The sequence below is a fragment of the Ranitomeya imitator genome, chromosome 1 (assembly GCF_032444005.1).
Source record: "Ranitomeya imitator isolate aRanImi1 chromosome 1, aRanImi1.pri, whole genome shotgun sequence".
NCBI classification, from domain to species: domain Eukaryota; kingdom Metazoa; phylum Chordata; class Amphibia; order Anura; family Dendrobatidae; genus Ranitomeya; species Ranitomeya imitator.
Genome location: NC_091282.1, coordinates 1,094,369,137 through 1,094,441,225, shown reverse-complemented (window position 1 = coordinate 1,094,441,225; position 72,089 = coordinate 1,094,369,137).

The window sequence follows — 72,089 nt, the reverse complement described above, 5'->3', positions numbered from 1 at the left end:
GGGTGAAGGTTAGGGTTGGGATTAGGGGTGTATTGGTATTAGGGTTTGGTTTGAGATTAGGGTTGAGATTAGGATTAGGGGTGTGTTGGGTTTAGAGTTTTGATTGAGGCTATGGTTAGGGTTGGCATTAGGGTTAAGTGTGTTTTGGGGTTAGGGTTGTGATTAGGATGATGAATCGGGTTGGGATTAGGGTTAGGGGAGTGTTGGGGTTAGGATTGGAGTTAGAAGTGGGGGGTCTCAACTGCTTAGGTACATAAAGGGGTCTCCAAACGAGACAGCCAATTTTGCGATCAAAAAGTTAAATGGTGCTCTCTCCCTTCTGAGCTCTGCCGTGCGCCCAAACAGTGGTTTACCCCCACATATGGGGAATCAGCGTACTAAGTAATAGTTGGACAACAACTTTTGGGGTCAGTTTCTCCTGATACCATTGCAAAAATTAAAAAAATTGTGGGCTAACATATAATTTTTGTGGAAAAAAAATATTTTTTTAATTTTCACGGCTCTGCGTCAAACTTCTGTGAATCACTTGGGCGTTCAAAATGCTCACAACACATCTAGATAAGTTCTTTGGGGGGTCTAGTTTCAAAAATGGGGTCACTTGTAGGGGGTTTCTACTGTTTAGGTACATCAGGGGCTCTGCAAATGCAACATAACACCCGCAGACCATTCTATCAAAGTCTGCATTCCAAAACAGCACTCCTTCCCTTCTGAGTTCTGCCATGCGCCCAAACAGTGGTCCCCCCACATATGGGGTATCAGCATACTCAGATTAAATTGCCCAATAAAATTTGGCATCCAATTTCTCCTGTTACCCTTGAGAAAATAAAAAATTGCGAGCTAAAAAATTATTTTTGAGGAGAAAAAAAGGATTGTTTATTTTCACGGCTCTACGTTATAAATTTCTGTGAAGCACTTGGTGGTTAAACGTGCTCACCACACATCTAGATAAGTTCCATAATGGGTCTAGTTTCCAATATGGGTCCACTTGTGGGAGGTTTCCACTGTTTAGGCACACTAGGGGCTCTCCAAATGCGACATGGCATCCGATCTCAGTTCCAGCCAATTCTGCATTGAAAAGTCAAACGGAACTCCTCTTCCAAGCTCTGCCATGAGCCCAAACTGTGGTTTACCCCCACAAATGGGGTATCGACATACTCAGGACAAATTCCTCAACAACTTTTGTGGTCGAATTTCTCCTGTTACCCTTGTGAAAATAAAAATTTGGGGGAGAAAATATAATTTTGTAGAAAAATGTGATTTTTTATTTTCACGGCTCTACGTTATAAACTTCTGTGAAGCACCTGGGGGTTTAAAGTGCTCACCACACATCTAGATAAGTTCCTTAAGGGGTCTATTTTCCAAAATGGTGTCACTTTTGGGGGATTTCCACTGTGTAGGCACATCAGGGGCTCTTCAGACGCGACATGGCGTTTGATCTCAATTCCAGCCAATTCTGCATTGAAAAAGTCAAACGGCGCTCGTTCTCTTCCAAGCTCTGCCGTGCACCTAAACAGTGGTTTACCCCCACATATGGGGTATCGGCGTATTCAGGAGAAATTTAGCAACAAACTGTGTGCTTCATTTTCTCTTTTTATCTTGTAAAAATAAAAAAATTGGTTATGAAATAAAATGTTTGCAAAAAAAGGAAAATGTTCATTTTTTCCCTCCACATTTTTTCAGTTCCTGTGAAGCATGTAAAGGGTTAATAAACTTCTTGAAGGAGGTTTTGAGCACCTTGAGGGGTGTAGTTTTTAGAATGGTATCAAGTTTGGGTATTTTTGTCATGTACACCCCTCAAAGTGACTTTAAATGTGAGATGGTCCCTAAAAAAATGGTTTTGTAAATTTTGTTGTAATAATGAGAAATCGCTTGTCAAATTTTAACCCTTATAACTTCCTAACCAAAAAAATTTTTGTTTCCAAAATTGTGCTGATGTAAAGTAGACATGTGGGAAATGTGATTTATTAACTATTTTGTGTGACATATCTCTCTCATTTAAGGGCATAAACATTCAAAATTTAAACATTGCAAAATTTTAAAAAATTTTCGTAATTTTTCCATTTTTCATAAATAATCGCAAGTAATTTCAAAGAAATGTTACCACTACCATGAAGTGCAATATGTAAAAAAAAAAAATATTCTCAGAATCAGCTGGATCCATTAAAGCATTCCAGAGTTATAACCTCATAAAGGGACAGTGGTCAGAATTGTAAAAATTGGCCTGGTCATTAAGTACCAAATTGGCTCTGTCACAAAGGGGTTAAAGCATTCTATGGCTACGTTCACATTTGCGTTGTGCGATGTTGCGTCGGAGATGCAACGCACAAAGCAAACAAAAACGCAACAAAACGCACGCTAAAATGCAGCGTTTTGCGACGCATGCGACCTTTTTTGCCGAATTTTGGACGCAAAAAAAATGCAACTTGCTGCGTCCTCTGCGCCCTACGCTTGTGGCAAAAAAACCACATGCGTCGCAAAACGCAGCACAACGCATGTCCATGCACCCCCCATGTTAAATATAGTGGCGCATGACGCATGCGTCGCTGCAGTTGCGCCCGACGCAACGCAAATGTGAACGTAGCCTTACTGTTCCCGAACTGAGTTTTTTTAGTATTATTCAAAGCTGTTTGGCCTGCATTTTTTTACTAAAAAAACAAAGCCAATGAAGAAGACATTTCTTGATTAAAAGTGATTCCAATGTTAAATTATACATGCACATTATCACAATAACATAACTTTTTTACATTTTTACTCAGACTAAAACCAAAAACAACAATGTTTCAGTTGTTCAGAAAGATTTTTATAAAAAAGGCAAAAACTGAATTGTTAAGCAGTACCATTCTTCACCCTACTTAAACGAGATTTTTTCATTAAAGTGTAAATAAATGAGAGAAACCTGTTAATATACTAGAGCAGGAAGACAGGAGACAAGCAGGAACATTGCCTGCCTAGTTAGATTTCTAATTTTGGTCTCCAGCTAACTTTTAACCTTCGTCCGGCTGAGTAGGTACAATTGTAACTATTCCGTTTTGAAAGGGCTGAAATTTCGTGACATCTCTGCAGTTTTGGTCCAGAATATATTGGCCAAATTTCAATATAATATATATGAAGGTACAATTGTACCTCTGCAGCCTGTTAACGTAAAATTATGCAGCCTGATGAAGGTTAAGCTATATTTTCTATGAAATGGAATTTTAGAGCGCACTTCTGGAAACACCTATAATATATATAATATCTAATTATCTCAATTTTAGAACTCTAAAAGTATTTAGTGACCTTCAAAGGGATGTATTAACCCCTTAACAACCAGAGGTTTTTTGGTTTTGCATTTTCATTTTTTGCTCCCCATCTAACCAGAGCCATAACTTTTTTATTTTTTGATTAAAATAGCCATATGAAGGCTTACTTTTTTGCGGGACAAGTTGTACTTTTGAACGACACCATTGGTTTTACCATGTTGTGTAATAGAAAATGGGGAAAAAAATCCAAATGTGTTGAAATTGCAAAAAAAGGGCAATCCCACACTTGTTTTTATTTGACTTTTTTACTAGGTTCTCTAAATGCTAAAATTGACCTGCCATTAAGTGATGAAAAAAAATTACAAACACTGTTGTATAAAATACAATAAAATTCCGCCATTTTCCAATACCCGTAGCTTCTGCATTTTTTGTGATCTCGAGTTAGTTGAGGGCTTATTTTTTGCAGGCTGAGCTAGCATTTTTAACCCCTTCATGACCGGGGGATTTTTCGTTTTTCCGTGTTCGTTTTTCGCTCCCCTCCTTCCCAGAGCCATAACTTTTTTATTTTTCCGTCAATTTGGCCATGTGAGGGCTTATTTTTTGCGGGACGAGTTGTACTTTTGAACGACATCATTGGTTTTAGCATGTCGTGTACTAGAAAATGGGAACAAAATTCCAAGTGCGGTGAAATTGCAAAAAAAGTGCAATCCCACATTGGTTTTTTGTTTGGCTTTTTTTGCTAGGTTCACTAAATGCTAAAAATGACCTGCCACTATGATTCTCCAGGTCAGTACGAGTTCATAGACACCTAACATGACTAGGTTATTTTTTATCTAAGTGGTGAAAAAAAATTCCAAACTTTGCTAAAAAAAAAAAAAAAAAAAAAAAATTGCGCCATTTTCCGATACTCGTAGCGTCTCCATTTTTCATGATCTGGGGTCGGTTGTGGGCTTATTTTTTGCGTGCCGAGATGACGTTTTTAATGATAGCATTTTGGTGCAGATACGTTCTTTTGATCGCCCGTTATTGCATTTTAATGCAATGTCGCAGCGACCAAAAAAACGTAATTCTGGCGTTTCGAATTTTTTTCCCGCTACGCTGTTTAGCGATCAGGTTAATACTTTTTTTTAATTGATAGATCGGGCGATTCTGAGCGCGGCGATACCAAACATGCATAGATTTGATATTTTTTTTATTGATTTATTTTGATTGGGGCGAAAGGGGGGTGATTTAAACTTTTATGTTTTTTTTATTTTTTTCACATTTTTTAAACTTTTTTTCTTAACTTTTGCCATGCTTCAATAGCCTCCATGGGAGGCTAGAAGCTGGCACAGCACGATCGGCTCTGCTACATAGCAGCGATCTGCTGATCGCTGCTATGTAGCAGAAATGGAGGTGTGCTGTGAGCGCCGACCACAGGGTGGCGCTCACAGCCACCGCTCATCAGTAACCATAGAGGTCTCTGGGACCTCTATGGCTACAATATACAAGCATCGCCGACCCCCGATCATGTGACGGGGGTCGGCGATGACGTCATTTCCGGCCGCCTGGCTGGAAGTGGTAGTTAAATGCCGCTGTCTGCGTTTGACAGCGGCATTTAACTAGTTAATAGGTGCGGGCAGATCGCGATTCTGCCCGCACCTATTGCGGGCACATGTTAGCTGTTCAAAACAGCTGACATGTCCCGGCTTTGATGCGGGCTCACCGCGGAGCCCTGCATCAAAGCAGGGGAGCCGGCATCGGACGGTATAGTACGTCCGATGCCGGTAAGGGGTTAAAGATACCATGTTAGTGCAGATATGATGTTTTGATTGCCCGTTATTGCATTTTAATGCAATGTCGCGGCAACAAAAAAAATGTAATTCTGGCATTTTGACTTTTTTCTCGCTACACTGTCCTTTTTTTATGATAGTTTGCGGCGATACCAAATATGGGTATGTTTTTTTTTTTTATTGTTTTATTTTGAATGGGGTGAAAGGGGGGTGATTTTAACTTTTATATTTTTTTTAAAACTGAGGACTAAGAACACTACACGTGTTCGAAATGCGTCCAGTTGACCAAAGCATTTCTTCCTCCGGTATGTACCAGCTTGTCAAGCAGCTTATTTTTAAAAGTTGTTCAAAAAAGACTTTTTATTTTAATTCCAGAGCTGGATACCTTTGTTTTCAAGCATAAGTGCTTGGTGTCAAGCAGAGACGTTTTCCGTGCTCGGATCAATCTCATGGGCTGTGACGATAACATCACAAGGGTGAGCTGAATTTCCATTTTTTCCATGCAGTGTACACTAACCTTGTGGATTTAGTGAGTGTTGTAGCATTGGATTGTAGAGAAACTGCCTTTACAAATGTTTCTTTAAGGTGAACATACAAATACTAGTGATAAAACCAAATTGCACTAACACTTCTACTAATCGACTAGTGCAGAAAGCTGCATATAACAAAGCACTGTTTGCCTTAATGCATATGGTACAATAAACATGCAAAAATAAGTTAACATGTAGTAATGCGCACAGAAGTTGTGTAAGTTGGCAGTGCCATATACAGTAGGTCTAAATGAGAAGCCAAGTACGTCTACCTACTGGTATTTAGATCTGAAATAGAATGTCATTAGATTCCCTCGATGACTGGTGGTCCCAGGAACTGAATGGCAGCTGTTCAGAGTGAATCAATACTGCTCAACAGTAATACTACACGGGAAATCAGTTCTTAGTGTTCGTAATACTCTGGCCAGCCATGCTTGCTGAAAAATTGAGGGTTTTTTGCATTCAGTGCTTCAAAAAGTGTGGTCTGCTGGAGCACATGTAATTAGTTAAAAATGTCTGTTTGGTAATACTACGTGTGATGAGTACTCAAAATCAGTTCAATGATGCTTGTAGTGTTCACAGCACTGCAGGCCAGCAACATTTGCTAAAACTCTGAGAAATTTTTTTTCGTTCAATGTTTCAACACGCGTGGACAGCCCGAGTGCAACGAACACTACGAAGATCATAGCACTTATTTTGAACTGAGAACTCATTGCATGCAGTAATACTATTGGACAGCATTGATTCTATCTGATTAGTTGCCATTCAGTTCCTGTGACCACCATCACCGAGTGCATCTTTCTGGTGCCATTCTATTCCAGATCTACATACCAGTAAGTAGTCATACTTTGCTTTTCATTTAGACCTATATGGAACTATTTTGTGTCACTTTCTATTTATTAGCACACAGCTTTTATGCACATTAGCACATTTTAACATCTTTCTGTAACATACAAATACAATCTTGAGCAAGGATAGTAATTTTTTTTCATGCATGGTTTGGATATATAGTAATCATTTAACAGACTTTCAAGACCTTAAAACATTCTTCAATACATATTTTATATTTACTCTTTTTAGGTATTAAAAGTTGCTTATTTATCTTGTCATATTTTTATTGTATTTTATTTCTGACCTTTCATTCACCCCCTACATCCGATCACTGGCTCGCTCTTCTTACCTGCATCTCAAAAACATTTCTAGAATTCGCCCTTTTCTTACTTTCGACTCTACAAAAACTCTGACTGTTTCACTTATTCATTCTCGTCTGGACTATTGTAACTCTTTACTAATCGGTCTCCCTCTTGCAAAACTCTCCCCGCTCCAATCTGTCCTGAATGCTGCAGCCAGGATCATATTCCTCACCAACCGTTACACCGATGCCTCTACCCTGTGCCAGTCATTACACTGGCTACCCATCCACTCCAGAATCCAGTACAAAACTACTACCCTCATCCACAAAGCACTCCATGGCTCAGCACCACCCTACATCTCCTCCCTAGTATCAGTCTACCACCCTACCCGTGCCCTCCGCTCCGCTAATGAGGTTAGCATCCTCAATAATCAGAACCTCCCACTCCCGTCTCCAAGACTTTACACGTGCTGCGCCGATTCTTTGGAATGCACTACCTATGTTAATACGATTAATCCCCAATCCCCACAGTTTTAAGCGTGCCCTAAAAACTCATTTGTTCAGACTGGCCTACCGCCTCAATGCATTAACCTAACGATCCCTGTGTGGCCTATTTATAATAAAAAAAAAAAAAAAAGGTTCCTCGCATCATGTTCTCATACACTTTATGCAGTATTAGCCCTCTGTGTCTGTACTGCTACATACTTAGGCAGGTAACTGGTTCATGCAGCTTTACATGAACACCTGAGCCTTACACTATAGCTGGTCCGAATAACTATAGCAATTGTTACCATCCACCTCTCGTGTCTCCCCTTTTCCCCATAGTCTGTAAGCTTGCGAGCAGCAGGGCCCTCACTCCTCTTGGTATCTATTTTGAACTGTATTTCTGTTATGCTGTAATGTCTATTGTCTGTACAAGTCCCCTCTATAATTTGTAAAGCGCTGCGGAATATGTTGGCGCTATATAAATAAAAATTATTATTATTATTATTATTATTGTGACCTGTTGAGCTCAATGCAGGACAAATTGTTATGTCGATTACAATGTACGAAGTGTGTACAAACACACACATATTGCAGCTTGTCAAAATTTAAAACAAAATAATTTCTCCTGAAAAGATTATGCTAAAATCTGTCACAGTGGTTTTTAATACTCAGGAATACAATTTATTAGCATCAAATTATTTAGTTCTGTAAATAATATTTAACCTTTTTTTTTCCCTCTGCTTAGAAATTGGATTTCACTTTGAGTCTCTTTCTAACAAAAATTTTTTTGGGGAAATTTCCAAGACCGAGAAACAAACCAAGATTTATTATTTGAAACAAGGAAATATATGATAAAAAAAGCATATAGAGTTTCAAGAATATTGTCCCAGATGTTTTATCCTTTATTAACATACAGAGGAAAAACTATTTGATGTTTGAGCACCAATGCACAAATATGTACAGCTGTGCAGATTTTACATTTAGAGTTTGATGTGAAAGAAAAATGATGCAACGATAGCTTAAACGACCTGTGCTTGTTTTGTTGTCACCTAGTCTTTTGTAAATGAGATAAACAAGAGAATTTGGAAATATTCTCCAAGTGAAAACATAAATGTTAATCTTTTTATGGTTGAAAACCTGCTGTGATTGGAAGGATTTGTTTTTATGAAGTTTGCAGTAGCAAAGAGCTTGCGTTTTACAACTAAACTACAAATGCAACTAAACTACAAATGCAATTTACTTTATATAACACTCAGCAAATAAATCTTGGATTTAAGCTAAAAGCATGAGCATGAAATGGGAATGGTCTTGTTTTAGAGCTGTTACCTCCACCTTAAAGGGAATCTGTCAGCAGGTTTTTGCTACCTCATCTTAGAGAACCTTGATGTAGGCAAAGAGAAGCTGAATCCAAAGATGTATCACTTAGATTGTTGGGTGCAGCCATTCTGACACAATCAGTATTTTTATATTTAGCAATACAGCAGAGCTGAGGAAGCTAACCACAAACACACCAAGCTCTGTAGAAACAATGTACATAGACAGTGTGTTGTTTATCAGGGAAGGGGTCATGTCAGACTAGCATGCAGGAGTTGCTGTGTACCAGCAATGATAAGCTACTGGTGGCAAAACAATCATTGCAAGCATTCAAAAAGTGACAGTAAAGTGATACTAGTCAGAATTGAGAAAAAAAAAACCTGGTCAGGAAGGTCAAAACAAGCTGGGTGGTGAAGGAGTGCTGTTACTTCAGATCCATCAATCCACAGTCATTCTGCAAGAGATTATAACTACAGCAGTTCAAGATATATCACTGGAAAGATATATTGTTGTACCATGTTCGCCAGTAAATAGAGAAACATTAAGACTTGAGAGTTCTTAATGGTTGATACCTTTTAATGGCCAACTGAAAAGTTGCTAAGAAATTGCAAGTTTTCGAGACTACACAGGTCTCTTCATCAGACCTTGTTTCTGTACCTGATGAAGAGACCTGAATAGTCTTAAAAGCTTGCAATTTGTTACTATCTTTTAGTTATGCATTAAAAGCTGTAAGCAACTGAGGACACTAAAATCTTAATATTTTGAAATATCTTATAAATCTTTTAGCTAATAGTCACAGACGTAAACTATGACTCCCATTATCAATCTGGTATTTTAAGACACATGTAATATACTATAATTGCAATAAAACTTTTACTATCGCTATGCTGTCTGCTCTGAGCTCCTATCTCTATAGACTAGAGGCTTAAAGTGGTGTTTTATTCACCACAAACTACATCCTCCACTCAGCTTTAAAATTATATGTATCCCAAATAAGCTGCTTACATGCTAAAACATCAAGTTGATTATGCAGAAAGTTCCATTGTGTTCAAAGAATTAACAGCAGGAGGAGAATGGCGTCATCATATATAGAGACAAAATAAAGGGCTCCTTTCTATCCCATGAGCAAACCTTTAGGACTTAACAGTGGTACAGTATGGTGTAGCAGGTGCCTTTGCCAGTAGCATAGCTATCGGGGTGGGGGCAGATGGGGCAGTCACCCTGAGCCCCGGTAGCTTTGAGGGGGCCCACCCAAAACAACGCTACTATAACTGTTTTTCGGCATGCGCAGAGCACCTATCATTACATTCTGCAGCAGAGCAGGGAGAATCGATCTTCCTGCACTGCCACCTGACCGCTATAGGGCCCAGAGGCAGCAGTGGGACCCCACCCATCATCACAAGTTCAACTGTTTTGGCTAGATGCCGATAGAGTTGACCGCATTTATGAGAGTGGGAGTGACAAGCTCCCTCTCCCATCATCCCCCTCTCAGCATCTGACATCCCTGATGCAGACACTCACAGGGGGCTGCAATAATGTCATTACTCGGCACCTGCTGTCAGGACATGTGCAGGTACACGGAGCAGTGGAAGAACCAGGAGAAGAGGTGAGTATTGGATTTATTTTTTATGGGGGTGCATAATACACTATAGAGTTTCCATAAGGGGGTGCGTGCATTATACAATATAGAGTCTGCCTATGGGGTGCATTATACAATATTGAGTCTCGCTATGGGGGGTGCATTATACAATATGAAGTCTGCCTATGGGGTGCATTAGGCAATATAGAGTTTGCCTATGGGGGGTGCATTATGCAATATGAAGTCTCCCTATGGGGATAACAATATAGAGTTTGCCTATGGGGGTGCATTTTACAATATAGAGTCTGCTTATGGGGACTGCATTATCCTCTAAAGAGTCTGCTTATGGTAAGTGCATTATACAATACAGGGTCTGCCTATGGGGTGCATTATTCTATATAGAGTCTGCCTATGGGAGTGCATTATACTATAGTGTCTGCCTATGGGAAGTGCATTATACAATACAGAGTCTGCCTATGGGGGTGCATTTTTCTTTATAGAGTCTGCTTGTGGGGACTGCATTATTCTATATAGAGTCTGCCTATGGGGACTGCATTATTCTATATAGAGTCTGCCTATGGGTGGTGCATTATAGAATATAGAGCTTGCCTATGAGGTGTGTATTATACTATAAAGAGTCTGCCTATGGGGTCTGCATTATTCTATATAGTCTGCCTATATGTGGAGCATTTTATAATATAAATTCTGCCTATGTGGTGTGTATATTATACTATATAGAGTCTGCCTATGTGGAGTGCATTACACTATAGAGGCGTATGAGGAGAGCATTATACTATATAGAGGCCATTTGAGAAGAACATTAAACTATAAGGAGGCCTATGGGGGACTGCATTATATTATACTGATAACTATTTGGCACATCATACTATATGGAGGCTATCTAGGGGGCCATCATAGAGTGCGGACCTTACAGTGATGGGGCATCACACAATGTTGGAGCCATCAAACAGTTTGGGGGCTACTAAGGGGTCAATATACTGTGTGAGTGGTACTATACAGTGAAGGAGATTATACTGTGTATAAGAGAACATTATATTGTGTGTAGGGGAGCTGTACAGGGGGAGATTAGGGACATTATTAAATGTTAAGTGGGCACTTATTGTTATGGGGGAACTCAGGTTACTGTAACTGTCAAAGGGGCACACAGGACATTATTGCTTTCTATGTTTTGGACACTGTTTTCTAGAACACTTGCACATGGCATTACTATATTCTAGAGGGTTGCTTTAGAATTTAGAGGGCAAAGAGAACCACACAGCAGGTACAGTAATAGGGACACATACTACAGTATCAGCTCAGCATTGGGGAATCAGCAGGATAAGGAGTTTGTGCAGGTAAGGAATAGTCCCATTGGGGACAGTGCTGAAAATATGAGATGTGAAATTAGTCTTTGTTGTAATCTCCGCAGCCGAGTCATGGCTGGAAGAAGTTGCCTTGAAAGTCTGGTCCAAATGGAAAAGCCATGAAAAGTGAACGATTCCATCAGAAAGAATGTCCTCTCTAAGTCACTATCTGAGACTGTGCTGTTATCTCTTATATGTTCCATAGGACTGGTGTCTACCACTGACCATAAGGCAGTAATATCAATGTTGAGCATTGTATAGAGATTATTTTCAGCAACAGTGCAGTCATCTACTGAGGTTCTCCATTATTAGGGTGCGTCACCCAGCTGTAATCAAAGTTACCTGGTTATGGGCCCATTCAGAAGAGTTGCCCCCCTAATCCAAAACCCAGACTACAGCTCTAGCCTTTTCAAATTAATGAGAGCACTATATACTGGCATACATAAAAAAAAGGTTTTTTATAAGATTACAAAGAGAAAACTAGATAAAAGGAATTTGTCAGTTGGTTAATGCTGCCAAACCTATGGACAGCATGAATCAGAGACTATCTACAGTACCTCATTACAGAAATCTATGCCTTGATGTGAAACACTGCAGTATTTCTGAGAATACATACCTTGAACAGGAAAACACGGACAGTGACTATATTGCCATTCCAGGTGACATCTATGCCATTTTTAAAAAGAGGATGGAGTTTCATTAGCAGTAGGTGTAGATGAGCGAGGAGAATAAATCCCACAGAATTTATGCCACAAAAGTGTTGTAAATATAAAAGAAATGTAAGTCAATCTCTAACAGTAGTATATTTTTGTAATGGCCCAACAAGATGTTGCTTTGCATTGCCAAAAAGCTCTATTTTTGTTTCATCTGTCGACAGAACATTTTTCCAGAAGGATTGTGGTTTGTCAAGGTACTCTTTGGCAAAGATCAGTTGTTACTTTTTATGTCTTTACTTCAACAATGGTTTCTTCCTTGGTTTCTGTCCATAATGCTCTGCTTTATTTAGTGTGTGGCATATGGTACTTGTGAAACCATGACCCGATACTGTTCCAGGTTGGCTTTCAGGTCTTTGGATGTTTAACGTGATGTTTTTTCCACCATTCGCACCAACCTTCATAGGCATCTCGTGTCAATTTTCCTCTTTTCCCCATGGCCAGGGAAGTTCTTGACAGTACCCTGCTTGGCAAACTTCTTAGTAACATTGTGCACTATTGAGAAACTGGGAAACCAAGGCCTTTGGAGATGGCCTTGTACCCTTTGGAAGTCATGATTTTGCTAATATTAGCACTTCTCATGTCCTCATACAGCTCCTTTGTCTTCACCATTGCGAGAAAAAAACAGGGCCTACCATGTGGCTTTGTAAAACACTGAAGTCATGATTCATTGACTAATTCATGTCACATGGGCATCAACAATTAATCACAGGTGATTCTCATTTGTGATTTACTACAGGCGATTAAAAGTGTGTTTCCATACAAATTTAATGTAAGTTTGCCAATACCAGCATCACATCATGGTTTAGATACAGTATTTCTGTTTTTACACACCATTGTTTTCTGTTTTAAATTATTGTTTATAATTTGCTCTTTTGTATTTAACACGAGTGCTCTATGCAAAAAAATAGTTTCACTTGATTAATTTTTTCAGGAGATATTCCACATTGCGTACATAAACTTCATGGGTGCCAATAATGATGAGCAGGAATGTATATATGCCATAGGTGCCCCCCCTTTGGTGCGGGCTCTGGTACAGAGTCCACACCTTTTCCGGAACATGACATCTGATCTGATCAGCTTTCATCTGCTCATAGCAGATGAGCATTTTTGCTACACTTAGCAGGGCTTCAGGCCTGCGATGTGTAGCACAAGCGATCAGATGATCACAGATTCAATTCTCCTAAAAGTCTATAGAAACAAATAAAAAGTGTAAAGAAAAGTTTCTAAAAATATAAAAAATAAAAGTTCAAATGACCCACCTTTTGCTCCATTCAAAATAAAACAGTGAAAAAAAATACACAAATTTAGTCTTGCTGTTTTTAGAAATGCCCGTTCTATCAAAATATAAAAATAATTAATTTGGTTGGTAAATGTCGTAACAAGAAAAAAATCAAAGCACCAGAATTATGTATTTTTGGTCGCCGCAACATTGCAATAAAATGCAATAACAGGCAATCAAAACATCCTATCTAACTCAAAGTGGTATCAATTAAAATGTCAGCTCATTGCTAAAAATATAAGTCATCACCCGGCCACGGATTTAAAAAAAATGGACATACTATGGATCTCGGAAAGTGATGATTATATTTTTATTTGCCTCTTAAAAAAATAACATACATGTTTGATATCTGTGAACTCATAATAATCCGGAGAATCATAATGGCAGGTCAATTTTAGCATTTCTTGAACTTGGTAAAAGAAAGAAAAATGTGGAATTGCTCTTGGAATTTTTCTCCCATTTTCCAGTACACTATATGGTAAAATCAAAACTGTTTTTCAAAAGTACAACTCGTCCAGCAAAAAAACAAGCCCTAATATGGCCATATTCATGGAAAAATAAGTTATGGCTCTGTGAAGAAGGAGAGCAAAAAAGAAAATGCAAAAAAAATGGAAGAACCCAAGGTGGTAAAGTAGTTAAGCCATTTGCAATAATAGGTATGTAATAAAAAAGATACATAAGTTGAGACGTATTCTGAGATCACTTATTGTAAGACTGTGAAGCAGAAATACAATTGAATTTCTTGATCTATTCAAGTGGGTATTAAAAGAGAACCAGGCATACAAAATTAAGCTATTAATCTGCAAATATTGGATTACTCTGCTGGTTAATAGTGTTCTAACACTGTGCCGCGCTGGCACTGAATGGAGGAAATGAACTTTATTTTCCTTCTGGCAGCATTCGGCTTCCAGTAAAAGGGGAGATGCCGGCAGGGTTACAGTCACTGGTCTGTGTATAGAGAGCAATGGCTGTATCCGCACCCATGGCACTGAATGACAGTCAACCCTAAAGACAATCCAGCTGTCAGTCAGTGCTGGGGGTGCAGGTAAAGCTGCCACTCTCTATACACAGGGCGATGACTGAAACTGTGCTGGCGCCACCACTATGACTTAAAGTTGAATGATACAAGGCAGAATAAAGTTCATTTCCTGCTGGCAATGGGGCTCTCAGTGCCTCTGCTGCTTAGTGTGAGGATGCTATTAACTTGCAGGTTAACATCATATCTGTAGGTTAATAGTGTTACTTTACATGACAGTTTCCCTTTAAAGGGAATCTGTCAACAAGTATTTGTTGCCCAATCAAGAGGAAGAGAACCTGTTGATTTGATAAAATCACTGTTTTATCTGCTACATATTTACCAGTTCACTTAATTCCGAGCTGTGTATAACCCGCCCACACCATGAATCGACAGCTTGCAGAGTTCTGCATATATTGTGCATAGCCAGAATGTTGCAAATTAGTAGTGAGACAGGGTTATACAGAGCTCATAAACATGGAGGACTACGTGCCAGCAGGTTTCCCAGTCTTCTGATTTACTACTCAGGTTTACTAGTGATAATCTATTGCTGATAAATCAGTGATTTTATCAAAACCACAGCAAGTAGTCTAGTTATTGACACATTGCTGTAATAAGGGTGTCTGTCCCAACATTATGTTGCACCCAGATTAGGTGGCACAAACATAATGACAGATTTCCTTTTCAAAAAAATCTCCTGGAATTGTATGTGTAAATAGACAATAGAAAGCTATTTTTCTGCTTGTGGATAAGTTGTGTCCCTACATGGTCTCATACTTTTTTTTAATCAAGCTAATTGAAAGGAAACCGTTAATGTTCCCGGTTACAACCAATGATCAAGAATTAGTACCATAAATGAGAAAAAAAAATCCTTATCCAATGAAAGATGCCACAAAAATACACAGGGTATTAAACAAATGGGGAGGGAAGTGGAGAGAAAACCTGAATACTTTCCCATGCATCTGTTTTGTATTGATACCCCTACCTTGCCACAGAGATTGGCTCCCTAATAATGCTCACAAGTTTTGGCTCTCCCGCTCACCATCGTCTCCCCTTGGTATACCCTGGATGGCCCTAGGTATTAGAGACCCCTTACAAAAAGGAAGATATAAATTACCAAATTAAACAACCCCTAATAGGCAAATATATAAAAGCCAAAATTTTGTGACAGTGCAAAGGGCAAAAATATTGGTAGCACCACAATATATTCTACCTTAAATGTAAAAAAGAACCCAAATAATCCAATTGGAAACAAAATTATTAATAGTCAATATCCATATAAAGAATGTTATTTATACTTAAATGTTTATCACATAGGAGATGAATTCCATCTTCCACACAAATTGTAGTGAACCTCAGCCTTTCAATTAGGGTAAAAACCTCCACATAGCTACTAGTTCACCATAGTCTTGATAAAGTAGCAGTGCAAAAGGAAAAAGTGTTATTAATACCCACATGTGTACCATCACAAATGTCAAAGGGAAGGATCCCAAAAGATCCTACTAAATACAAAAGCAAAGGTGTCAGAGTCCACTGCCCAGTATACAAAGCGCTAATTCTGCTAAAGTGCTTAAAGCGAACCTTTCAGCAGGATGTAGATATTCAATTTGGTTTCAAGAAATCATAACAATGTCAATTTCTCAGCATGCTTTCATACCCTAAAATGACTGAGCCGAGGCTTATTGCATTTACTATCAATTGATATGTGACAAATATTGAAGTATTATCAACATTCTGTACATGCATATTGACTGTTCATGTTTGTGTCTCCAATAGGACCATTTGGGATCTTTATGGCATTTATTGTAGGATTTATTGTGCTGCTACTAGTGATGAGCGAATATACTCGTTACTCGAGATTTCTCAAGCATGCTCGGGGGTCCTCTGAGTATTTTTTAGTGCACGGAGATTTAGTTTTTCTTGCCACAGCTCAATGATTTACATCTGTTAGCCAGCATAAGTACATGTGGGGGTTGCCTGGTTGCTAGGGAATCCCCACATGTACTTATGCTTGCTAACAGATGTAAATCATTCAGCTGCGGCAAGAAAAACTAAATCTCCGAGCAATAAAATACACTCGGAGAACCCCCGAGCATGCTTGAGAAATCTTGAGTAACGAGTATATTCGCTCATGACTAGCTGCTACCAATGTCTTTGTCATTTACATTGTCACTTTATTGTTGAATTTACAACTTTGCTCATTAAGGATTGTTTCATTTGGTTGTTTATATCTCCCGTCTTGTAGGGGGTCTCTAGTACCTAAGGCCATCCAGTGCATACCAGAGCGAAATGATGGGGAGTGGAGGCACCATAAATTGTGTGCATTATTAGAGTGCCAATCTCCATGACAAGGTAGAGGTATTGTTAGGAATAAGATATGAGACAGTATTCTGATTTTATTTCCACTTCCCTCCTGTTTGTTTAAAACTCTGGGTATTTATGTGACATCTTTGATTGGATATGGATTTTTTTTTCTAGTGGATGCCACTATTTGTTTTTATGATTGGTTGTAACCAGGATCATTAACTGTTTCCTTTTAAAAACTATAATAATAAAATTTTGACTTTAATTGGATAAGATTAGCCTATTGTTAGACATTTGCACTAGGGTTGAGCGAAACGGATCGTTCATTTTCAAAAGTCGCTGACTTTTGGCAAAGTCGGGTTTCATGAAACTCGACCCGATCCCTGTGTGGGATCGGCCATGCGGTACGCGACTGTCGCGCCAAAGTTGCGTTTCATATGATGCGCTTGGCGCCATTTTTTCAGCCAATGAAGGAGCGTGGGCAGAGTGATGACATAGGTCTTAGGGGCGTGGATGCCTATCGTCATCTTGTCGATTGTGCGCAGTAGCGATTTACAATGTGTAACACCAGCTTTTCTGTTCAGGGATGGAGGGTGGAGAGAGAGAGAGAGAGAGAGAAAAAAAAAAAAAATAAAACAAAACAAAACAAAAAAAAATTCCCATTGACTTTGCATTGGGTTTCATGTTTCGGTCGATCCCCGACTTTTCGCCATAATCGGCCGATTTCACTCGACTCGACTTTAGAGATAGTCGGGTTTCGCGAAACCCGACTCGACCCTAAAAAAGTAAAAGTTGCTCAACCCTAATTTGCACCACTCTCCACCTCATTTATATGTTACCTTATTCAGTAACGTACCCTACTGACAAAGGGATTGATATAACCAGACTGTTAATATATGTATACATTTCTAGGGCAAATGAGAACAGCACAATGTAAAGATTTAGCAAAAGATGCTCCTGAATTCCTATTGTATACAGAATACAAGCATTTACTTAAGAGACATTATTCCTCTTTAACATGCATATGCATGCACTTCAATGCACTTTTTGATAAACATTTTCATTAGTATTATGTCATGAAAATATTTAAAATTTTTAAAGCTTAGAATAATGTAAGAAATAGTTTCAAAATATTTATTCATTGACACTATAAAATGTCAGCAACACTGTATTGTATGAATTATGACATATTTTTAACTGAAAAAACCCAACAACTTCCGATTGCAGTTTAGACAGTTGGTGCATGGATTGGTGAATCTCTATTTCTGATGGTTAGCCTTCTGAAGTTTTCATTTGAATGTCTATCCATATAGCATTAAATGGAGACTCGGATACCCTTCAGTTGGCACAGATAATAGTCAAGGTGAATAGAATTTGCATGCATAAAAGACCAACATCAATATTAATGGATCGCTCAGATCACATGCAATCCATCCATGCCTATAAAGCACACATGGCTGCTAACATTTCACCCTACTAATTTGTTTGTGCAGCCTCAGATCTACAGAATAAATACATTAACCTTCAGTGTTTTCAGAGGTCAGCATAATTCTTTTAAATATTATGTCCCAAATGAAATTCTATTTGAAAAAGTATTTCTATTACAGGCAGGGCACTTTCAACAATTTGATATGACAAAAGTAATTGCGTAAAGGGATTCATTACTAAAAGGATCATCTCAGAATCACATTATTTTTTAGAAAGCACAGTAAACTAATTTACATACTTATTGTTAATATGCAGACTAAGCCTGGTATAGTTTTTCTTTCGAAGAGATCCCTTTCTGATGAGCACTTTATCACATACAAGCAGTCCCTGGCTAGCTTCAAGTCCATGCTCACAGCCACAAAACAAACTTACTTCTCATGACTCATATCTTCCCTGCCTCAGAACCTTTACCAGCTTTTCAACACTTTCAATTCCCTACTCTGTCCTCCAGCACCTCCTCCCTCTCCTCTCATTTCTGCTGAAGACTTTGCCTCTTTCTTTAATCAGAAGAGCGATAACATCAGAGAAAGCTTTGGCCCACAGCCCCAATGCCCGTCCTCTTAACTGCTCAGCCCTGTTCTTCCAAAACCAGCTTCTCCACCATGACAGAAGATCAGCTCTCCACCCTTCTTTCAAGATCACATCTCACCTCTTGCATGCTTGACCCACTCCTGTCCCACCTCATCCCTAACTTCGCTATAGTCATCATCCCAACATTAACACATCTCTTCAGCCTTTCACTTGCAAATGGGGTCTTCCTCTCATCCTTCAAACATGCCTCAATCACACTCATCCTCAAACAACACTCCCTAGACCCATCCTCTGTGTCTAGCTATCGCCCAATATCATTTCTCCCTTATGCTTCAAAACTACTGGAACAGCATGTCCATCTTGAACTATCCTCCCACCTCTCCTCCTGTTCCCTCTTTGACTGGTTACAATCTGGCTTCCGACCGCATCACTTAACTGAAACTGCCCTAACTAAAGTCACCTACTAACTGGGAAGAGCAAGTAACAGTACTCAGTTCTCCTTCTCCTGGACCTGTCTTCTGCCTTTGACACTGTGGACCATTCCCTCTTGTTACAGATTCTCTCATCTCTTGGCATCACAGATTTGACCCTATCCTGGATCTCATCACATCTAACAGACCGAACATTCAGTGTCTCCCTCTCACACACCACCTCCTCACCTCACCCCTGACTGTCGCTGTTCTCCAAAGCTCAGTTTTAGGACCCCTACTCTTCACCTTCGGCCTGGGACAGCTCATAGAATCCCACAGTTTGCAGTGTCATCTCTACGCTGATGACTCGCAGATCTACCTATCTGGACATGACATCACCTCCTTACTGACCAAAATCCCACAATGTCTGTCCACTTATTCATCTTTCTTTTCTGCTCGCATTCTAAAGCTAAACATGGACAAAACAGAATTCATAATATTTCCTCCATCTCACTCTACCCCTTCACTAGATGTATCCATCAATGGCTGCTCACTTTCCCCAGTCCAGCATGCTTGGTGCCTCGGGGTGATCCCCGACTCTGCCCTCTCCTTCAAGCCACATATCCAAGCCCTTGCCTCTTCCTGCTGACTCCAACTCAAAAACAATTACCAGATCTGTACATTCCTCGTCTAAGAAACTGCAAAAAGCTCATGCATGCCCTCATCATCTCCCACCTCGTATATTGCAACCTCCTACTCTCTGGCCTCCCCTCTAGCACTCTTGCACCACTCCAATCTATCCTAAACTCTACTGCTCTACTAATCCACCTGTCTCCCCATTACTCCCCAGCCTCTCCTCTCTGCCAAGCCCTTTACTGGCTTCCTCTTGTCTTAAGGCTCTAATTCAAAACTCTAACTATGACATACAAAGCAATCCACAACCTACCTCCTTCATACATCTGTGACATGGTCTCCTGGTACTTACCTACACGCAACCTTCGATACTCTCAAGATCTCCTTCTCTACTCCACTCTTACCTCTTATTCCCACAACCGCATACCAGACTTCTTCCGTGCTTCCCCCATACTCTGGAGCTCTCTGGCCCAACACATCATACTTACGCCTACCATGGAAACCTTCAAAAGGAACCTAAAGACCCACCTCTTCTGACAAGCCTACAATCTGTAGTGATCCTCAGTCTGCTAAACTGCCGCACAACCAGCTCTACCCTCTCCTCGTGTATCTTCACCCATCCCCAGTAGACTATGAGCCCTTGCGGGCAGGGTCCTCTCTCCTTCTGTACTTATGTGTGCCTTGTATTGCTCATGTTTATTGTACTTGTCTCTGTTTGCCTCTTTTTTCACATGTAAAGCGCCATGGAATAAATGGCGCTATAAAAATTAATAATAATAATAACAATAATAATAATGTTTGTGTATCTCTGCAGGCTTTGCGCCATTTTCACAACTGCTAGATAAATGTACGCCATTTATTTAACCAATAACAGAGAATTTTTTTAATATCACCTTTATGACACATGCCAAAAGCAGTGCTATGAAAATTATTGGTAAATAGTGACATTTGCGCATCTCTGTAGAGCTTGCAAAAGTCGCACAATTGCTAGGTAAATATACACTATTTATTTAACCAATAGAAGTTCTTTTTTTCAAATCGCCTTATGACAGACACCAACAACAGACTCAGGGAAATAACTGGTAAACAGTGACATTTGCTTATCTCTGCATGCTTTGCCTCAGTTGCACTACTGCTAGATATGTATACGCTATTCATTTAACCTATTCAATTTGTTTTATATTGCCTTTACGACACACGCAAGCAGCAGATTCAGGAACATTATTGGCACTTGTAAATAGTGGCATTTGCATACCTCTGCAGGCTTTGCGCTAGTTGCACAACTGTTAGATAAATATAAGCTATTTCTTTAACCAAAAGAATTTTTTTATATCGCCTTTATGACACATGCCAACAGCAGACTCAGGAACTTTATTGGCACTGGTAAATTGTGATCTTTGCATATCTCTGCAGGCTTTGCAGAAGTTGCACAACTGCTAGATAAAGATAAGCTATTTATTTCTCAATAGAAAATTAGAATTTTTATTGCTTTTCTGACACAAGACAACAGCAAATTAGGGATATTTATTAGCACTGTTAAATTGTGACTTTTGCATATCTCTGCAGGATTTACAGAAGTTGCGCAACTACTAGATAAATATGCGCGATTTATTTAAACAAACACCTGGGTTTCCAAAAGGGATGTCGCAATAATAAATGCAAGGTTAGAACGCAAATCATACAATCAATACAGGAGGACCCAACCCAACATATTAAATCAATGAGAAGGACAAAAGAGTATATTGAACCATAAAAAAAAATGTATTAGTATAAATAAATATAAAGAAATTGGGGCAGGGTCCTGAGACCAAAACACTAGAGTTCACTCTTCAGTATTGCCCTGTGACACAACAGGGTTCGCCTCCTACATACCGGGTGACGTTAACCCGCGTGTGTTATACCGCCATATTCTGTCAGTTATTACTAAGCAGCAGGTGTCATCTCTGCACGGTGGACCCCGGGCTGCGAACACACCTTATAACCTCTTTAATATTATTTGGTGCGTTCCGCCAGCTCTAACAGTGTATTCATTCCATGTTCCGGCTTCATGTAGATACTTGGCACCTTTAATTGACATATTTATCCCTGCTGTACTGTGCGCATGCCTGGGTCTGGCCTTGCACAGGCCTTCCCAATGTGCTACATTGTGTTCATATAGAAAACATATGAAAAAACCAGAGCTTTTAAATTCCAAAACATAACGTGTTCATATGCGATCCCCGTTGCCTAGCAGTGGTGAATTGCTTGCGTCCCATGAGCAAGCATGAGAAATGGCCCCCATGTGGTGCGGCCGCACTCACACATACACTGATGACACATGTCAGCATTAAGCAGTACATCTGATTGGCTCACTTATTGTACATATACTAGCCTTGGCTGGGCTCTAGACCACACCTCCAGACAAAGGTAAGGCAAAATGCGTTTAGGGGCCATAGATCAGGGTCTACTCCTTTTTTCAATTATGTAGGTATTAGTCCATGTATTGTACAGTAGTTTTCCCTTGCGCAGCAGGCTCTTTAATCTCTTTTATAGTATGCTCACTACCTTCCATCATTTTGAGTTCACAATAGACTCTATTATTTTCATTGCATTAGCACTTTTGATTCTGTGCTGCTGATTGATTTTTTTTGCATGGGTATCAACTGTTTATTAAATTATTTTTTGGTATTGTTCATGTGCAGTAATTTCTCTATTTTGGTCAGCATTCTGTTTTTTACGATTTCTCTAGATTTGCACAGGTATTAACCTTTAATTAATTTATTTCATCATTATTTTTATGTTAACAATTTTGAGCACTTGTTTTGATAATTAATTCCGCGAGCATTCACCCTGTATTTTTGGGCTATACCTCTATACTATTTCCCCCCAATTTTGTCCTGCTTTTTGGTAGTGCTACTTTGTTTACATTTTTTTAATATTTATGTATACTAATAAAATACATTTTAATGGTTGAATATACTCTTTTGACCCTCTCATTGATTTAATACGTTGGATTGGGTCCTCCTGTGTTGATTATTTATTTAAACAATAGAAAATGTTTATTTTTTTATATTGCCTTTATGACACACACCAACAACAGACTCAAGTAAATTACTGGTAAATAGTGATGTTTGTGTATCTCAGCAGGTTTTGTGCCAGTCACACTACTGCTAGATAAATATTCGCTATTTCAGCAATAGGCGATAAATATTATTTAGCAATTAGCTTTTAAAAATATGTTTAATATATGCCGGCACTGAAGAATATTATATAGCTCTAAAAACAGCAGTTTAGTATATGCTGGTGAGCAGGAATATTTAGTATTCGAAAATTAGTTTAGTATGCTGGTACTGAGTAATATTATTTGGCTTTTAAAGAGCTGCTTTGTATAGTATGGTACTGGATGAAACCCTGCCTCTTTCCCTAATCCCACAGTCTGTTCCTACACTATTCAGCAAAATGCAAACCAGCAGAGATCTGTGGCATTTACTTGCAATGATAAAACCCAGGTGCCTGCCTTTCCTTCCCCCTCGTATTAAATCTCTCCCTATGCTATCTTCAACTACATGCCATTGGGACTGTGCCATGCACCAGGATCATTCCAGAAGATGATGGAGTGCTGTCTCGGGCACAAGAAATTTGAAACCATCCTGTTGTACCTGGTTGATGTCATTGTCTTATCCAAGACTTATTAAGACCACCTGAAGCACCTGGCCAAGGTGTTTGAAGCTCTGTCTAACTTTGGCCTGAAGGTAAAGCCATCCAAGTGCCACCTGTTAAAGCCCAAAATACAGTGTCTGGGCCATGTGGTAAGCGCTGAAGGTATGGCACCAGACCCTGACAAGGTCACCGTGATCAGGGACTGGCCGGAACCCTGCAACATCTATGAAGTCCGGCAGTTTCTCGAGTTGGTAGGCTACTACCGAAGGTTCATTAAAGACTTCACTAAGATAGCAGCACTACTGCAAGACCTGTTAGTAGGCCAATCCAAGAAGACCAAGACCAAGGGCACTCCATTTGAATAGAATGACAGACTAGAAGGATCCTTCACTAGGTTGAAAATGGCTCTCATGGGAGATGAGGTACTGGCCTACCCAGACTATGATGACCCACCGTTTGTACTCTGCACAGACAAGAGCAACGTGGGACTGGGAGCAGTGTTGTCCCAGGTGCAGAAAGGCTAAAAAAGAGTAATTGCCTATGCCAGCAGGAAGCTTTGTTCCACTGAAAGAATCCCTGAAAACTACAGTTTCTTCAAGCTGGAGTTCCTCGCCATAGTCTGGGTGGTAACAGAGCTGTTCACACACTACCTGGCCTAAGCATGATTCACCATTTTCACGGACAACAACCTGCTGATCCACCTGGAGACTGCAAAATTAGGTGCATTGGAGCAGCAAAGGATGGCCCAGTTATTCAACTACGAATTCACCATCAAGTACCGTGCAGGGCACAAGAACCCAAATGCTGATGCATGGCTCAGGATGCCCACAGAAGTAGGAGAAGATCTGGAAGCAGTGGAAGAGATTGAGCTACCAGCTTTCCATCATCCTGGGGAAACCCAATATTCCCATTATGTGAAGAGCAAGCAGAAAGACAGGCAGGAAGCCATGCTGAACCCATTGCCCCACCATGAATGGGTAGAGAAGCAGGATAGTGACCCAGCAGTCCATCTGGTAAAAGAGCTGCTAACACAAGCAAATTCATACCCTGATTCAGATGCTCCACAAGAGACTCAACAGATGTGGAAGGAGAAGGGCAAATTGTTTATCTACGAAGGTAAGCTTTGTCGGTGGAATATCGACCCACGCACTCACAAGCTGGTCTGGCAGGTGGTATTCCCGTGACAAGATGCGCCGATGGTCTTTGAAGCGTACCATGATGGAGCAGGACACTTCAGATGGAAAAAGGTGGAGGTCCTACTACGTGGAAGGTTCGACTGGATTGGCATGAGAAAAGCCATTGAAAAGTAGTGCCGAGAGTGTGGCCCATGCAACCTGAGCAGAAAGGACCATGACAGCCAAAGGGCTCCCCTACAGCCCATAGTCACCAAACAGCCACTTGAATTGGTCACTTTTGTTCATGTGAAGCTAACCCCAAGCTGGTCAGGCTATGTCTATGCTTTGACCATAGTAGACCATTACTCCAGATTCCTGGTAGTTATACCTGTCAAGGACCAGACAGCAAAGATGGCAGCAAAGGCATTCCAACAACACTTTTGTCGCCCACATGGTTACCCTGAGAAGGTACTTACTGACCAAGGCCCAGCCATTGAAGCAGAAGTATTCCAGGAGTTCTGTAACCTGTGCGAGTGTAAGAAGATCAGGACAACACCGTACCACCCACTAAGTGGTAATCAACCTGTTGAAAACCTTGCCTTTAGAAGAGAGAAACTTATGGCCAGAAAAGTTGCCAGACTTTGTAGATCTGTACAATCACATCCCAGTGAATTCCACCAACTGCACTCCAGCTTACCCGATGAGAAGAAGAACTAGTAAATTACCTGTTGACCCTGATATGGGAGTCCAAACACCAGAGACAACCTCACCTGAAGTGGATTGGGATACAGAGTGAAAGCAGAAGTACCGCCAAGTACAGGAGTGTGTGGAAAGAAGCTTGTCCCAGGCAAGACAAAGACAAGAAAGAAAAAACAATCACTGTGCCCCTGCATTTCCCTTGTCACCAGGTGAACAAGTGCTAAAGCCAAAAAGAAGAATGCATAAATTTGATGACCAGTGGGAGGCAGAACCATATACCATCTTACCATCAAACTTTGATAATAATAAAGTCTGTCTCATAAGCAAAGATGGAGGAGAATCCTCAGCTGTGGTATCTAGAGATCACAATAAAATGTGCACTAATCAACTGAGAAGCAAGGAGAAAAACTGAGGTACTCCTCAACCCATGGGGGAAAAAGAAAAGAGAATTCACACCATTCTTGGAGACTTTTCCCAATCATGGACCGAAGTAAATCAAGTGATAGTGGTGCCTGTTTTAACTTTTCCCAGTTGGAAATACCAGAACAAAATGTGACTCAAAATCATCCTGAACCAGAAGAGACTTCATACCAGCGCGCTCAAGCAGCAGACGTCACACCAGCAGTGGAACCAGAGAATTCACCCCCTGCTATCAGTGAATCTGTAATGCTAACAGTGAGCAACAGTACTCCTAGAAGATCAGGTACACCTGTGCTACCCAGAATTCCCAGTAGCGTAACCATAAGAAAGCGCATAACACCAGTGATAGCAAGCCTTGTAAATCTGGTCAGATAATCCTCAATGCCTCTGCTGCGTAGATCTACCCATAGTACCAGAGGTCAGATTCCAGTCCATTACAGGGGCTAGAAAACTGTCAATAATTGTTGTTATCTGTTTTAAAATGTTTGCTTATGATTTTTGAAAAAACTTTAAACGGACAATAGCGTAATGGACGGTGAATTGCCCCAAAACTTTACTGTAATAAAACCTCTTAAGGTGCATCTTATTAGTTCTACCCACATTGCCAGTGTGGGTAGGGCCTTGTTTGTCCCTAAGACCAAAGAAAAACTGTTTGGCACAGCCGAAGACCAGGTCTTGATGTTACGCCTTGCAGCCCACCCAAACCCCCGTTGGGGGTTTAGAAAAGGTCCCCCGCATCATTACTGTTGTTGGTGCACAAGGACACCCTGGTATTAAAATGACTGTACCTTTGTAAATATGTTTTGCAACGTTTCCCAAATTCTTTGCATTATCTAAACAATTTATTGTTGTTTTTGTTTTCCGAGTCTGGGAGTACTGGATTTAACGGGGGGGAGTGTAACACCCCAGGTGACCAGTTGTTACAGTGGCATTGCTTTCCACACGGGGAGAGTGATGTCATGCTTGGAAGCGAGGAAGGATCCCTTTGACAGGTATTCAGCACATACACCAATGTTCTGACTCCAGGCCAGAAGGGGGAACTCTACACCCAACTTCAGGGGGGCTGCTCTCTCTGGTCGGGAGGAGGAGTCAGTTGCTAGGCAGTTGCTAGGCAGTTGGAGAAAGACATTTGGTGAAAGGAGAGCGAAGAGAGAGGAAGAAAATCTGGGGCCGTGGAGACAAGTGATTCTGCAGCTCCTATGAAGGTAAAAGAAAGCAGAGCAGTCTGTAGGAGACTGAGAGTGAAAAGAAGCGAAGAGTCAAGAGCTGGAGAGATAATCTGCAACCGGGATTCCTCCATGCTTAGCGCAGAAACTGATAGCCAGAAGACCGAGGTTGTGGGGGTAGCTTCATGCTCCATGGCAGAAACCGATGGAGAGCTGATTGCAAGTTATCTGTCCATGATTAACACCCGAGGACACAGTAGCAAATAAAGCCTGGGTCATGATAGAGATCTTGTATAAAGGCTCATGCTACGTGTCGCACAGATAGTGTCCTACCTAAAAGGGAGAGAGAAGAAACGTGAGGACCTTCTGTGAGGCCTAAGGCAGAAAGGGACTACAACACCACAGTGCTAGAAAGAAGACTTCCAACCCAACCTGGTTAAAGGGATCTCCAATTCACTTCCAAGCATGCCGGACCACACCAGCATCCGTGATCCAGTACCCTGGACTGTGGCTGCCTTGAACAAAGTAAAGAGATAAAGAGACTGCAACCCTGTGTCCTCCGTTTCTTATTACACCACCTATCACCATCTTCATCTATTACACCAGGAGCCCTGGGGATCCAGCTTCACCTGTGGGAAGCCATACCATGCCTGCTGCTACAACATCACCCCAGTGGACCCCTTTAAGCAGCGTTGGTCACCCCTTACCAAATGACTACAAGTGGCATTACAAACTTTTATTATTCAACTAACTCCTTTAATGACTATCCCTTTAACATGGGCACCCAGGGCCAAGGACCAGATCGCAGCCGTGACACATCTCTTTAAGTACTGGACCCGGTACTGAGCACCCCACGGCCCTGGTGGGCGTTCCACTATCAATAGCCAAGCTTTATTAAGACAGATTCTACCACTACTACTACTACTACTGCAACCTCCTGCTCTGTGGCCTCCACTCTAACACTCTAGTACCCCTCCAATCTATTCTAAACTCTGCTGCCTGACTAATCCACCTGTCCCCCCCGCTATTCCCCAGCCTCTCCCCTCTGTCAATCCCTGCACTGGTTCCCCATTACCCAAAGACTCCAGTTTAAAACCCTAGCCATGACATAAAAAGCCATCCACAACCTGTCTCCTCCTTACATCTGTGACTTCGTCTCTCGGTACTTACCTGCATGCAACCTCCAATCCTCACAAGATCTTCTCCTATATTTCCCTCTTATCTCCTCTTCCCACAATCGCATACAAGATTTCTCCCATGCATTCCCCATACTCTGGAACTCTCGACCCCAACACATCAGACTCTTGCCCACCCTCGAAACCATCAAAAAGAACCTGAAGACTTACCTCTTCCACAAGCCTACAACCTGCAGTAACCACAGATAGACCAAACCGCTGCACAACCAGCTCTACCCTCTCCTACTGTATTCTCACCCATCCCATGTAGATTGTGAGACCTCACGGGCAGGGTCCTCTCTCCTCATGTACCAATCATGACTTGTATTGATTAAGATTATTTTATATGTTTTTTTTATTATGTATACCCATTCTCACATGTAAAGCGCTATGGAATAAATGGTGCTATAATAATAAATAATAATAATCCTACACGGCCCATTCAACATTCCACACAAAGACCTCTAGCTGATTTTAATTGCTATTGATGACTAAGTTTAATACTGTTGATATTTTCTGTGACTGGAGAAAAGACTATGTGATAAAAGTAATTTGTTTGGATCCTGGAGACTCAAACAAAGCTATTAGGAGACCTCTAGCAATATCTATCCTGCAGGATATTCAAAGCAAAACCTTAGGCAAAAGAAAATCTTAGCCATCTTTGAAGCTAAAAAATATGACTTCTGGCTAAATAAGCTATCTGAACATTCTGCATACCATCACATATTTAAAAACAAACCATAGGGAGTATACAAGTTTCAAAAACTTCATAAATATAATGTACAAGTGAACTGATGAAAACACTTTGGTGAATTTTATTTTTTATATACTCATGACAGGCAGCAAAGAAAAAGGAATGCACCAAAACAGCAAGGACAGCTACATATAATAACAAACTGATAAAGGAAAAGCATAACAACAGCAAAATATAATACTTTACTCTAAGGAAAAGTAGAACCAAAGAGGATCAAAGGCATTTAAAATGTCAACTGAAACATACTCAACAAATGTGATTTATACCTCAAGAGAAATAAATTGCTTTCTATTTTAATTATTTATTTTTCCTACTGATGTGCAGTTTTTTATATTTAATTCACTTTTATTTACTTTATTAATTGGTAAACTTGTATTTATTTATCAAAATAAGTATAATTAAAAATGTCAAAATAATCTAAAATATATTACCTGAAAGGGAATCTGTTAACTGCAATCACACTAAACATAATGCATAAACACAAGCAGCAGCTGCAAAAGCAAACAAGATTTTAGGGTGCTTTGAAACGGTTTGTATCTGCGCTAGAGAATGCTCCTAACTGAACATATGAGCCGGTATTAAAGGGAACCTGTCACCTGAATTTGGCGGGACTGGTTTTGGGTCATATGGGCGGAGTTTTCGGGTGTTTGATTCACCCTTTCCTTACCCGCTGGCTGCATGCTGGCTGCAATATTGGATTGAAGTTCATTCTCTGTCCTCTATAGTACACGCCTGCACAAGGCAAGATTGCTTTGCGCAGGCGTGTACTACGGAGGACAGAGAATGAACTTCAATCCAATATTGCAGCCAGCATGCAGCCAGCGGGTAAGGAAAGGGTGAATCAAACACCCGAAAACTCCGCCCATATGACCCAAAACCAGTCCCGCCAAATTCAGGTGACAGAGTCCCTTTAAAAGCCAACGCTAAACATGATTATGAAAAGACGAAATAGCAGCAAAAAATACGATTACCCTAATAAATCAACTGCAACTGCCATAAAAAGTTGTATAAAAATCACCCAGTGTGTATACAAATAAAATTGTGGAGGTATAAAACATACAGTCATGGCCAAAAATTTTGAGAATGACATCAAAATTATATTTTCACATGATCTGCTGCCCTCTGGTTTTTATTAGTGTTTGTCTGATGTTTATATCACATACAGAAATATAATTGCAATCATATTATGAGTACCAATAGGTTATATTGACAGTTAGAATGAGTTAATACATCAAGTCAATATTTGCAGTGTTGACCCTTCTTCTTCAAGACCTCTGCAATTCTCCCTGGCATGCTCTCAATCAACTTCTGGACCAAATCCTGACTGATAGCAGTCTATTCTTGCATAATCAATGCTTGCATTTTGCTAGAATTTGTTGGTTCTTGTTTGTCCACCCGTCTCTTGATGATTGACCACAAGTTCTCAATGGGCTTAAGATCTGGGGAGTTTCCAGGCCATGGACCCCAAATCTCTATGTTTTGTTCCATGAGCCATTTAGTTATCACTAGGGTTGAGCGACCTTGACTTTTTTAGAGTCGAGTCGGGTTTCGCAAAACCCGACTATCTCAAAAGTCGGGTCGAGTGAAATCGGCCGATTATGACGTAAAGTCGGGATCGACCGAAACACGAAAACCAATGCAAGTCAATGGGGCAGCATAGTCGGCAGTGAGTGGGGGCTAGGAAAACACCTAGAGTGCCCATTTTAAAGTCAAAACCATCCATTCTTCTTAATGAAGCTTGTCAATCTTAATTTCCCTTATAATAATAGTTAGGCATTGGAAATTGGGGGTCATTTGGCTACAGTTGTGGGGGGTAGGGCCAGTTCAAGTAATTAGTGGGCCCAGTAAATCTGGACCACGTCACGGCAGTGGAGCAGGGAGAGATAAGTATTTCAACTTTGCAAGTGCTGTGATCCTGAGCAAGCAGGGGGGGCCCCCTTGTTGGCATTGGCACTGGCACAGGGCCCCTCAAAGTACAGCGGTGTGTTTGCACGGCGGGGGTGCCTCCCACCGGCAGCAACACTTTTGCGTACTATGAGGGGCCCTGTGCCAGTGACGTCGCCAACGAGTATTCCTCCCCTCACCTGATGAAGGAACCTGCACCTTCATCTGCACCTTCCTCTTTGTCCCCGTGTAAGGTGGTATGGTATGCGGGAAGGGGGACCTGACTTTCAGCAGGGTCACAATCTTGCAGTGTAGCGTGCACGGGGAATGTTGCATTATGGGTCAATGTACCAGCAGACTCATCTATCACTGGCTGGGCAATGGGCAGGATGAGGAGGAAACACAGATATAGGCCCAAAGAATAAAGTGGGCTAAATGCAGTTCAAAATTGGTAACAGGACTAACCAGGGGGCATTGTTTTATTCAGTGGAGGACAACTGGAATGAGAGGCTGACACAGAGAGTAGGCCCAAATCTGTAAGTAGTCTAAATGCAGTTCAAAATTGGCAAGAGTAGTAAACAGGTGGTACAGCTTTGTTCACTGTAGGAGAACAGCAAGGAGCGGCAGACACAGATAGAAGGCCCCAACCCAACTAGTAGGCCCACTGCAGTTTTAAAATTCCGATAGGCTGAAAACCAGATAATTGTAGGTCATTTTTTGTAAAGAGGACAGCTGTATTGAGTGGCGCAGCCAGACACTACAAGTAGGCCTTAAACCACAAAGTTGGCTCGACGCTGGTTTAAAAAAGGTTACATGGGTACACGTTCTGCATTGTTGTGCTCAGTGGAGGACAATTGGAAGGAGGGACCGCAGAAAGACTTTGTAGGTGTAAAATTACAAAATAGGCTCTATGCAGCTTCGATTATGTGGCAACCTGGAGAACACCTTGGAGCGGAAGACACCGTCTCTACAACCCAGACCCAACTTGTAGGCCGAATGCAGTGTTGTTTTCAACAACTACTAAACGAGAGCCAGAAGATTGAAGCAATGGAGAGGAAACCTGGAGAACACCTTGGAGCGGAAGACACAGTCTCTACAACCCAGACCCAACTTGTAGGCCGAATGCAGTGTTGTTTTCAACAACTACTAAACGAGAGCCAGAAGATTGAAGCAATGGAGAGGCAACCTGGGGAACACCTTGGAGTGTAACACACCGTCTCTACACCCCTGACCCAACTTGTAGGCCGAATGCAGTGTTGTTTTCAACAACTACTAAACAAGAGCTTTAAGATTGAAGCAATGGAGAGACAACCTGGGGAACACCTTGGAGTGGAACACACCGTCTCTATACCCCAGACCCAACTTGTAGGCCGAATGCAGTGTTGTTTTCAACAACTACTAAACAAGAGCTTTAAGATTGAAGCAATGGAGAGGCAACCTGTGGAACACCTTGGAGCGGCAGACACTGGTATTAGGCCCCAACCCAAGTACTTGCCCCACTGCAGTTTGATTAAAAACCTATTTAACGATAGCCTGAAGATCAAAGCTTAGGAAAGGCAACCCGGAGACCACCTTGGAGCGGCAGACACTGGTAGTAGGCCCCAACCCAAGTACTAGCCCCACTGCAGTTTGATTAAACTACTTAACGAGAGCCTGAAGATCAAAGCTCAGGAAAGGCAAATCGGAGAACACCTTGGAGCGGCAGACACTGGTATTAGGCCCCAACCCAAGTACTTGCCCCACTGCAGTTTGATTAAAAACCTATTTAACGAGAGCCTGAAGATCAAAGCTCAGGAAAGGCAACCCGGAGAACACCTTGGAGCGGCAGACACTGGTAGTAGGCCCCATGTTATGACCTGGTGGTCAGAACAAAAATGGACCTGGTGGTTAAGAGCACACGGAATGACCTGATAGTTACTGATAATAAGGACGAGCTCTGGGACGTGGGAACTCTGCTGACCGCAATTCCTAAACCTATCAAACACACTAGAAATAGCCGTGGATTGCGCCTAACGCTCCCTATGCAACTCGGCACAGCCTAAGAAACTAGCTAGCCCTGAAGATAGAAAAATAAAGCTTACCTTGCCTCAGAGAAATTCCCCAAAGGAAAAGGCAGCCCCCCACATATAATGACTGTGAGAAAAGATGAAAATACAAACACAGAGATGAAATAGATTTAGCAAAGTGAGGCCCGACTTACTGAACATACCGAGGATAGGAAAGTTTACTTTGCGGTCAGCACAAAAACCTACAAAAAGACCACGCAGAGGGCGCAAAAAGACATTCCTTACCGACTCACGGTGCGGAGGCGCTCCCTCTGCGTCCCAGAGATTCCAGCAAGCAAGACAACAAATTAAATAGCAAGCTGGACAGAAAAATAGCAAACCAAAGAAATACAAGCTGGGACTTAGCTTCTGATGGGAAGACAGGTCACAAGAACGATCCAGGAGTGAACTAGACCAATACTGGAACATTGACAGGTGGCATGGAGCAAAGATCTAAGTGGAGTGAAATAGAGCAGCAGCTAACGAATTAACCTCGTCACCTGTGAAACTCAGAAACACCCACCAGAGGAAGTCCATGGACAGAACCAGCCGAATTGCCATTCATGACCACAGGAGGGAGCCCGACAACAGAATTCACAACAGCCCCAACCCAAGTACTAGCCCCACTGCAGTTTGATTAAAAAACTACTTAACGAGAGCCTGAAGATCAAAGCTCAGGAAAGGCAACCTGGAGATCACCTTGGAGCGGCAGACACTGGTAGTAGGCCTTAAACGAAAAATTTGGCTCAATGCAGTTTATAAAATGTTCCAGGGGTACACAGGCAGCATTGGTGTGGTAAGCGGAAGACAATTTCTATTTGGGACTGCAGACAGACTTAGTAGGCTGTCCCCTGTGGACCATGCATCCACCACATTAACCCAGTGCGCCGTAATGGACATGTAACCTTTTGTGGACATGCCTACTGGTCCATGCATCTGTTGTCAGGTGCACCTTTCTACTATTATATTGCCTGAGAGCATGGACAATGCGGATTTTTACATGATGGTGGAGGGCTGGGATGGCTTTTCTCGCAAAAGAAGTGACGACTGGGTAGCTCTTACCGTGGTACAGCATAGTCCATCTGGGCTTTATAATTATAAAATAAAGAAAAAAAGTGGGCTGTAGGCACTTTAAAATTGGTTCCAGGGGTACAGGGGCGGCAGTGGACAGGTCACTGGAGGACTAGTGGAAGGAGGTACCGCAGACAGGCTTGGAAGGCCTAACAATAAAATTGGGCTGTAGGCACTTTATAATTGGTTTCAGGGGTACACGGACAGCAGTAGACAGGTCACTGGAGGACTAGTGGAAGAAGGGACCGCAGACAGGCTTCGAAGGCCTAACATAATAAAATATGGCTGTAGGCACTTTAAAATTGGTTCCAGGGGTACACAGGCATCAGTAGACAGGTCACTGGAGGCCAAGTGGAAGGAGGGACCGCAGACAGGCGTAGTAGGCCTAACATAATAAAATTGGGCTGTAGGCACTTTATAATTGTTTCCAGGGGTACACGGGCAGCAGTGGTCTGGTCAGTGGAGGCCTAGTGGAAGGATGGACCGCAGACAGGCGTCGTAGGCCTAACATAATAAAATATGGCTGTAGGGACTTTAAAATTGGTTCCAGGGGTACACGAACAGCAGTAGACAGGTCACTGGATGACTAGTGGAAGGAGGGACCGCAGACAGGCTTCGAAGGCCTAACATAATAAAATATGGCTGTAGGCACTTTAAAATTGGCTCCAGGGGTACACGGTCAGCAGTAGACAGGTCACTGGAGGACTAGTGGAAGGAGGGACCGCAGACAGGCTTCGAAGGCCTAACATAATAATATATGGCTGTAGGCACTTTAAAATTGATTCCAGGGGTACACGGGCAGCAGTGGTCTGGTCAGTGGAGGCCTAGTGGAAGGAGGGACCGCAGACAGGCTTTGAAGGCCTAACATAATAAAATATGGCTGTAGGCACTTTAAAATTGGTTCCAGGGGTACACGGGCAGCAGTAGACAGGTCACTGGAGGCCTAGTGGAAGGAGGGACCGCAGACAGGCTTCGTAGGCCTAACATAATAAAATATGGCTGTAGGCACTTTAAAATTGGTTCCAGGGGTACACGGGCAGCAGTAGACAGGTCACTGGAGGACTAGTGGAAGGAGGGACCGCAGACAGGCTTCGAAGGCCTAACATAATAAAATTGGGCTGTAGACACTTGGAATTCTCTTGCAGGGGTACACAGGCAGCATTGGTGTTGTCAACGGAGGCCGATTGTAATGAATGTCTGCCAGTTAGTAGTCCCAAACAATAAATACATGTTAATGTCTCGCATTACAACAAAACGAAAAAACAAAAGGGTGCAATCATTAGGTACAGGGGTGGGCTCCTCTTCGTAGTTTCAGACCTAGTAATTTGGAGCAAAGTATTTACTTGGGTAAATATAGGACACTGCCCCTGACTATGTTAAGTACCATCATACATGTCAACACAATGGTATTGTCAGTGGCAGGAATTTAAGGATGTCAGCTCATACACTAAACATTGGTGGAACTGTGAGAGATAATTGTGCAAATGGTAGAGCAATGTTTGAGCTGGGGGTGGGGGAACTCTCTTGTGGCCGGCGGTACAGGCCCAGGGCCCCTCATGTTACAACAGTGTGTCTGACATTGGGTGCGCACCACCACCGCCAGAGACACTTTATTGTACTATGAGGGACCCAGTGGCAGTGCCGTCGACCAAAAGCGGGCACACCCACCTCAGACAAACTGTACTCTCACGGGTGCTTGCACCAAGTGGCTATACCACGGCCCCGTGTGGGGAGTTTGGCCATTTGGGGAGGTGTAAACATGTCGTATGCTGGACAATCAGCTGCTGCAAATTACGAGATTGGTAAAGTCACTCAGAGTAGTCCACAGGCAAGACCTTTTCATAGGAAAGCTAGGTGTCGGCCGGGCAAGGTGGGGCAAAAGAATTCGAAATCCAGTTGTGGTTCATTTTAATGAAGGTTAGATCATCAACATTTTGGGTAGCCAGACGAGTCCTTTTTTTGGTTAATATTGAACCTGCAGCACTGAATACTCTTTCGGATAGGACACTAGCTGCCGGGCAAGCAAGCTCCTGCAATGCATATTCTGCGAATTCTGGCCAGGTGTCTAATTTGGATGCCCAGTAATCAAATGGGAATGACGGTTGAGGTAGAACATTGATAAGGGATGAAAAATAGTTAGTAACCATACTGGACAAATGTTGTCTCCTGTCACTTTGAATTGATGCAGCAGTACCTGTCCTGTCTGCGGTCATAGCAAAATCACTCCACAACCTGGCCAGAAAACCCCTCTGTCCAACGCCACTTCTGATTTCTGCACCTCTAACACTTCTGGTCTGCTGCCCCCTGCAGCTCATGTGAGAACGATCACGGGCACTGTGTGCTGGGAATGCCTGAAGCAAACGGTCAACAAGGCATAATATTTTGCAATTTGCCTTTATAGCAAGGATCAAGGAGGCAGGCCAACCAGTAATCGTCATCGTTCATCATTTTAGTAATGCGTGTGTTCCTTTTGAGGATACATAAGGCATAATCCGCCATGTGTGCCAAAGTTCCAGTTGTCAAATCTGCGGTTGTGCTTGGTTGAGGGGCAGTTTCAGGCAAATCTACGTCACTTGTGTCCCTCAAAAAAACAGAACCCGGCCTTGCCAGGCCACCAATTTCCAGTGGCCCCGGGAAAGCTTCCTCATTAAAAATATACTCATCCCCATCATCCTCCTCGTCCTCCACCTCCTCTTCGCCCACTACCTCGTCCTGTACACTGCCCTGACCAGACAATGGCTGACTGTCATCAAGGCTTCCCTCTTCCTCTGCTGCAGACGCCTGATCCTTTATGTGCGTCAAACTTTGCATCAGCAGACGCATTAGGGGGATGCTCATGCTTATTATGGCGTTGTCTGCACTAACCAGCTATGTACATTCCTCAAAACACTGAAGGACTTGACACATGTCTTGTATCTTCGACCACTGCACACCTGACAACTCCATGTCTGCCATCCTACTGCTTGCCCGTGTATATGTATCCTCCCACAAAAACATAACAGCCCGCCTCTGTTCGCACAGTCTCTGAAGCATGTGCAGTGTTGAGTTCCACCTTGTTGCAACGTCTATGATTAGGCGATGCTGGGGAAGGTTCAAAGACCGCTGATAGGTCTGCATACGGCTGGAGTGTACGGGCGAACGGCGGATATGTGAGCAAAGTCCACGCACTTTGAGGAGCAGGTTGGATAACCCTGGATAACTTTTCAGGAAGCACTGCACCACCAGGTTTAAGGTGTGAGCCAGGCAAGGAATGTGTTTCAGTTGGGAAAGGGAGATGGCAGCCATGAAATTCCTTCCGTTATCACTCACTACCTTGCCTGCCTCAAGATCTACTGTGCCCAGCCACGACTGCGTTTCTTTCTGCAAGAACTCGGACAGAACTTCTGCGGTGTGTCTGTTGTCGCCCAAACACATCATAGCCAATACAGCCTGCTGACGCTTGCCAGTAGCTGCCCCATAATTGGACAACTGGTGTGCAACAGTGGCAGCTGCGGATGGAGTGGTTGGGCGACTGCGGTCTGTGGACGAGCTCTCGCTTCTGCAGGAGGACGAGGAGGAGGAGGAGGAGGGGGTGCGAACGCCTACAGCCAACTGTTTCCTAGACCGTGGGCTAGGCAGAACTGTCCCGAAATTGATGTCCCCTGTGGACCCTGCATCCACCACATTCACCCAGTGTGCCGTGATGGACACGTAACGTCCCTGACCATGCCTACTGGTCCATGCATCTGTTGTCAGGTGCACCTTTGTACTCACAGATTGCCTGAGTGCATGGACGATGCGCTCTTTAACATGCTGGTGGAGGGCTGGGATGGCTTTTCTCGAAAAGAAGTGTCGACTGGGTAGCTCGTAGCGTGGTTCAGCGTAGTCCATCAGGGCTTTGAAAGCTTTGCTTTCAACTAACCGGTAGGGCATCATCTCTAACGAGATTAGTCTAGCTATGTGGGCGTTCAAACCCTGTGTACGCGGATGCGAGGATAAGTACTTCCTTTTTCTAACCAGAGTCTCATGTAGGGTGAGCTGGACTGGAGAGCTGGAGATCGTGGAACTAGCGGGTGTGCCGGTGGACATGGCAGACTGAGAGACGGTTGGAGACGGTATTGTTTCCGCCGGTGCCCTAGATGCAGAGTTTCCTACTATCAAACTGGTTATTCCCTGACCCTGACTGCTTTGGCCTGGCAAAGAAACCTGCACAGATACTGCAGGTGGTGCGGAAAATGGTGGCCTTACAGTGACGGAAGGGATGTAGCGTTGCTGACTAGCTTCATTGGCCGAGGGTGCTACAACCTTAAGGGACGTTTGGTAGTTAGTCCAGGCTTGCAAATGCATGGTGGTTAAATGTGTATGCATGCAACTTGTATTGAGACTTTTCAGATTCTGACCTCTGCTTAAGGTAGTTGAACATTTTTGACAGATGACTTTGCGCTGATCAATTGGATGTTGTTTAAAAAAATGCCAGACTGCACTCTTTCGAGCATCGGATCCCTTTTCAGGCATTGCAGACTGAGCTTTAACCGGATGGCCACGCTGTCCTCCGACAGGTTTTGGCTTTGCCACGCGTTTTGTCCCATCTACGGGCCCGGCAGATGGAACCTGTTACGATGTTGATGCCTGCTGCGGCCTCTCCTTCTCTGCTTCAGAACTACTGCCGCCTGCACCCTGTTCCCCCAATGGCTGCCAATCGGGGTCAACAACTGGGTCATCTATAACCTCCTCTTCAAGCTCGTGTGCAACTTCGTCTGTGTCACCGTGTAAGTCGGTGGTATAGCGTTCGTGACGGGGCAACATAGTCTCATCAGGGTCTGATTCTGGATCAGTACCCTATGAGGGCAATGTTGTGGTCTGAGTCAAAGGACCAGCATAGTAGTCTGGCTGTGGCTGTGCATCAGTGCACTCCATGTCAGATTCAACTTGTAATGGGCATGGCCTAGGGTTGAGCGACCTTTACTTTTAAAGGATCGGGTCGGGTTTCACGAAACCCGACTTTTTCAAAAGTCGGGTCGAGTGAAATCGGCCGATCCTATAAAAAAGTCGGGGTCGGACGAAACTCGAAACCCAATGCAGTGCATTGGGTTTCCATGGTTCCCAGGGTCTGAAGGAGCGGAAACTCTCCTTCAGGCCCTGCGATCCATATTTTAGTGTAAAATAAAGAATTAAAATAAAAAATATCGCAATACTTACCCTCTGACGCGCCCTGGTACTAACCGGGAACCTTCCTTCCTTAGAATCAGCCTTCCAGGACCTTGCGGTGACGTCGCGGTGACGTCGCAGCTTGTGATTGGCCGCGCGGCCGCCCATGTGACCGCTCGCGCGACCAATCACATGCCGCGACGTCACCGCGACGTCACCGAAGGTCCTGGAAGGGCTGATTCTTAAGAAGGAAGGCTGCCGGAAAGAAGCAGGGCGCGTCCGAGGGTGAGTATATTCCTATTAGGTATTTTTATTTTTTCAGGAAGAATTTAGAAACCAAATAAAAAAAAAATAGGCTTTCTATTGCCCACTATTTGAGAGAGAGAGAGATGGCACAACCAGGAGTCTGGACTGGCAAACAAGCAGAAAGGCCAATATTAATCTCCCACTGTTTTTTTTTATTTTTTCAGGGAGAATTTAGAAACCAAATTAAAAAAAATGATTTTTTTCTGTGAGAATTTAGAAACCAAATTAAAAAAAAATAGGCTTTCTATGGCCCACTATTTGAGAGAGAGAGAGATGGCACACCCAGGAGTCAGGACTGGCACACAAGCAGAAATGCCAATATTAATCTCCTACTGTTTTTCTTTATTTTTTTCAGGGAGAATTTAGAAACCAAATAAAAAAAAAATAGGCTTTCTATGGCCCACTATTTGAGAGAGAGAGATGGCACACCCAGGAGTCAGGACTGGCACACAAGCAGAAAGGCCAATATTAATCTCCTACTGTTTTTTTTTATTTTTTTCAGGGAGAATTTAGAAACCAAATAAAAAAAAATAGGCTTTCTATGGCCCACTATTTGAGAGAGAGATGGCACACCCAGGAGTCAGGACTGGCACACAACCAGAAAAGCCAATATTAATCTCCCACTGTTTTTTTTTTATTTTTTCAGGGAGAATTTAGAAACCAAATTAAAAAAAATAAATAAATAGGCTTTCTATGGCCCACTATTTGAGAGAGAGACGGCACACCCAGGAGTCAGGACTGGCACACAAGCAGAAAGGCCAATATTAATCTCCCACGGTTTTTTGTTATTTTTTCAGGGAGAATTTAGAAACCAAATTAAAAAAAAAATAAATAAATAGGCTTTCTATCGCCCACTATTTGAGAGAGAGATGGCACACTCAGGACTGGCACACACGCCCAAAGGCCAATATTAATCTCCCACTGTTTTTTTTTTCAGGGAGAATTTATAAACCCCCCCCCAAAAAAAACAGAAAAATAAAAAGGCTTTCTATGGCCCACTATGTGAGAGAGATGGCACACACAGGGATGGCACTCTAGCAGAAATGCCAATCTTAATCTCCCACAACTTATTTTTTTAGGGAGAATTAAAAAAAACAGGGACTGTCCTATAATTACTATCTCCCTGCAGTAATCTCAGCCAGGTATGGCAGGCAGCAATAAGCAGTGGACTGATGCACAAATTAAATAAAAAGTGTGGACAAACAAAAAAGATAGCTGTGTAGAAAGGAAGGAACAACAGGATTTGTGCTTTGAAAAAAACAGTTGGTTTGCACAGCGGCGTACACACAGCAATGCAGCTATCAGGGAACCTTCTAGGGCAGCCCAATGAGCTACAGCGCTGAGGAAAAAAAATGTAGCTTCCACTGTCCCTGCAAACAAAAGGTGGTGTTGGACAGTGGAAATCGCTACAGCACAAGCGGTTTGGTGGTTAATGGACAATGCCTAACGCTATCCCTGCTTCTGACGAAGCGGCAGCAACCTCTCCCTAGGCTCAGATCAGCAGCAGTAAGATGGCGGTCGGCGGGAACACCTCTTTATAGCCCAGGTGACGCCGCAGACAGCAAGCCAATCACTGCAATGCCCTTCTCTAAGATGGTGGGGACCAGGACCTATGTCATCACGCTGCCCACACTCTGCGTCCACCTTCATTGGCTGAGAAATGGTGCTATTTTGCGTCATTGAAACGCGACTTTGGCGTGAAAGTCGCGTACCGCATGGCCGACCCCACACAGGGGTCGGGTCGGGTTTCATGAAACCCGACTTTGCCAAAAGTCGGCGACTTTTGAAAATGAACGATCCGTTTCGCTCAACCCTAGTTATCACCTTTACTTTATGGCAAGGTGCTCCATCATGCTGGAAAAGGCATTGTTGGGCGCCAAACTGCTCTTGGACAGTTGGGAGAAGTTGCTCTTGGAGGACATTCAGGTACCATTCTTTATTCATGGCTGTGTTTTTAGGCAAGACTGTGAGTGAGCCGATTCCCTTGGCTGAGAAGCAACCCCACACATGAATGGTTTCAGGATGCTTTACAGTTGGCATGAGACAAGACTGGTGGTATCGCTCACCTCTTCTTCTCTGAATTAGCTGTTTTCCAGATGTCCCAAACAATCTAAAAGGGGATTCATCAGAGAAAATGACTTTGCCCCAGTCTCAGCAGTCCACTCCCTGTACCTTTTGCAGAATATCAGTCGGTCCCTGATGTTTTTTCTGGGGAGAAGTGGCTTCTTTGCTGCCCTCCTTGAAACCAGGCCTTGCTCAAAGAGTCTCCGCCTCACAGTGCGTGCAGAAGCACTCACACCAGCCTGCTGCCATTTCTGAGCAAGCTCGCCACTGCTGGTAGTCCGATCCCGCAGCTGAAATAGTTTTAAGATAGTCCTGGCGCTTGCTGGTCTTTCTTGGGTGCCCTGGAGACTTTTTGACAACAATGGAAGCTCTCTCCTTGAAGTTCTTGATGATGCGATAGATTGTTGACTGAGGTGCAATCTTAGTAGCTGCGATACACTTCTCTGTTAGGCCATTTTTGTGCAGTGCAATGCAATGATGGCTGCAGGTGTTTCTTTAGAGATAACCATGGTTAACTGAAGAGAAACAATGATACCAAGCACCAGCCTCCTTTTAAAGTGTCCAGTGATGTCATTCTTACTTAATCATGACTGATTGATCGCCAGCCCTGTCCTCATTAACACCCACACCTGTGTTAATGGATCAATCACTAATATGATGTTAGCTGCTCCTTTTAAGGCAGGACTGCAATGATGTTGAAATGTGTTTTGGGGGATAAAGTTCATTTTCTGGGCAAATATTGACTTTGCAAGTACAGAAATTGCTGTTAAGCTGATCACTCTGACATTCCGGAGTATATGCAAATTGCCATTTGAAGCAGTAGACTTTGGAAAAATTAATATTTGTCTCATTCTCAAAATTTTTGTTCATGACTGTACATAATAGAATGCAAGCTTCAGGTATAGCTGAAGGAGATTTACCTGGCTTGCCTGATTGTGTTATTTGATATCATCCCTTTGTATAATATTCGCCTGTTAGGCCAGTCTCACACGTACAGATAATTCCGTTACCGGAAAAATCGGTACCGGAATTATCCGTGTCCGTGTGTCCGTGCGTTTATGTGGCACATCAGTGTGGCACACGTGCGGCACATGTGTGCGACTGGGTACCACACGGAGCGTGCAGGAGACAGCGCTAGAGATAAGCGCTGTCCCCTGCATCTGGTGCTGAAGCCGCCATTCATATTTTCACTCCAGCAGCGTTCGCTGGAGAGAAGATATGAAAAATCCATTTTTTTATGTTTTTTCGTGTTTAAAATAAAGATCCCTGTCCCCACCCCCCTCCCACCCCCTGTGCACCTGCCCGCTGTTAATAAAATACTCACCCGGCTCCCTTGCAGCGTCCTGTCCTCGCCGCACCTTCGTATGAGCGGTCACGTGGTGCCGCCCATTACAGTAATGAATATGCGGCTTCACCTCTATGGGAGCTTTTTATCTCTACTGTGTAAGATTTTAGGGTGTTTGAAAAGAGAGATAAAATAAAGTGATGTATTAATGTACTGATGGCGGGTCTTGTGATGTATCCATGTAAAAATACCAGATTACATTTTTTTGCTTGCAGCACATGGAATTGGTCACGTATGGTATTGCGATCCTTTTTAAAAAAAAAGTTGTGCACCCCTAGCATAAGGTATGATTCTTCTCTATTACATATTAATTCCTTTTCTCACATAGTGATGCATACACTTGATTTTTCTAAACTTTATGATCTTTATAACCTCAATAGGAAAGACAAAGATAGTATGTCACAAAATGACTACTCTCAAGTACTACAAATATTTGGCTTAAAAAATAATATGTACTTTGTGAAACATTAATCTCTAATTGTAAACTGTACTGATAGATAAATGTAGATAGATAGATAGATAGATAGATAGATAGATAGATAGATAGATAGATAGATAGATAAATAATGACTAATTTAAATTTATCTGGAAGTTCATTATGATTTATAATATTTATTATGCAAAAAAGTTTACACATTTGAAGTTAACTGGCTAAAGCTTTGTGAGTACATGTGACCTTGAAGAGATTTGCAGAACTCTATGATGGCAGTTATCCAATACTGTGTACTCTGATATCTTTAATCCCAAACAAATGCTGCTATAAAAGGACAGCTATAATCATAATGACTTTCCATAGACAAAAGTACGCTAATTTAACTGTAGATTCATGAAAAGCAATAAGATTTTGCCAACAGTAACTGTCATGTGCTCTATTTTTATTTCTGTATCAAGACATAGCTATGTGTTTGTCGATATTAATTTTTTTTCTATCTTTTAGCTAATATTTAGCATAATTAATATGATAGATGGTTCCTTGGCTACACACAGTGTGAAAGTATGATTTAATTAGAAATGTGCAAAGAGTGCCTGATTCTTTTGTATTATTAATACAGATATAACACATTTTTCATAAAATAACTTTTTTTATAAGGAACTAGCTGAAGAGCCTGGCATTGCCTGGGCATAATAAATATATGTGGTTAGTTATAGCACCTCACTTCTCTTATTTTCCCATCACGCCTTTCATTTTCCCCCTCACATCTTTCATTTTCCCCCTCACATCTCTTATTTTCTCACTCACATCTCTCATTTTCCCCCTCACTCCTCTTATTTTCCCCTCACTCCTCTCATTCCCCCCTCACTCCTTTGATTCCCCCCTAACACTTGTCATTTCGACCTCACATCTGTCATTTTCCGATCACTCCACTATTTTCGCTCACACCTCTCATTTTCCCCTCACTCCTCTTATTTTCCCCCTCACTCCTCTCATTCCCCCCTCACTCCTTTGATTCCCCCCAATCACTTGTCATTTCGACCTCACATCTGTCATTTTCCGATCACTCCACTATTTTCCCTCACTCCTCTCATTTTGCACTCACACCTTTTCATTTTCACCTCACACCTCTCATTTTCCCCTCAGTATATACATGTTTGTCATCTCCCTTATATATAGTATACATCTGTATGTCATCTCCTGTATATAATATATACCTGTATGTCATCTCCCCTGTATATAGTATATACCTGTATGTCATCTCCCCTTTACATAGTATATACCTGCTGTATGTCATCTCCTCCTGTATATTGTATATACCTGTGTCATCTCCTCCAGTATATAGTATATACCTGTATGTCATCTCCCCTGTATATAGTATATACCTGTATGTCATCTCCCCTGTAAATAGTATATACCTGCTGTATGTCATCTCCTCCTGTATATTGTATATACCTATGTGTCATCTCCTCAAGCATATAGTATATACCTGTATGTCAACTCTTCTGCATATAGTATATACCTGTATGTCATCTCCCCTGTATATAGTATATACCTGCTGTATGTCATCTCCTCCTCTATATACCCATGTGTCATCTCCTCTTTTATATAGTATATATGTAGGTCATCTCCTCCTGTATATAGTTATATACCTGTATTTCATCTTCTCCTATATATAGTATATACTTGAATGTCATCTCCTACTGTATATAGTATATACCTGTAAGTCATCTCATCCTGTATATAGTATATACCTGTGTGTCATCTGCTCCTGTATATAGTATGTAAATGTATGTCATCTCCTCCTGTATTAGACCTCGTGCACACGTTATTTGGTCAGTATTTTTACCTCAGTATTTGTAAGCTACTGTAAATTGGCAGCCTGATAAATCCCCAGCCAACAGGAAGCCCTCCCCCCTGGCAGTATATATTACACCTAATAAACAGGTTATGTGACTGACAGCTGCCGTATATCCTATATGGTTACATTTGTTGTTCTTGTAGTTTGTTTGCTTATTAATCAAATTTTTATTTTTGAAGGATAATACCAGACTTGTGTGTGTTTTAGGGCGAGTTTCATGTGTCAAGTTGTGTGTGTTGAGTTACGTGTGGCGACATGCATGTAGCGACTTTTGTGAGTGAGTTTTGTGTGGCGACAGGCGTGTAGCAACTTTTTGTGTGTCGAATTGCATGTGACAGGTTAGTGTAGCAAGTTGTGTGCAGCAAGTTTTGCGCATGGCGAGTTTTGCGCGTGGCGAGTTTTATGTGTGGTGCCTTTTGAGTATGTGCAAGTTTTGTGTGAGGCAACTTTTGCATGTGTTGCAACTTTTGTGCATGTGGCAATTTTTCCGCGTGTGCAAGTTTTGCGTGTGGCGAGTTTTCCATGAGGTGAGTTTTGCACTTTTGGCGAGTTTTGCGTGAGCCTAGTTTTTGCATGCGGCGAGTTTTGCGCGTGGTGAGTTTTGAGCGGTGACTTTTGTGTTTCAACTTTTATGTGGCGAGGTTGGTGTATGTGTGGTGAAATGTGTGCTGAGGGTAATATGTGTTCAAGCACGTGGTAGTGTGTGGCGCATTTTGTGTGTGTTCATGTCCCCGTGTGTGGTGAGTATCCCATGTCGGGGCCCCACCTTAGCAACTGTACGGTATATACTCTTTGGCGCCATCGCTCTCATTCTTTAAGTCCCCCTTGTTCACATCTGGCAGCTGTCAATTTGCCTCCAACACTTTTCCTTTCACTTTCCCCCATTATGTAGATAGGGGCAAAATTGTTTGGTGAATTGGAAAGCGCGGGGTTAAAATTTCACCTCACAACATAGCCTATGACGCTCTCGGGGTCCAGACGTGTGACTGTGCAAAATTTTGTGGCGGTAGCTGCGACGCCTCCAACACTTTTCCTTTCACTTTTTCTCCATTATGTAGATAGGGGCAAAATTGTTTGGTGAATTGGAAAGCACGGGGTTAAAATTTCACCTCAAAACATAGCCTATGACGCTCTCAGGGTCCAGACGTGTGACTGTGCAAAATTTTGTGGCTGTAGCTACGACGGTGCAGATGCCAATCCCGGACATACATACACACACACACATTTAGCTTTATATATTAGACTAGCTGAAGAGCCCGGCGTTGCCTGGGCATAGTAAATATCTGTGGTTAGTTATAGCACCTCACTTCTCTTATTTTCCCATCACACCTCTCATTTTCCCAATCACATCTTTCATTTTGCCCCTCACATCTCTCATTTTCTCCCTCACTCCTTATTTTCCCCCTCACTCCTTATTTTCCCCCTCCCTCCTTATTTCCCCCCTCACTCCTTATTTTCCCCCTCACTCCTTATTTTCCCCCTCACTCCTTATTTTCCCCCTCACTCCTCTCATTCCCGCCTAACACTTGTCATTTCGACCTCACATCTGTCATTTTCCGATCACTCCACTATTTTCCTTCACTCCTCTCATTTTGCACTCACACCTTTTCATTTTCACCTCACACCTCTCATTTTCACCTCAGTATATACATGTTTGTCATCTCCCTTATATATAGTATACACCTGTATGTCATCTCCTGTATATAGTATATACCTGTATGTAATCTCCCCTGTATATAGTATATACCTGCTGTGTGTCATCTCCCCTGTATATAGTATATACCTGTATGTCATCTTCTCCTGTATATAGTATATACCTGTGTCATCTCCCCTGTATATAGTATATATCTGTGTGTAATCTCCTCCTGCATATAGTATATACCTGTATGTCATCTTCTATATATAGCATATACCTGTATGTCATCTCCTCCTGTATATAGTATATACCTGTAGGTCATCTGCTCCTGTATATAGTATATACCTGTGTGTCATCTCCTCCTGTATATAGTATGCACCTGTATGTCATCTCCTCCTCTATATAGTATATACTTGTGTGTCATCTCTCCTGTATATAGTATATGCCTGTGTGTCATCTCCTCCTGTATTAGACCTCGTTCACACGTTATTTGCTCAGTATTTTTACCTCAGTATTTGTAAGCTAATTTGGCAGCCTGATAAATCCCCAGCCAACAGGAAGCCCTCTCCCTGGCAGTATATATTAGCTCACACATACAAATAATAGACAGGTCATGTGACTGACAGCTGCCGTATTTCCTATATGGTACATTTGTTGCTCTTGTAGTTTGTCTGCTTATTAATCAGATTTTTATTTTTGAAGGATAATACCAGACTTGTGGGTGTTTTTGGGCGAGTTTCGTTTGTCAAGTTGTGTGTGTTGAGTTGCGTGTGGCGACATGCATGTAGCGACTTTTGTGAGATGAGTTTTGTGTGGCAACATGTGTGTAGCAACTTTTTGTGTGTCGAGTTGCATGTGACAGGTTAGTGTAGCAAGTTGTGTGCAGCAAGTTTTGCGCATGGCGAGTTTTGCGCGTGGCGAGTTTTATGTGTGGTGCCTTTTGAGTATGTGCAAGTTTTGTGTGAGGCAACTTTTGCATGTGTTGCAACTTTTGTACATGTGGCAATTTTTCCGCGTGTGCAAGTTTTGCGTGTGGCGAGTTTTCCATGAGGTGAGTTTTGCACTTGTGGCGAGTTTTGCAAGAGCCTAGTTTTTGCATGTGGCGAGTTCTGCGCGTGGCGAGTTTTGAGCGGCGACTTTTGTGTTTTTACTTTTATGTGGCGAGGTTGGTGTATTTGTGGTGAAATGTGTGCTGAGGGTAATATGTGTTCAAGCACGTGTTAGTGTGTGGCGCATTTTGTGTGTGTTCATATCCCCGTGTGTGGTGAGTATCCCATGTCGGGGCCCCACCTTAGCAACTGTACGGTATATGCTTTGGCGCCATCGCTCTCATTCTTTAAGTCCCCCTTGTTCACATCTGGCAGCTGTCAATTTGCCTCCTACACTTTTCCTTTCATTTTTTCCCATTATGTAGATAGGGGCAAAATTGTTTGGTGAATTGGAAAGCGCGGGGTTAAAATTTCACCTCACAACATAGCCTATGACGCTCTCAGGGTCCAGACATGTGACTGTGCAAAATTTTGTGGCTGTAGCTGCGACGGTGCAGATGATAATCCCGGACATACACACATACATACACACACACACACACACATACACACACACATTCAGCTTTATATATTAGACTAGCTGAAGAGCCCGGCGTTGCCTGGGCATAGTAAATATCTGTGGTTAGTTATAGCACCTCACTTCTCTTATTTTCCCATCACGCCTCTCATTTTCCCAATCACATCTTTCATTTTCCCCCTCACATCTCTCATTTTCTCCCTCACACCTCTCATTTTCTCCCTCACTCCTCTCATTCCCCCCTAACACTTGTCATTTCAACCTCACATCTGTCATTTTCTGATCACTCCACTATTTTTCCTCACTCCTCTCATTTTGCACTCACACCTTTTCATTTTCACCTCACACCTCTCATTTTCACCTCATCACCTCAGTATATACATGTTTGTCATCTCCCTTATATATAGTATACAGCTGTATGTCATCTCCTGTATATAGTATATACCTGTATGTCATCTCCCCTGTATATAGTATATACCTGCTGTGTGTCATCTCCCCTATTTATAGTATATACCTGAATGTCATCTCATTCTATATATAGTATATACCTGTATGTCATCTCCTCCTGTATATAGTATATACCTGTGTGTTATCTCCCCTGTATATAGTATATATCTGAGTGTCATCTCCTCCTGCATATAGTATATACCTGCATGTCATCTTCTATATATAGCATATACCTGTATGTCATCTCCTCCTGTATATAGTATATACCTGTGTGTCATCTCCCCTGTATATAGTATATATCTGAGTGTCATGTCCTCCTGCATATAGTATATACCTGCATGTCATCTTCTATATATAGCATATACCTGTATGTCATCTCCTCCTGTATATAGTATATACCTGTATGTCATCTCCTCCTGTATATATATGTACCTATATGTCATCTCCTCCTCTATATAGTATATACCTGTGTGTCATCTCTCCTGTATATAGTATATATCTGTGTGTCATCTCCCCTGTATATAGTATATACCTGTGTGTCATCTCCTCCTGTATTAGACCTCGTTCACACATTATTTGCTCAGTATTTTTACCTCAGTATTTGTAAGCTAAATTGGCAGCCTAATAAATCCCCAGCCAACAGGAACCCTCCCCCTGGCAGTATATATTAGCTCACACATACACATAATAGACAGGTCATGTGACTGACAGCTGCCGTATTTCCTATATGGTGCAATTGGTGTAGTTTGTCTGCATATTAATCAGATTTTTATTTTTGAAGGATAATACCAGACTTGTGTGTGTTTTAGGGCGAGTTTCGTTTGTCAAGTTGTGTGTGTTGAGTTGCGTGTGGCGACATGCATGTAGCGACTTTTGTGAGATGAGTTTTGTGTAGCAACATGCGTGTAGCAACTTTTTGTGTGTCGAGTTGCATGTGACAGGTTAGTGTAGCAAGTTGTGTGCAGCAAGTTTTGCGCATGGCGAGTTTTGCGCGTTGCGAGTATTATGCGTGGTGCCTTTTGAGTATGTGCAAGTTTTGTGTGAGGCAACTTTTGCATGTGTTGCAACTTTTGTGCATGTGGCAATTTTTCCGCGTGTGCAAGTTTTGCGTGTGGCGAGTTTTTCATGAGGAGAATTTTGCACTTGTGGCGAGTTTTGCAAGAGCCTAGTTTTTGCATGTGGCGAGTTCTGCGCGTGGCGAGTTTTGAGTGGCGACTTTTGTGTTTTGACTTTTATGTGGCGAGGTTGGTGTATTTGTGGTGAAATGTGTGCTGAGGGTAATATGTGTTCAAGCACGTGGTAGTGTGTGGCGCATTTTGTGTGTGTTCATATCCCCGTGTGTGGTGAGTATCCCATGTCGAGGCCCCACCTTAGCAACTGTACGGTATATACTCTTTGGCGCCATCGCTCTCAATCTTTATGTCCCCCTTGTTCACATCTGGCAGCTGTCAATTTGTCTCCTACACTTTTCCTTTCATTTTTTCCCATTATGTAGATAGGGGCAAAATTGTTTGGTGAATTGGAACGCGCGGGGTTAAAATTTCACCTCACAACGAAGCCTATGACGTTCTCAGGGTCCCGAAGTGTGACTGTGCAAAATTTTGTTTCTGTAGCTGCGACGCCTCCAACACTTTTCCTTTCACTTTATTCCCCATTATGTAGATAGGGGCAAAATTGTTTGGTGAATTGGAAAGCGCGGGGTTAATATTTCACCTCACAACATAGCCTATGACGCTCTCGGGGTCCAGACGAGTGACTGTGCTATATTTTGTTGCTGTACCTGAGACGCTTCCAACACTTTTCCTTTCACTTTTTTCCCCATTATGTAGATAGGGGCAAAATTGTTTGGTGAATTGGAAAGCGCGGGGTTAAATTTTCACCTCACATTGAAGCCTATAACGCTCTCAGGGTCCCGACGTGTGACTGTGCAAAATTTTGTTTCTGTAGCTGCGACGCTTCCAACACTTTTCCTTTCACTTTTTTTCCCCATTATGTAGATAGGGGCAAAATTGTTTGGTGAATTGGAACGCGCGGGGTTAAAATTTCACCTCACAACGAAGCCTATGACGCTCTCAGGGTCCAGACGTGTGACTGTGCAAAATTTTGTTTCTGTAGCTGCGACGCCTCCAACCCTTTTCCTTTCACTTTTTTCCCCATTATGTAGATAGGGGCAAAATTGTTTGGTGAATTGGAATGCGCGGGGTTAAAATTTCGCCTCACAATATAGCCTATGACGCTCTCGGGGTCCAGACATGTGACTGTGCAAAATTTTGTTACTGTAGCTGCGACGCTTCCAACACTTTTCCTTTCACTTTTTTCCCCATTATGTAGATAGGGGCAAAATTGTTTGGTGAATTGGAACGCACGGGGTTAATATTTCACCTCACAACATAGCCTATGACACTCTCAGGGTCCAGACGTGTGACTGTGCAAAATTTTGTGGCTGTAGCTACGACGGTGCAGATGCCAATCCCGGACATACACACACACATACACACACACACACACACACACACATTCAGCTTTATATAGTAGATATTAGGTTGGTACTACTGATGCCCATACAGTGGCATGTAAAAGTTTGAGCATCCCTGGTCAAAATTACTGTTACTGTAAACAGTTAAGCAAGTTGAAAATGAAATCTAACAAATAAAGCTGAATGTGTGTGTGTGTGTGTGTGTGTATGTCCTGGATTGGCATCTGCACCGTCGCAGCTACAGCCACAAAATTTTGCACAGTCACACGTCTGGAACGTCTCGCCAATCAAGCATGGGTGAGGATCAAACATGCCTTGAGGTTGTTTTGTAGCCAATGGCACGGTGACAATTTACAGGTAGACGGTAGAATGGATTCAATGAAATTCTAACAAATTCTTGAAGCAAACATAACACCATTTATAAAAAAGCTGAGGTTGAAAAGAGGATGGCTTCTCCAAATGAATAGTGATCCTAAACACACATCAAAATCCTAAATAGACTACCTCAAAGTCCCTTTTAATGGCTTAATGAAAAGATGGTAACAAATTGCACGCTTTTGAGACTACTCAGGCCTCTTTATCAGGCATAGACTAATACAAAATCTGAAGAATCACATATTTATACACAACACAGCACAGAACTGTCATTATGGGAGAGTGATAAACAGCTGTGTCCATAAATATTGGAACAATTCGTAGATAAGGAGTGAATGTTTTATTGTCCTCTGTTTGGGGTTCTATGTTATGATGCCCCCACAAGGTCTGAAGAGCAAATTCCTTAATTGATGTAAAAAGACATAAATCAATGTGACACATTCATGCCTGAACTGTGTCAAAGGTTGTCATAAGTTTATACTCCCAGATTCTTCTGTCTCTGATTTGAAGTTACCTTTCAATACAAGTAAATTCAGGTCCATGGTGCTATTATCAGGCATAAAAAATGTTTGGCCACAGGTAGATCCATTTTTTTTTCTCTTATTGTGATTGTGTGGAGGTGAGAATTCATCCTTGTCCTCAGTATTTGCCCTGTCTCCCCAAAATACAGACCCCCAGCTGGACATTTGGTGCATATAATTAGGTACACCACATTAGATGTGATGCAGCTGAAAGTACCTGGGATCTTGTAGTCCTGATGTGAATTGGTGATCTTTATCTTGCCTGTGGTCATTATAAATGGACCGGTTTTACTTTTTTTCTGGTTGTAAGAAAGATTCCTACAGCTTTTGGAGAGGAGAGGGCGCTAACACCGTACACAGATATATATCTTTCCTGTACCTCAAAGGTGAAAGTTGAGGGTTTTACACTGACTATCACAGTCCTCTAAACTGTACATCATTGAAAATCTGTGTCTAGACCTCAAAATAGTAGTGCGTGCAAAACATTCAAGGAATATCACAGGATTGGCAGAATTTTCCAAAGAAGAATGGATAAAGATGTCTCGATTAAGATTTGAAAGACTCTTGTCTGGCAACAAAAATAATTTACAAGTTGTGATACTTGCAAAAAGGGGTACTAACTATACAGGGCGCCCAAACCTTTGCATAGGTACCAGAAAAAACTCGGTCACAGGAGCGCTGAAAGAGACTCAAACACCAGGTAAGTTTAACCACAATGCGTTTAGACGGAAACACCGTCTTCCTCTGGTGGGAGTTTATTGATAGAAACAGGAAGGCAGTATTAAAATGATAAACAGCCAATCACAGCGCTGTTGACAGATTACAAATTTAAAAGACACTCACATAACAAATCAGACTCAAGTAAAATTAATTGCAGATTACAAATTTAAAAGACACTCACATAACAAAGCAGACACTAGTAAAATTAATCGCAGATAATGCGGTTAGAACAAACAAAACATTAAGATGATAAAAATATTTATAAAAATATTTATACATTTTTATTAGAAAGCATATATGTATAAAAATAAAAATATAAAATTATAAACCAATACCCAAACAGACCAAAGGGTAAGTTATTCAATGATTGCTGCTCTTATCTGGCTACTTTCTCAATCATTAGGTTCAATCCCTCTAGGGTTAGTGTGCCCAGTTTAAAAATCCCAAAACTATCTCTATTCACAAGGCTATTAAAGCGATCCATCCCTGGTTACAGGGGTGCGATCAACCTGAGTGCAATGGTGGATTATAAAAATGCCCCACAGTGAGTAATGGTGTGCCCAGTAACTGGCTGGTGAGCAGGCTGACCACCTATTAAATGATTATAATGTACACTGTGCATGTACAACCACTATGCCCCCTGACAGAATAGATATCAGCAGATATGGCGACCGCAATAAATGCATATAAACAATAGTTGTGCAAAGCTCTTACCATGTGCTGTACCAAGTTTACGCCCAACTACTCTTGGTAAGTGTCAGAGGGAGTGTGCGGTGTCCCGCAAGAGACCGTGGCGGATATAGGGGCAGGGTTGGCCTGCATGTGGTGGCCGATAGGTGGGCACACAAGTACTGGTCAGACGTGACCAGTGTAGGGTGTCGCTGGTAAGTGCAGAGCCAGGGAATGTCCCGGCCGGAGGCGTCCCTGGTTGCACTTAGGAGCAAAGATGACCGCCGCTGACAAGCAGCGTGTGACGTCACAGGCCTACAGAGCCTCACTGGACCAAAAAGCTAACCAACGCGTTTTGAAGGGTAAACGCCCTTCTTCATCAGGGTTGAAGCCCTGTGGGACAGCTCCTCTTCTATCTATGCCTTCACTACACCTATGTGCCTGCCCCCTAGAACTTGATACCCGCCCCAGTGAACTTGATTCATGTTAAACTGCGATGGCAGCACATTGCCACACCACAGTATCCATCCCCCTATATAGTGCACAGATTGTCCCTTATTGTCAGACATTGTTTGAAAACATAACCCGATACCTGTAGATGTAAGTTACGTCCATAAACTATATATAAAAAATTAAAAATACAAATGACCAAAATACACATGAAAATACCCTTTATTATTAAAAATACTGAAAATACGCTAAAAAATACTAAAAAACGCAGATGTACTGCCGTATCACAATGGTGCAAAATAAAAGTGTATACCCTAAAAAAGTGTGTATGCACCTATTCGCATAAATATGAATTTAAAAGCCTATATATCCACTAAATTTGCATATGAATGCATAATAATAAATAATAATAATAATAATAATAATAATAATAAGAACTGTAAGATAGAACTTGGCAGTGCTCACAGCATTATCACGCTTCAAGAGGCTGCCCACAGTCACTATATTAAAAAATCTAAGATAAAATGACCAATACTGTAAAATGCATACAGCCTTGCACATATGCCATTAAAATGCATATAATTCAAAATCATGGTTCAGGCTCTTGGGGGTAAGGCAGTCTAACCTGAATATCCATTCCGACTCAACCTTGGACATCTGTTTCAGGAAATTGCCCCCCCTCAAATTTTGTCGGAGTTTTTGAATCCCGCAAAATTGCACATCCTTCGTACTCCTATTATGTACTTCTTTAAAGTGGCGGGATAGGGGGTGACCCAGGAACCCCTTCTGAATATTTCTCAGGTGCTCCTTTATTCGTACCATTAACTTTCTCTTGGTCCTGCCAACATACAGTTTTCCACAAGGACACTGGATCAAATAAATAATTCCCGTTGAGGAACATGTAATCCTTTTCCTGATATTGAATATCTCTGTATTGCTAGAATCCCTGAATATGGTTTGGCAACTTTTCTTAATGCCTGTATAGATACAACAATAACACCCCCCACAAGGCATAAAACCCCCGTTAGAATTATATTTCTGGCTCCCAAACGGATCCTGCCTATTATAGGCCAATTTGGCTGTACGGGCCAGCAGGTTGTTTAACGTCTGAGCTTTTCTGTACACAAACCTGGGGTATGAAGGTAAATACTCCCCTATGATCCTATCCCTCTGCAGGGTTGCCCAATATTTCCGAATAATCCCCTGGAACTGCCTATATCCTGCATGGAACTGTGTTATGATGGGCAGTTGTTTAATTTGTTCAGGGATGGATACTGTTCCTTGGGGATCGGGTCTAGATTTGCGTACCAAGGTACTCCTGGGTATAGCCCTTGCTTCATTTGCTACCTGTTCCACCAGTGGCAAAGGATAACCCTTCTACAGGAATTGTTGTGTGAGATGCCCGGATTCATGATCAAAGTCATTAAGGTTAGTGCAATTACGTCAAATCCTAGTGAATTGTCCCTTCGGGATGTTCATAAGCCACACCGGTAAGTGGCAGCTACTGGTATGAATAAAACTATTCGAATCCACCTCCTTCCGGTAACATTTTGTGCGTAAGTGGCCCTCTTCCACGAAGATAGTCAAATCCAGGGAATTAATAGTACTGTCACTCACAGTGGGTGTAAACTCAAGGCCAAAGTTGTTAGTATTAGGACCATGAATGAATGAGTCCAGGTCAGCCCTGGAACCCTCCCAAATGAGTATGACGTCATCTATAAATCAACGCCACAGTACCACCCCCGTACGTAGCTGGCCACTATCATAGATGGCTGACTCCTCCCACTTGGCTACGTATATGTTAACAAACATGTCCCCATTGCTGTGCCCCATTGTTGTAGGAAAAAACGGCCCTCGTACATGAAATAATTGTGTTTAGTGATAAACATAATGCACTCCTGTATGTACTCGATTTGAATTGTGGAATATGTGCCTAATTTGTGGAGGAAATACCTGGACACCTCGCATCCCATCTCCTGGTTGATAACAGTATACAAGGATTTAATATCCAAGGTTACTAGAAGGTATTTGGGGTTCCACTTAATCGTTTCCAAAATCTCCAGAGTATGACCCGTATCCTTCAAATTTGCCGGAATCAGGGCCATACATTTTTGTAAGTGGGTATCCACGTATTTCGATAAATTTGCCGTAAGGCTCCCAATGCCTGAGATGATGGGCCTCCCTGGAGGGTTCATCAAGTTCTTATGTACCTTGGGTATATGGTAAAAGAAAGCCACACTCGGATTAGAATTAATAACAAACATCCACTCCTTTTTGTTGAGGATGCCCAATGATTTCCCATTCTGGCCCAAAAGGTTCAATTTCCCCACATACTATGGGGTTGGATCACCCAATAGTTTTCTGTAGGTGACTGTATCTCCAAGGAGTCGTTCTGCTTCCTCCTGATATTTTGTCCTGTCCAAGATGACAATTCCCCCACCCTTATCCGCAGGGCGGACAATAATACCATTATTAGTTTGCAGATTTTTTAGGGAAATTATTTCCTGAAAATTTAAATTACTGGATGTATACATCCTTTTACCTTTCTGTAATTTCCTAATGTCTGCAGTAACTAATGTATCGATTGTATGGAACGCATTGGAATACTCCTGTATGGGGTTAAAGGAGGATGGGTTAGACAGTGTGGTATGGATGAATTTAGGTGATTTTTCCTACAACAATGGGGCACGGCAATGGGGACGCGTTTTGCTCCATCGTTTGCTAACATATACGAAGCCAAGTGGGAGGAGTCAGCCATCTATGATAGTGGCCAGCTACGTACGGGGGTGGTACTGTGGCATCGATTTATAGATGACGTCATACTCATTTTGGGAGGGTACCAGGGCTGACCTGGACTCATTCATTCGTGATCTAAATACTAACAGCTTTGGCTTTGAGTTTACACCCACTGTGAGTGACAGTACTATTAATTTCCTGGATTTGACTATCTTCGTGGAAGAGGGCCACTTACGCACAAAATGTTACCGGAAGGAGGTGGATTCGAATAGTTTTATTCATACCAGTAGCTGCCACTTACCGGTGTGGTTTACGAACATCCTGAAGGGACAATTCACTAGGATTCGACGTAATTGCACTAACCTTAATGACTTCAATCATGAATCCGGGCATCTCACACAACAATTCCTAGAGAAGCGTTATCCTTTGCCACTGGTGGAACAGGCAGCAAATGAAGCAAGGGCTATACCCAGGAGTACCTTGGTACACAAATCTAGACCCGATCCCCAAGGAACAGTATCCATCCCTGAACAAATTAAACAACTGCCCATCATAACACAGTTCCATGCAGGATATAAGCAGTTCCAGGGGATTATTCGGAAACATTGGGCAACCCTGCAGAGGGATAGGATCATAGGGGAGTATTTACCTTCATACCCCAGGTTTGTGTACAGAAAAGCTCAGAAGTTAAACAACCTGCTGGCCCCTACAGCCAAATTGGCCTATAATAAGCAGGATCCATTGGGGAGCCAGAAATCTAATTCTAGCAGGGGTTTTATGCCATGTGGGGGGTGTTATTGTTGTATCTATACAGGCATTAAGGTACCTTCACACTGAGCAACATTCCTACGAGAACGACAGTGATCCGTGACATTGCAGCGTCCTGGATAGCGATCTCATTGTGTTTGACACGCAGCAGCGATCAGGATCCCGCTGTGACATCGCTGGTCATAACTAGAAGTCCGGAACTTTATTTGGTCATCAGGTCGGCGTGATTCGTCATGTTTGACAGCAAAAGCAACGATACCTGCAATGGTTTTCCATGGAGCTAACAACCGGCGAGAACGATAAGTACGTCACTGGATCGCTCCTGCATCATTCAGCTGTTGCCGTTTTTTGACGTCTCCTAGCGACCTAAACAGCGACGCTGCAGCAATCGGCTCGTTGTCTATATCGCTGCAGCATCGCTGAATGTGACAGTACCTTTAAGAAAAGTTGCCAAACCATATTCAGGGATTCTAGCAATACGGAGATATTCAATATCCAGGGTAGAATTACATGTTCCTCAACGAGAATTATTTATTTGATCCAGTGTCCTTGTGGAAAACTGTATGTTGGCAGGACCAAGAGAAAGTTAATGGTACGAATAAAGGAGCACCTGAGAAATATTCAGAAGGGGTTCCTGGGTCACCCCCTATCCCGCCACTTTAAAGAGGTACATAATAGGAGTATGAAAGATGTGCAATTTTGCGCGATTCAAAAAGTCCGACAAAATTTGAGAGGGGGCAATTTCCTGAAACAGATGTCCAAGGTTGAGTTGGAATGGATATTCAGGTTAGACTGCCTTACCCCCAAGGGCCTGAACCATGATTTTTAATTATATGCATTTTAATGGCATACGTGCAAGACTGTATGCATTTTACAGTATTTGCCATTTTATCTTAGATTTTTTCATATAGTGACTGTGGGCAGCCTCTCGAAGTGTGATAATGCTGTGAGCACTGCCAAGTTCCATCTTACAGTCCTTACGCATTCATATGCAAATTTAGTGGATATATAGGCTTTTGAATTCATATTTATGCGAATAGGTGCATACACACTTTTTTTCTGCACTTACCAGCGACACCCCACACTGGTCACGTCTGACCAGTACTTGTGTGCCCACCTGTTGGCCACCACCTGCAGGCCAACCCTGCCCCTATATCCGCCACGGTCACTTGCGGGACACCGCACACTCCCTCTGACACTTACCAAGAGTAGCTGGGCGTAAACTTGGTACAGCACAAGGTAAGAGCTTTACACAACTATTGTTTATATGCATTTATTGCGGTCGCCATATCTGCTGATATTTATTCTGTTGGGGGAAATAGTGGTTGTACATGCACAGTGTACATTGTAATCATTTAATAGGTGGTCAGCCTGCTCACCAGCCAGTTACTGGGCACACCATTACTCACCGTGGGGCATTTTTATAATCCACCATTGCACTCAGGTTGATTGCACCCCTGTAACCAGGGATAAGTCATCCTAATCACCCAAGCGCGGTACCAGTTACTAGCATTTTTTTGGTCTTTACAGAAGTGGCACATTTTCTGAGGATACCAGCAGCTGGGGGATTTCATTAGTAACTTCCACATACATAGTAGGCACCAGTGTTGAGCGCCAGTGATATCGTTTTATCTATTAAAGCGATCCACCACAGTATCAAGTATGTGGTCAATAATGGTTAATTTTAACTTTTTTAAATCCTTATGGTGCACCGTTAAGAAGCGTTTTGAGAGGCTATGTAAAAGGAAGCCGTTACGGATGTTTTGGCGATGTTTATTAAGCCTAGCGTGCATTGTTTGTATGGTTCAGCCTACATATGCATAGTCTCTCCAAACATTTCTTAACGGTGCACCATAATGATTTAAAAAACGTTAAAATTAACCATTATTGATCACATACTTGCTACTGTGGCGGATTGCTTTAATAGCCTTGTGAATAGAGAGAGTTTTGGGATTTTTAAACTGGGCACACTAACCCCTATCATCTTAATATTTTGTTTGTTCTAACCGCATTATCTGCGATTATTTTACTTGTGTCTGCTTTGTTATGTGAGTGTCTTTTAAATTTGTAAGCTGTCAACAGTGCTGTGATTGGCTGTTTATCATTTTAATACTGCCTTCCTGTTTCTATCAATAAACTCCCACCTGAGGAAGACGGTGTTTCCGTCTAAACCCGTTGTGGTTAAACTTACCTGGTGTTTGAGTCTCCTTCAGCACCTCAAGGTGCGCAAAACCACATCCAAGAAGTTTATTAACCCTTCAGGTGCTTCACAGGAATTTTTGGAATGTTTAAAAAAATGAATATTTAACTTTTTTTCACCAAAAAATTCCTTCAGATCCAAATGTTTTTTATTTTCCCTAGTGTAAAAGGAGAAATTGGTCCCCAAATGTTATTGTGCAATTTCACAGGGCTTCACAGAAGATTATAATGTAGAGCCATAAAATTAAAAAATCATATTCTTTTATACCAAAAATGATCTTTTCACCCCAATTTTAATCTTCCCAAGGGTAACAGGACCCCAAAAGTTATTGTGTAATTTGTCCTGAGTATGCTGATTTGGGCGCATGGCTGAGCTCGGAAAGGGAAGGAGAGCCGTTTGACTTTTTTCAAAGCAAAATTGGCTGGAACTGAGATAGGAGACAATACATAGTAACATAGTTATTAAGGCTGCAGGAAGACTTTAAGTCCATCTAGTTCAACCCATAGCATAAACTAGCATGCCCTAACATGTTGATCCAGAGGAAGGCAAAAAAAACCATGTGGCAAATAGTAAGCTCCACTTTGGGGAAAAAAATTCCTTCCCGACTCCACATACGGCAATCAGACTAGTTCCCTGGATCAATGCCCTATCAAGGAATCTAGTGTAACCCTGTAACATTATACTTTTCCAGAAAGGTATCCAGTCCCCTCTTAAATTTAATTAATGAATCACTCATTACAACATCATGCGGCAGAGAGTTCCATAGTCTCACTGCTCTTACAGTAAAGAATCCGCGTCTGTTATTATGCTTAAACCTTCTTTCCTCCAGACGTAGAGGATGCCCCCTTGTCCCTGTCTCAGGTCTATGAATAAAAAGATCATCAGAAAGGTCTTTTTACTGTCCCCTCATATATTTATACATTAAAATAAGATCACCCCTTAGTCTTCGCTTTTCCAAACTAAATAGCCCCAAGTGTAATAACCTATTTTTGTATTGCAGACCCCCCAGTCCTCTAATAACCTTGGTCGCTCTTCTCTGCACCTGCTCCAGTTCAGCTATGTCTTTCTTATACACCGGAGACCAGAACTGTGCAGTTTTCTAGGTGTGGTCGAACTAGTGACTTGTATAGAGATAATCATGATGTACAATAACAAATTGTATTGTGATACCGTGTTAGCCAGAAAAATCGATGTGAATATTTTTCTGCCCAATGATGACAGAAGTATTCCTAGGAGTAATAAAATAATATGTTTGCAAGCTTTCAGAGCACAAAGGCTCCTTCTTCAGGCAAAATTACGAATAGATTAATAAGAAACAAGCACATTTAAAGAATAGTACAGCAGGACATTTGTTAGGGGGTGGGAAGTGTGATGACTCCATAGATAAGCCAAGGTAATCAAATTAGGCATTTTCTTTAGGGTCCTTTTCCTCCCCGTCACCCCCTGTTAAGCTTTAGAATTTCTACCCCCGCCATCTCTCTAAAATTTACCCCCCGTATGGCCTAAATTGTACATCATTTTTGTTGAATCCACAAAAAGGTTTTTTCAAAAGCACATTTTTATAGCTGTGGCCAGAGCCTTTTGGTCACCTGCCCCCTGATTCGGAATTTTTTCCTCCTTTTTCCTTAACCCGCACATGCCGGGCATTAATACTAAGATTCTCCTTCCTATAAGGAGGTTTAGGTAGAATCATTTTGTAAGATAGGAAATGCCCTTGTAGAATTAGGTATGAAATGCACTGGTTTTGCTATTTTCTGACTGCACAAGGGTTAACAGATGTCTTATACCATTAGCGCTGTTTTCGGGACTCCTGAAGTTACTTAGCAACGGAGACGCTCAGACCAGTGATGTGTGGTCATGTGGCGCGTTGCTATGGAAGCGAATAGCGCATCACCGGAAGTGACGAATGCGGCCCAGCGTTATGTACTCTGCTGGGCGCTTAGGAAATTACATGAGCTCGGCGGGCTATTTAACAGTGGCGACTGCCGCTGATCTATGAGAGCTTTTTTGTACCCCCGCATCTGGTTTCCTCCACGGAGTTGGAGAAACAATATGGAGTTTCCCCTGATGAGTTGACAAACGAAACGCATAGGGAAATGCTTCGTTTATTTTGGGCTTAAGCCTGCTATTGTTAGCGTGGATTTGTGTGTGGCTGGAATGTGCCCCCTTTCCGGATACAGCACCAATACCAAGGGATCTCATCCATACTAGAGGAAGAAAAAAGAGGTGAGATCGTTCTGATTTATATATACCAATAATGTGGTTCATACAGCACATCCAATTATGGATATCCATTATATAGAACATGCGACTGGGGAATGATGCTTATGTATATGAATCCGGTCAAGTATTTACTTTCCCTGGAGACATATGCATATTTAGGTTCCCTAAGTCTCGGGGATTGTTTGTGGTTTAAGACATTCCTATGAATGTGATTTTCATGTGAGTCCTTTTTTGTGAGTTTGTTTTTTGATTTATTGATACATACCATTTTAATAATATTTATTAAAAGTTAATTTTTATAGCTATACATTAATCACACCCTGCAGAGTTTAGTGTCATCTGCAAATATTAAAATTCTGTTCTGAATGCCCCCTACAAGGTCATTAATAAATATGTTAAAAAGAAGAGGGCCCAATACTGACCCCTGTGGTACCCCACTGCTAACCGCGACCCAGTCCGTGTGTGCCCCATTAATAACCACCCTTTGTTTCCTATCCCTGAGCCAGCTCTTAACCCACTTACACATATTTTCCCCTATCCCCATTATTCTCATTTTATGTATCAACCTTTTGTGTGGCACCGTATCAAAAGCTTTTGAAAAATCCATATACACTACGTCCACTGGGTTCCCTTGGTCCAGTCCAGAACTCACCTCTTCATAGAAGCTGATCAGATTAGTCTGACATGAATGGTCCCTAGTAAACCCGTGCTGATACTGGGTCATGAGGTTATTCCTCTTCAGATACTCCAGTATAGCATCCCTTAGAATGCCTTCCAGGATTTTACCCACAATAGAGGTTAAGTTTACTGGCCTATAATTACCGAGTTCAGTTTTTGTCCCCTTTTTGAATATTGGCACCACATTTGCTATACGCCAGTCCTGTCGTACAGACCCTGTTATTATGGAATCTGTAAAGATTAAAAATAATGGTCTTTCAATGACTGTACTTAGTTCCTGCAGTACACGGGGGTGCATCCCATCCGGGCCCGGAGATTTGTCAATTTTAGTGATTTTTAGATGCCGCCGTACTTCCTGCTGGGTTAAGCAGGTGACATTTAATAGGGAATTTTTATCACTAGTCATTTTGTCTGCCATGGGATTTTCTTGTGTAAATACTGAAGAAAAAAAGTCATTTAGCATATTGGCTTTTTCCTCATCCTCATCCACCATTTCACCCAGACTATTTTTAAGGGAACCAACACTATCATTTTTTAGTTTCCTACTATTTACGTAGTTACAGAATATTTTGGGATTATTTTTACTCTCTCTGGCAATTAGTCTCCCTGTCTCAATCTTTGCTGCCTTGATTTGCTTTTTACAGAATTTATTTATTTTTTTGTATTCATTTAATGCCTCATCACTAGGGTTGAGCGACTTTTACTTTTATAGGATCGGGCCGGGTTTCACGAAACCCGACTTTCTCAAAAGTCGGGTCGAGTGAAATCGGCCGATCCTATAGAAAAGTCGGGGTCGGGGTCGGCCGAAACACAAAACCCAATGCAGTGCAATGGGATACTATGGTTCCCAGGGTCTGAAGGAGAGGAAACTCTCCTTCAAGCCCTGGGATCCATATTTAAGTGTAAAATAAAGAATTAAAATAAAAAATATTGCTATACTTACCCTCTGACGCGCCCTGGTACTATCCGGCAGCCTTCCTTCCTTAGAATCAGCGCGTGAAAGACCTTAGATGACGTCGCGGCTTGTGATTGGTCGCGCAACCGCCCATGTGACCGCTCACGCGACTAATCACAAGCCGCGACATCACCGAAGGTCCTTCAAGCGCTGATTCTTAGGAAGGAAGGCTGCCGGAAAGAAGCAGGGCATGTCTGAGGGTGAGTATATTCCTATTAGGTATATACTCACCCTCGGACGCGCCCTGCTTCTTTCCGGCAGCCTTCCTTCCTAAGAATCAGCGCTTGAAGGACCTTCGGTGACGTCGCGGCTTGTGATTGGTCGGGTGGGCGGTTACATGGGCGGTCGTGCGACCAATCACAAGTCGCGACGTCATCTAAGGTCTTTCACGCGCTAATTCTAAGGAATGAAGGCTGCCGGTTAGTACCAGGGCGCGTCAGAGGGTAAGTGTAGCAATATTTTTTTATTTTAATTCTTTATTTTACACTTAAATATGGATTCCGATACCGATTTCCGATATTGTAAACATATCGGAACTCGGTATCGGAATTCCGATACCAGATTCAGAAGATCGCCGACCTCATGGCCGACCCCACACAGGGGTCGGATCGGGTTTCATGAAACCCGACTTTGCCAAAAGTCGGCAACTTCTGAAAATTGCCGACCCGTTTCGCTCAACCCTACTCATCACTACCAGCTTCCTTTAATTCTCTAAATGCTTTCTTTTTGTCACTTATTGTGCCCCATACAGCTCTATTTAGCCATATTGGTTTCCTCCTATTTCTAGTATGTTTATTCCCATACGGTATATACTGTGCACAGGTCCTATCCAGGATGCTAATAAACGTCTCCCATTTTCCTTGTGTATTTTTATGTCTCAGGATATCGTCCTTGTTAATTGCACCAAGATCATCTCTCATCAGTTGGAAATTTGTCCTCCTGAAGTTTAGTGTCCTTTTAACCCCTCTACTACACATCTTATTAAAGGATGCATGAAAACTTATTATTTTGTGATCTGATCGCTATTCCCCAAGTGACCCCCAACCCTTATATTTGATATGCGATCTGGCCTATTGGTTAATATTAGGTCTAGCAGTGCCCCCCTTCTTGTTGGGTCCTGAACCAGTTGTGAAAGTTAATTATCTCTCATAGTTGTCAAAAACTGATTACATTTGCTGGAACTGTAGGTTTCTGCTCCCCAATCTATTTCAGGGTAGTTGAAGTCCCCCATAATAATGACTTCTCCTTGAGTCACAGCTTCATCTATTTGCTTTACGAGGATATTCTCCATTGCTTCCATTATTTTTGGAGATTTATAACAAACCCCTATCAGTAATTTATTATTTTTTCCCCCTCCCTTTATCTCCACCCACAGGGACTCTACATTTTCATTAGATTCATCTATATTATCATGCCGGATGGGTTTTAAGGACGATTTTACATATAGACACACCCCACCCTCTCGCCTATCCATTCGGTCATTTCTGAACAGTCTATAACCCTGCAAGTTTACAGCCCAGCCATGGCTCTCATCCAGCCATGTTTCAGATATCCCCACCATGTCATAATTATGCTCCAACAACATTAGTTCTAATTTGTCCATTTTGTTGGCAAGGCTTCTGGCATTAGTACGCATGCACTTGATGTTCCTCTCTGTACCTCTATTCTTTCTTAAATTATTAACTGTTCTAACCCCACCCCCATGCCACCGCCACCCCCAACTTCCTTATTTGTGCCCAGGTCTCTATCTGCACTATCTTCCCCTCCTATAAAATGAATACCCTCCCCCCGATCCCTAGTTTAAACACTCCTCCAACCTTCTAGCCATTTTCTCCCCAACACAGCTGCACTCTCCCCAATGAGGTGCAGCCTGTCCCTTGCATAGAGCCTGTAGCCAACTGAGAAGTCGGCCCAGTTCTGCAGGAACCCAAACCCCTCCTTCCTACACCAATTCTTGAGCCACTTATTAACCGCCCTAATCTCCCGTTGCCTCTCTTGCATGGCACATGGTACAGACAGTATTTTGGAAAATACCACATTGGAGGTCAGCTTGCAGCCTAATTCCGTGAAATCATCTTTAAGGACCTTCCACCTACCTCTAACTTTGTCATTTGTGCCAATGTGCACCATGACCGCTGGGTCCTCCCAAGCCCCTCCCAGTAATATGTCCACCCGATCAGCGATGTGTCAGACTCGAGCACCAGGTAGGCAGCACACCATTTGACGATCCCTGTCTTTGTGACAGATTGCCCTATCTGAGTCCCCCACTACCAGCACCTGTCTGCTCTCCTATTTCCCTCCTTACTGTAGCAGTCACACCTCCGGCTTTCAGAGGACATGCCTGGCTGCAGCAGTGCTGCCCCTGTACTGGCACCCCCTCATCTGCCAACTTAGCAAACTTATTGGGTGTACCAGATCAGGACTAGCCTCCCTGGCACTCTTCCCTCTACCCGGCCTTCTAACTGCCACCCAGCTTGCTACTCCACTGTCCTGCAGCTCTATCCTCCCACCCCCCCCTTCATCTATCCCATTGAGCATCTGCTCAGTGAGCAGAAGACTCCTTTCCATATTGTCAATGGATCTCAGTGTTGCCAGCTGCACATTTAGATCCAGAATCTGGGCTTCCAAATGCACAATGTGCTCGCATCTCGTACACCAGTATGCACCCTCGACCTGCTGCTCAAGGATTGCAAACATGTGGCAAGATGTACACTGGATGGCATTAGCAATAGTGGAGCACATTTCCTAATGGGGATTGCACCACACAGAAACGTTAAATTAAAAAAAAACAAAAAAAAACAAATGCAAAGTATTAAGATATAGACAGCAATTCAGTAATTCCTCCCTTGGAAACTCCCTGAATCCAAAGTTATTGAATCACAAGTCACACTTACCACCGTTCACACTTATGCTCAGGTCACACTCAGCTCGTTCACACTCGCTAAGCTGAAGATTTAAAGATCTTTTTTCTTTTTCTTTTTCCCCTCAGCAGCAATTCACCTTGCTGTTCAATGCACTTCCAAAAAGGACTTGAGCCCCAAACAGCTTCCCCTTATAAACCCTTAATTATGAGCCCCCACCCTAAGTTAACCCCCTGTGAATATAGCTACTCCCAATTCAGCAGTTCACACCAATTCACACAGGTATTTGTTAAAGGCTTTCCAAATACCTCCTCACTGAATCACAAGTCACACTTACCGCCGTTCACACTTACGCTTAGGTCACACTCAGCTTGTTCAATGACGCGTTTGGAGAGCCCCTGATGTGCCTAAACCGTAGAAACCCCAAGTGACAATATTTTGGAAACTAGACACCCCAAGGAACTTATCTAGATGTGTGGTGAGAACTTTGAACCCCCAGGTGCTTCACTAAAGTTTATAATGCCTGGGCGTGAAAATAAAAAAAATCATATTTTTTCCTAAAACATGATTTTTAGTCCCCAATTTTTTTATTTTCCCAAGGGTAACAGGAGAAATTGGACCCCAAAAGTTGTTGTGCAATTTGTCCTGAGTACGCTGATACCCCATATGTGGGAGAAAACTTCTGTATAGTCACACATCGTGGCTCGGAAAGAAAGTAGTGACGTTTTAGAATGCAGACTTTGATGGAATGGTCTGCAGGTGACATGTCGCATTCGGAGAGCCCCTGATGTGCCTAAACAGTGGAAACCCCCACAATTGACACCATTTTGGAAAGTAGACCCCATAAGGAACGTTTTTAGATGTGTGGTGAGCACTTTGAACCCCCAACTGCTTCAAAGAAGTTTATAATGTAGACCCCGTAAAAAATAAAAAAATCATTTTTTTTCAGAAAAACGATCTTTTCGTATGCAATTTTTTATTTTCCTAAGGGTAACAGGAGAAATTGGACCCCAAAATGTATTATGTAATTTGTCCTGAGTATGCTGATACCCCGTATGTGGGGGTAAACCACTGTTTGGGAAGGCTAGGGAAGCTCGGAAGGGAAGCAGCACCGTTTGACTTTTCAATGCAAAATTGGATGGAATTGAGATCAGATGCCATATCATGTTTGGAGAGCCCCTGATGTGCCTAAACAATGGTAACCCCCCAATATTAACCCCAACCCTAACCCCAACGCATCCCTAGCCCTAATCCCAATCCTAACCCTAACCCCAACCACAAACCTAACCCTAACACACCCCTAAACCTAATACCATCCCTAACCTTAATCCCCATCATAGTCCTAACCCTGATTTTAGCCCCAACCCTAACCCCAACTTTTGCCTCAACCCTAACCCTAACTTTAGCCCCAACCCGAACCTTAACCTCAGCCCCAACCCTAACCCTAACCCCATCCCCAACTCTAACCTTAACCCCAACCCTAACCCTAATGGGAAAATTGAAATAAACACTTTTTTAATTTATTTTTCCCTAACTTAGGGGGTGATAAAGGTAGGTTTGATTTAGCTCCAACCCTAACCCTATCTTTAACCCCAACCCCAACCCTAACCTTAGCCCCAACCCTAACCCTAATAGGAAAATGGAAATAAACACATTTTTTAAAAAATGTATTACTTTTCTCTAACTAAGGGGTGATGAAAGGGGGTTTGATTTACTTTTATAGCAGGTTTTTATAGTGGGTTGTTATGGTTGCCAGCTGTCGCACGCTATAAGATGCTTTTTATTGCAAAAATAGTTTTCGCATCACCACATTTAGAGAGCTATAATTTTTCCATATTTTGGCCCATAGAGTCATGTGAGGTCTTGTTTTTTGTGGGAGGAATTGAGGTTTATGTTGGTATCATTTTCAGGCACATTACACTTTTTGATCGCTTTTTATTCCGATTTTTGGGAGGCAGAATGAACAAAAACTTGCAATTTATGAATTTCTTTGGGAATCATTCACACGATTCCGATTTTTTTATGTTTTGGTGCTTTTACACGATAAAAACTATTTTATATAAAATTAATTATTTTTGCATCCCTGTATTCTAAGAGCTATAACTTTTTTATTTTTTTGGTGATGGAGCTATATGGTCGGCTTATTTTTTGTGGGACAAGATGATGTTTTCAGAGGTACCACGATTATTTATATCTATCTTTTTAATCGTGTGTTATTCCACTTTTGTTCTGCGGTATGATGATAAAGCATTGTTTTTTGACTTTTTTTCTTTTTTTAATAGTGTTTACTAAATAGGTTAACTAGTGGGACAGTTTTATAGGTCAGGATGTTATGGACATGCAATTTATGTGGTTTATTGTTAAATTTTTTTAAATTCCAATATTTATTTATTGATGGAATAAATATTGATTTTTTTTATTATTACTTTTTATTATTTTGCTTAAATATTTTTACAATCATTTAAAAAAAAATGCTTCATTTTAACTTTTACACTTTGTCCCACTATGGGACACTCATTTTGTGCAGGCTGATCACTTCTATAGCATGCAGATCTGCATGCTATAGAAGCCGTCAGCGCTGCACCTTCTGTACACTAACCCTTGTACCGTCAGTCCTTGTACTGTCAATGGAACACTGCGTCCATAACTGCCCCTGGCACTTAGTGCCGGGTGTCAGCTGTGACAATCAGCTGACACCAGTCCCTGGTCGGCAGCACACCACCCGTGTGTGCGGCCGATCGGCTATGACGTACTATCCCATTCATGGTCAGACGGGACCAGCCCACATGGACGGGATATTACGTTGGATGTAAGAAAGGGGTTATAGAATAATTAAATAAACAAAAATATCACAATTTAACATAGATAAACTAGAAGCGAACTTATACCTAAAGTGGCCAGCCAAGGACAGAAGTATATCTATCTATACTCAGACTCAAAGATAAATTCCAAATTGCTGTCAGTAAAATGCAATTGTGTTCTGCTCTAATCACCAGAGCCAGAGGAATCTTTGATCACTGGTCCTTTGATCACTGTGACTGTTCTTGATCAAAGGAGGTTGAGAACTCTTCAGCAATTTAAAATAAAATAATTAATTGTGAAAATGCCTGCAAACAAAATATATGAACCACAATTATTTAAAAAAAAATATTTTTGCTTTCATGCATTAAAAAACGTTTTTTCTTTAAATTTGTCAGAAAGATACCATCTTAGGATCATGTATCATATTACTTTTAAATAGCGTTGTCTACCATTGGTTAGTTAAAAGTACATGAAAAACGGGTTATCTAACAGGGATGATCAAACCTATTTGAATATGAATTTAGTATATGTATATATATATATGTATAATAGTGTTGAGCTATACCTTCCGATATTTGAAAGTATCGGTATCGGATGGTATCGCCCGATACCGGCAAAATATCAGATCTCACCGATACCCGATACCAATACAAGTCAACGGGACACAAATATCAGAATGTATCCTGGATGGTTGCCAGGGTCTGAAGGAGAGGAAACTCTCCTTCAGGCCCTGGGATCCATATTCATGTAAAAAATAAAGAATAAAAATAAAAAATATGGCTATACTCACCCCTCGGACGAACCCTGGCTGTCACCGCTGCAAGCATCCGCCTCCATTCCTGAGAATTGCAGAGAGTGAAGGACCTTCGATGACCACTTACCTGACCGCGACATCATCGAAGGTCCTTCACTCACTACATTCTCAGGAACGGAGGCGGACGCTTTCAGCGGTGACAGCCAGGGTTCGTCCGAGGGGTGAGTATAGCCATATTTTTTATTTTTATTCTTTATTTTTTACATTAATATGGATCCCAGGGCCTGAAGGAGAGTTTCCTCTTCTCCAGACCCTGGGAACCATACGCACCGCACACTCCGATTCTGATTTCCGATATCACAAAATATCGGAACTCGGTATCGGAATTCCGATACAGCAAATATCGGCCGATACCCGATACTTGCAGTATAGGAATGCTCAACACTAATATATATATATATATATATATATATATATATACATATATACTGCTCAAAAAAAATAAAGAGAACACTTAAACAACAGAATATAACAGAATATAACTAGGTAAAACAAACTTCTGTGAAGCAAACTTAGGAAGCAACACTGTTTGACAATCAAATTCACATGCTGTTGTGCAAATGGAAGAGACAACAGATGGAAATTATTATCAATTATAAAGAGACACTCAATGAAGGAGTGGTTCTGCAGGTGGGGACCACAGACCATATCTCACTACCAATGCTTTCTGGCTGATGTTTTGGTCACTTTTGAATGTTGGTTGTGCTTTGACACTTGTGGTAGCATGGACTCTACAACCCACACTTGTGGCTCAGGTAGTGCAGCTCATCCATCAATGCGAGCTGTGGCAAGAAGGTTTGCTGTGTCTGTCAGCGTAGTGTCCAGAGGCTGGATGTGCTACCAGGAGACAGGCCAATAAACCAGAAGATGTGGAGGTGGCTGAAGGAGGGCAACAACCCCGCAGCAGGACTGCTACCTCAGCCTTTGTGCAAGGAGGAACAAGAGTAGCACTGCCAAAGCCCTGCAAAATGACCTAAAGCAGGCCACAAATGTGCATGCATCTGCACAAACGGTTAGAAACCAACACCATGAGGATGGTCTGAGTGCCCAACGTCCACAGATGGGGGTTGTGCTCACAGCCCAACACTGTTCAGGATGCTTGGCATTTGCCACAGAACACCAGAATTGGCAAATTCGCCACTGGCGCCCTGTGCTTTTCACAGATGAAAGCAGGTTCACATTGAGCACATGTGACAGACGTGACAGAATTTGGAGACGCCGTGGAGAGCGATCTGCTGCCTGCAACATCCTTCAGCATGACTGGTTTGGCAGTGGGTCAGTAATGGTGTGGAGTGGCATTTCTTTGGAGGGCTGCACAGCCTTCCATGTGCTTGCCAGAGGTAGCCTGACTGCCATTCGGTACCAAGATGAGATCCAAAGACCCCTTGTGAGACCATATGCTGGTGCAGTTGGCCCTGGGTTACTCCTAATGCAGGACAATGCCAGACCTCATGTGGCTGGAGTTTGTCAGCAGTTCCATCAAGATGAAGGCATTAAAGCTATGGACTGGCCCACCCATTTCCAAGACCTGAATCCGATTGAACACATCTGGGACATCATGTCTCACACCATCTACCAACGTCACATTGCACCACAGACTGTCCAGGAGTTGGCAGATGCTTTAGTCTAGGTCTTGGAGGACATCCCTCAGGAGACCATCCGCCTCCTTATTAGGAGCATGCCCAGGCATTGTAGGGAGGTCATACAGGCATGTGGAGGCCACACACACTACTGAGCATCATTTCCTTGCCTTGAGGCATTTCTACTGAAGTTGGATCAACCTGTAACCTCATTTTCCACTTTGATTTTGAGCATCATTCCAACTCCGGACCTCCGTGGGATATTAGTTGTGATTTACATTGATAATTTTTTATTATTCTCAACACATTCCACTATGCAATGAATAAAGATTTGCAACTAGATTATTTCATTTAGTGATATCTAGGAATATGGCATCTGTAACGGGCTGGGTGGTGGAACCTCTGTAACAAAGCCCAAAGACGACCTGGAGGGGCGTGACTAGGAGCCTCACCCAATCTGATCACGAACACGCAGCAGCTAACAACACCACAGTCCATGGAGAGACAAGGGAGGTGATCAAGGTGCTACTCCATGACTGACATGGGTAGATTATGGCTGACCCCTAGGAGCAGATAGATGGAATTGCCCTGGGGAATGTCCAATAGATTCAGGCAGGCAGAGAAGATGGCAGAAACTGCATGTGCAAACAGGACATTCAGACGAAGAGATGAACACTGGCAGGTGCAGCTGGCTCGGCTGCCCTTGAGGTGAGCAC